This window comes from Xyrauchen texanus, chromosome 17 (genome assembly GCF_025860055.1).
Source record: "Xyrauchen texanus isolate HMW12.3.18 chromosome 17, RBS_HiC_50CHRs, whole genome shotgun sequence".
Classification (NCBI taxonomy): domain Eukaryota; kingdom Metazoa; phylum Chordata; class Actinopteri; order Cypriniformes; family Catostomidae; genus Xyrauchen; species Xyrauchen texanus.
In genome coordinates this window covers 404,531-476,619 of record NC_068292.1, presented here as the reverse complement: position 1 = coordinate 476,619, position 72,089 = coordinate 404,531, and the positions used below count along the sequence as shown (strand labels likewise).

The following is a 72,089-nucleotide window of genomic DNA, read 5'->3' as shown; positions in this document are numbered from 1 at the left end:
GCACCTCCAGGAAGAAAGGAACCGGGGCGAGGCTGTGAGCGCGCCCACGCCCAAGAACCAATCGTCCAGCCGTGATGGCTGTGGGGAGGATGGAGGGTTCCAATCCAGGCCCACGCTGTTGGCTGCCCGGGAAAGCATATCGGACATCTGTGCGTCGGCCTCCTCCTCCAAGCCCGAACGTGGCAGCCCAGAGGAGCCCTCAGCATCAGAGCCCACGCCCTCCGATGTCGCGGCAAACTCATCTGCTTCCATCGCAAGAGGGTAGGCAGACTGGCTGTGAGGCGATTTGCCGCCACCTCGAGCGGGGACGGGAGTCAACGGGCGTGCCGGGGTGCGGGTGGTCCGAGGGGGCATACCCGGCGGAGCTGCACCTGCTGCCATCCCCGAATCGCCTCCATCGCCAGCCGCATCGTCCTCAATCCCGTGGGAAGAAGGAGCGACGGGGCGGCTGGAGTGGCTTGCTTACGGTTGTAAGCAAGCCGCGACCGCAACGTTGTCATGGTCATGTTCTCGCAATGAGAACATGAACCATCCACAAACGCAGCCTCAGTGTAATCACTGCCCAGACACATGAGACAACACCTGTGGCCGTCGGAAGTGGAGAGTACTCTACCGCATCCAGGAACAACACAGGGGCAGAAAGGCATCTTTATAAAGACGCATCCTTAAAAGGACGTTCAACGCCGCTGTGTTTTTTGCTCTTTTAGAGGAAATTACTCTTTTAAATAAAATCACTCTTTTATGAATGAAAGAACTCGTGAGAGATCTTTCTTATCTGCAACTGTCGATGCGCTCAGGGGCAGGAAGTGCACAGCCGTGCAAACAGGAGAAAGCCGATGTTGTGCGCCGTAGAATCCAACAGCATGCAGCAGAGGATAGCAGGAACTCGGTGTGTAAAACGCAGCAGTCTGCAAACACGACCATCGGCTCCGAAGAAATTTTCTGAATGAACTCCCGTATTTGCGCCGCTTAAATACCCATATGTCCGGGGGCGGGACATGCAAATACTGATTGCCAACTCTCATTGGCCTTTTTTCATAGTTCAGAGGTGAATATCGGCGCTCAAGAGAGATCCCTAGTGTCGCTTCTCTGACACAACGTGGAGAGAGCGACAGAAGGGGAACAATAATCCATTAAAAACCAACACCTGGCATTCATGAGTGTTGATATTTATTTGATATTTGAGCAACTTCAGTAACTTATGAGACTAGTTTTGGTTTTTTTTTTAGTGATGCTTACTAAGGCTTGCAACAGTTTTACTATTGTGGATTTGAACAAACCTCTAACTCTAAACTTTACTGCATAATGTAACTCAAGAATGGACATGAAAGCTACCTCAGATCATACAGCTTGTTTAGGAAAGATGTGCTATTCTTGATTGTTCTTTAGATTTTTGTTCAAACTGATTAAAAAAATCACATACTGGAGGAATCCAATCCATTTCTAGTAAACATCAATATCATTAACTTGGGGAGGGCTATTTTTTACCAGTTAGCAACCACCCAGAAGACCCTTGCAGCCCCATAGAAACATTTTAAAACCATAAGACCATAAGAGAGTGTGTTGGCCTGCCTGTTGGACGATCTTTCCAACATGCTAATGATGTTGAATTCTCTGCTTCCAGTTCCCTGGTTTGATTTATTTGCCACATCAAAACTACATCAAAGGAACAATATCAGAGAACAAGGATAGGAGTCTTCTGTGACCGGAGCGAGAGGTCAATTCACAATAGTGTGATCAATAGTGAGTTCTGTGGAATCATTGAATGCATGTTGTTCAAACTTCCCGATGTATAGCCGGTGTCACTTCTCACAGCTACTGAGTGAGCCTGAATTTGATGGAGCCAGTTTAAGGATACGAGGGACCTGAATCAAACACCTCTAGTATTAATGTCTCACAGAGACGGATACAGAGTGTTCAAGATGAAGTGTATATACAGTCATTTTTTGGGCTGTCGATTTTATGTTAATTCAGTGTGATTAATTGAATAAATAAATAATAATAGTAAAAAAAACATCACAATTAATCATACCCGTGGACCGTAATAAGACTAACAACTAAAGTGACAAGCTCCAAATACGTCCATGTGATGGACGTGTACACAGCCATATCCTTAGAAAAGCCCTAATTATGAGTCTGTTTTGTCAGACTGATTGATGAACTTGGATTGAACAAAATGGATTGCTGTGGAGTGTATAGGCCAATGACAGGCTTATGTTTAACGATATGGAAATAAACCATATATTGCCTTCTAAACCATTTTTATATTATTGTCTAATCAATGATGTGTCAAACTTATTGTATACTTATTTTATTTTTTATATTGAAGAATTCTTTGCGGGTCCTTTCTCTGAAAATATTGAAATAAGCTGTTAATTGATATTCATTTGATTTAATAATCGGCATATAATTTAATGTAAAGGTAAATGTTAATTTCACTGCAAAGTATAAACATTGTGGTACTATCAGTACACTCCTTGAGCATCCCAAAATGCCCAAAATGGCAACATTGGCACAACCAGTGTCATGAGTTTGGGGTGGGACTATCTGTCTCTCCAGCCAATATGTGTGCGGGAGTGTTTGGGAAACCAGCAACTGTTTTCCCAATTCTATTTGGTAAGGATTACAAACTTCTTTTATATGTGATTAAAAGTGACTTTTTTAACCAGTGGTTTGGGTTGTGACCCAACAAATGGATCACGTTTTGATAGGGTTGAGGACAGAAGGGAAAAACAATACAAAGCAACTAAATATGATGTATAATCATGTATAGTTAAGATAGCAAAATAAATAGGCTTTTAATAGGGTGGAGAACTCGTTTTCTGCACCCATGTCTGCTGTTGTTGATTTCACAGGCTGTGCTTCCAAACTCTACAGTATTTTGCCACAAATGAATCTGTCACTTGGGATAAGCTTGCAAAATTGGTGGAAGGTGGATGCCAACATGGAAAGGTTGTGTGAAAGTGCCCTCATCTTTTAAAACCATGAACAAAACTACATTAAGAACAATAAAACTAACTTACATACAGGTTCAATTGCATCAAGGGCAAATATGTTTTGCGACAACCATGTGTTCTGTGCCATGAATAATTTTTATTTTATTCGTATTACTTTAGTGCAGTGAACAATTTTAGTATTGTGTTGAGTCACCACTTGATGTCCCATGTCAAATCTGGGTCCTGAAGCAAAACCAGTTGAGAACCAATTTAAATCACCCATTCTGCCCAGGACGACCACTGAGCGAACAAGACTGCCCATGCTGCTCAGGAGTGTCCTCCCATCGCATATTAATTTCCTGTTAAAGTGATGGATTAAATTATCTGTGGCTCAGGTTTTGTAAAACCAGTTCTAATCCCCATGTGGGACTGAAGTATTGGAGGGAAATGCATTCAGACCCTGATAAGGGGATGTGACCATTCAGTGTCATTCCAAACAAAGAGATTGGTCTTTGGAGAGGCCCTATCAGCTTTTAAACAGAGACGTAGTATGCAAGTGAGATTGATGATTAGCATTTGTGGCCTTGGGAAAGCAGGCCGCCTGCACCAGAGATAACCAGGAAAAGAGAGAAGAAGAGAGATAGACTCACTCTTACCAGCATGCAATTATTTTCTCCCTACTTTTTGACAAACAAATACACAGTAGAAGCTTGTATACCATTGCCTTGCAGTCTGTGTAATCTGTAAGAAGTGGACAGCAGCGAATCCCTTGTGTCACAGCCTTAGACTTGTAAGAGCAAACCAGATACAAGCTAGAATGGCACATATCACGGAAATGAAGAGAAAGAGTCAAGTGCGTGTGCTGTTAAGTTCTGCATACACATACATGGATGCAAGCAAACGTGTCTTTTGTTTTATCGGCAGAGCTTTCCATTATTTATTGATAATAATTATAATGATGTACTGAATATAATTTATAATCTAAACAACCAATGAAACACATAAATCTATTCAGTTGCTCATTCCAAAACGTTCTATTAATCAATCAATGACATTACCCTTAATGTTTGTGTCTAGACCTCGTAATATACTTAATAAATAAATCCATAAATAAATCAATACATGCATTTCATGGAATGATTTAAATGGAACATTTCAGTGAAAATATTTATCCTGAGAATCCAGTCAACCCAATAATATTGACTTTGTCCTCAATATAAAATAATTAGGCAAGTTTTAATGACTCAAATGAGTTTCTCATGGTGAATGTTCTCTGATGAATGACAGAAGATGACACACTACTGTTTTGGTAATTAATAGGTTTTGGATTTCCTCAGAAGCCTTAACTGCTGTCTCAGCCATGAGGAGGAAGGATTTGACATGCAATGCTTGAACTATAGCTATGGCTTTCTTTCTCTCTCACCTACATGATAGATAGAAAGAAAAAAAACATCACTAGAGCGCCTCCATCTGGGGTTTACCAGAACTGCAAGCAGAGGTTATCTGGCTACTAAAGCTTCCATCTACTGATATTCGGACATGGCAAAACATGTCATTCATTCATTCCCACCAGGAACATTTTGCTTAAAACTGTGAAAATTGTGTCTTCAAGATAAAGCTGAAATAAGGTTTTGTGAATAAATGTGTTCTTAATGTAACTGTCTTTATAGTGGAATAGCAACAACAATTTCTAATACCTTGCCAAAGACAATCTACATAACTCCTATATCATTGGTTCTTCACTGGTAATAGTGACTTATTATTGGGCTACAGGTCTGTTCTGATAAGGGGAAAAACAATGCTAAATGTTAATAATAAAATATAGCTAAACATTATCATGTATAGTTAGCAAATTATCACTTGCCACTTTTGGAGTTTTTAAATAAAGGGGGGGGGGGGGGGGGTGTAACATCCTCCACAGTTTTAGCAATAAATGTGTTCAGTTAATATGCGTAATTAATAAAAATGGTATATCCTTTCTTATATGCTAAAATGAGAATTCCTGACCCATGACTTATATAAAAAAAAAAAAAAAATCATTTAAATGTAAAGTTTAGATTATTTGTCTTCTTTATCTTATTTATGTATACATTTTGGATGGTTTATACATATTTTTACATTTTTGTATCATTTTTATTTATTTTATTTGTTTATTTTTTCCTTCACCTGTACTTATCTTTATGATTGTATTTATACATTGTTTGATATTACTGAACATTTATATAGAAGTTTTACCACAATTTGTGGACATTTGGGATGGGAAGGATGGCAACCATACTTCAGCAGTTACAAGTTGTAATTTTCATATTTAGCCTATGTTCTGCTTTATATATATATATATATATATATATATATATATATATATATATATATATATATATATTACATATTTAAATTTGCATATTGTTGGGGCTCTGCAGTTCACAGAAATTATGTATTGAAAAAATTAATATGTATTATTTGTTTACTTTTTTGTATGATAAACAAATCTTGTACTGTGTTGCAAAGTAAGTTACAAATTTCTTGTATAGCAAAAAGGCTAATACACATGTCATTTGGTTTATATTAACAAGCACAAAGCAAATTTAACAACTTAAATTTACTTGTTCAAGTATCTCTAAAAACAAATAAGCAGAATTAAAACAATACCTCCTTATATGAATGACCCTTGTGTGTTTGCCTTTCAGGTACCATTGTCCAAATTACAAGAATATTTGGGGTTTGGCCAAAATTTGAAAAGCTTTGTGTGACAGATCTTTTTCTCAAACACACTGGTCTGAGCAGCTGAGAGAAGAAAGTGAGCGACGGCCCTCAAGAGCCAACTAAAAGGTTTTTTTGTTTGAGACACTTGAGCCCGCAGGAGGAAATGCAGTAGGAATTTCATCACTTTGATACGGCACTCATCACCACAGATGCTTTCCGTATTAGACCAAACAGCATCTGCCTCTCGGCAGCATTCTTTGTGTGAGATTGTTTAGCCAGAGTACACTGTTTCTCAGTTCCACCAGGGCACATTTGTTGCCATGTTGACGGACGAAGTGATGGAAAAGGGCACCTTCCCTTGCTTCCTGGAAACACAAGAAGGGACAAATAGGGCAGCCAAGCCCATTCGCCCAATCAAAGGCGTTAGTTTTGTTGTAGCCACTGTCTTTTTGATCTAGCTTGTCGAGCAAGCATTTGTGGTTGTTCCGACATTCTTCTTTGTTTGACATTGGGGTGTCTGCTGACAAATGTGGTCACTAGCCTTTGATGCGGGGGTTTAATTATGGTAAAGCTGGCTGCACTGACTGATTCTGTTACTTGTGGTGTTGTTAATTGTGCATGTAGTTGCAGGGGCTCTGTAGATTTGAGCTGTAGTGAATGTGTAACATTCAGATCAAATCGCCCAGCAGCAAGCAATTGAAACAATTAGCTAAACACCATTTTAAGATGATAACAGCTTCTGCAATAATTGTTTTATTTCAAGAGCTTTGATTCTGAGCTGTTCTTGCCATTTAAACACTTAAGTCACTGAGCTACCATCATCAGATAAGACGCTGTACAACACAACCAAACAAGTGCTGTTTTGACTATTTCAAATGGGTAGATTACTGCAGGATGTAGACAAACTCAAGTCTTGGATGGTGAGAGGAGATGAGAGGACATATTGTAGTACTCCGTCAAGGACTAAATCTTCTGATAACCTTAAAATAACAAATGATGCCCGGGTCAATTGCCTAGACTCTTATCAGGCTTCAGGGAGAGGTGGAGATCTGTGCTTACTGTCAGCTAACACTCGGCCCGTCGATAACTTGCGAGTGTTAACCTTTTGAACTAGGTCATCCATTTGCATTCCATGTCCGTGAGCCAATGCACTCGAATCAGAGCTACTCTGTCTGTCACAAATTTTAGGAGCTGCTTTTTAAAGAATGACCACACCAAAATTCCTGAAATGTGAATCTGGAGATGTAAGAGGAGAAAGTGACAGGTAGGTGTCCTGAGAGCCATTTTATAGTAATTTTAGTGTTTGCAGTAGCACACTTGTCTTTGATTTACAGACTCTTCCCACAATTTCAAACTGATAATCAAATATCCAATGAAATCACTTGACAAACACAACGTACATTCCCCATATGTTGTATTTTCAATTAAAACAGAAAGTTGGGGGTCCCATTAACATTTTTTAAATATCAATACTTTTCAAATGCCTGTTATAGATTTAATTTTTTTATTTCTGTCCCAGAGCCAGACTTTCAATATTAAACTATGAAAACATATATATATATATACACTGGCAGTCAAAATTATTTGGATTAATGTACAGATTTTGCGTTTTCGGAAGGAAATTGCTACTTTAATTCACAAAGTGGCATTCAACTGATCACAAAGTATAGTCAGGACATTACTGATGTAACAAAACAGCACCATCACTATTTGAAAAAATATTTCCTTGAGTAATCATGCTAAATTGCTAAAGGTTGAAAGCAATTTGGTTCGTTACAATAATCTTAACATTGTCTTTGTGTTTGATTTTGAGTTGCCACAGTACAGTATGTAATAGACTGGCATGTCTTAAGATCAATATTAGGTCAAAAATGGCACAAAAAAACAGCTTTCTCTAGAAACTCATCAATCAATCATTGTTTTGAGGAATGAAGGCTATACAATGCTTGAAACTGCCAAAAAACTGAAGATTTCATAGAAAGGTGCACACTACAGTTTTCAAAGACAAAGGACAACTGGCTCTAACAAGGATAGAAAGAGATGTGGAAGGTCAGATGTGCAACTAAACAAGAGGATAAGTACATCAGAGTCTCTAGTTTGAGAAATAGACACCTCACATGTCCTCCGCTGACAGCTTCATTGAATTCTACCCGCTCAACACCAGTTTCATGTTCAACAGTAAAGAGAAGACTCAGGGGTGCAGGCCTTATGGGAAGAATTGCAAAGAAAAAGACACTTTTGAAACAGAAAGACAAAAAGAAAAGGTTCGAGTGGACAAAGAATCACAGACAATTAGAAAAGAGTGTTATGGATCCATCCATATTGAGCTTTTGTGGATTCAGCTAGACTGTAAGGTGTGTGAGAATTGCCCAACAAGACAGCCACATATATGGCAAGAAGCATGTGGTGAAATGTCACCTGAGTATCTGGACAAACTGACAGCTAGAATGCAAAGCTGTCATTGCTGCACATGGAGGATTTTTTGATGATAACACCTTGAAGAAGTTTAAGAAGTTCTGAAAATAAATGTCAAATTGTAATAGTAATTTTTCACGTTATTAATCTCCTGAATATACATTGTAATCAGTTGAATGCCAATTTGGTGAATAAAATGTCTTGGTGTAACCTCTGTTCACTGATGGAGGGAACAAGACGTTGTGTCGATGTTGTGACACCCGGGGTTCAGTCTTGAGAGCCCCAATCACCTTTGCTTTATTTAGAAAAGACCAATGAAAATTGGCGAGTGGAATTTGCATGGTGCTCTCCGCCCCGGACATAGGGGTATAAAAGGAGAAGGCATGCACCATTCATTCAGATTTGTACTGAGGAGCCGAGAGAGAGTCCCGGCCATGCCAGCGATTGGTTCAGCGCCATGGCAGGAGGGACACAACGTCTCATTCCCTCCATCAGGGAACAGAGGTTACATCAGTAACCAAGATGTTACCTGTCTGTCACTCACTTAACGTTGTGTTGATGTAGTGACACTAGCGGTTCCTATACAAAACACTGCAGGCTCTGAGCCGTGTCATGAGATACGGAGAAGCGGACACAAACAAAAAGGAGGACCTTGTACTGGTATGCTCGTCCCTCAAAGGCAAACCGAAGAAAGGGTCTGTGTCAAGGAAGGATCGATACATGAAAGTTTGCGTCCTTCAGGTTGAACCAAACCTGATTTCATACTGATGGCAGGATGTGCTTCTGCATCAACATCTTGAACAGAAGCCTGTGAAAGGCTTTGCCGAGTCACGCTGCAGCAGGATAGCCTCCATCTGCTTCTTCACTGTTGAGAACAAAATCATCAACAGTGTCATCAAAGAGCCCCCTTTGAGAGATGGTTGCATCGAAAAGGCGGACCTTCTCGGTGTCACGCATCTCCACAAGGTTGAGTCACAGGTGTCGCTCTTGGACCACTTTTGTCACCTGTAGAGTGAGTTCGGTCACAGTGCGTAGTTCCTGCATGAGCCCTGGGTCAGTCCTACCCTCATTCAGGCCTTTAAGGACCTTGGCCTGGTGAACCTGCAGGATGGCCATGGCATGCAGGGTGGAGACGGCTTGGCCCATGGCATTGTAAGCCTTCGCCATTAACGACGAAGAAAACGTACATGTCTTGGAAGGGAGCCTTGGTCGGTTCCTCCAGGTGACTGCACCCTGCGGGCACGGGTGCACTACCACAGCGCACTCGACATATCAGCACGACATATCCCTTGGCCACTCCACCGTCAGGGTGGACAAGCTCGCGAAGCATGTACGGGCAGAGAAAGGCACCTTCCACAACTTCCGGGAAGAAAGGCACCGGGGTGGGGCATGGCCGTGAGTCATGCTCCGAGCACAAAAACCCATCATCCAGCCATGAATGCTCAGGGCAGGGCAGAGGCTTCCACTCAATCCCGATGATTGCAGCCGCCCGTGCAAGCACGGCTGCCAACTCAGCATCCGCTTTGTCCTGAGCTCTACTGCCCGAGAGCAGGAGATCAGTAGACTCGTCCACTTCTGAAAGCAGGAGCTCACCCTCTGATGCTGCAACCGACAACTCATCTTCATCACGAGCCCTGAACGAGACGGACCACCTGCCTCGCTCATGAACTCGTGTACCGGGCAGAACGAGCGTGCTGGGGGATGGGAGGTCCACGAGAACTGAGCCTGCGGAGAAACTCCCATATCCACATCCAAATCGCCCACGGTGCTCGCCGACCCAGCAACCTAAATTTCAACACAGGACGGACAGGGTTGGGAAGCAGACATGGTTCGAGACCAGTCAAGCATGCCAGCTGACACCTGACACCATGAGAGTGTCATAGAAGTGAAATGTGCTTTTCATTTCTCATTTTGTTTTTGGATAATATTGGTTAGGTTTTTGCGTTAAGGGTAAGGATGTCTGTTTTGCGACTGCCAATCATTAGATTTATAGATCACTATTTGTTAGGTTTAGGTTTTAGGTTAGGGAGGTGCATTATACACTTAATACCTTCATGTAATATTCACATCAAAAATCCTGCTGATTAAAAAAACATTTTACTCACTTTTGGCACTTCCTCCTGGACATTTCACTGGGAAACTTCAACGAAATGTGTAATAAGGCACGTAATTTAATTTTGCGAAAATGTTGCCACGGACATGTACATGAGACCAGGCTGGCAATCAAGCTGTAATTTTGCCAAATTATACAACATTTTGAAAATAATATTTAATTGTATCTATTTAAAATGTTAGCAATGAAATTAGCCTTAGCAAGACAAAGGTGTTGTCCATTTTTTACTTTAAATGTAATTACCATCCATGTCATTTCCGCCACAGAATTCTATTAAGCACAATGCAGAATATGAGTAAATAAATAAATAAATAAAAAACATGACATGCATCTCCTGTGATGTATGTACGTACACTATAAGGCATTGTTAGTGCTGTAGTCACATTTAAAAAAAATTTGTTTGTGGAAAAATTGCGGAAAATATTTTTTAGCAAGAGTCCACAAGAGTCCACAGTGCTTTAAGTTGAAGAATTTATATGTACAGACTGTATAGTGTATTTTATCAAGTGTCAGAAGCAGTGAAAAAAATAGGATAATATAAAATAAAAAAATGAACCTGAGAGACACACAGGGCCTCAAACCCAACACAGAGCTGACCTCAGATGAGTTTTCTTGCTGAGATGTTTCTCTGTGACACATGTGAGGGCTAACAGAGAGACCTCTTACTCCTTTTATCTGTCAAACTAGTGTTGCCATTTCAAAGCAGTTTAAAATTACACAGTGCAGGTGTTTTTGTGGCAGGATTGGACAGACAGACAAGTATGTCAGAGCACAGCCAACCACTTGTGTTCACCACAAAGATCTCTCTTGTCTAACAACAACCTTGCCACTGTAACATCATGGCTTTGGTTACTGATCGGCCCCTCTATCACACATATCGGAGGTCCGCCGGGTGAATTTCAAAGCGTGCAGCTACTTTTTAGTAGTTTGAAACATAGAGCTCCTGTCACTGACAAGACCCAACTCTTAACTTTCTGGCCAACAGCCTTCAATCTTTAAAGGGGCTATAGATACATTTTTAAACAGTTTCATCCTCTGTAGCATCTTCAGATGTTGATTTTTGATGTCGAGAGGGTGACTGTGGTAAAAAAAATATATATATTGTTTGTCCTATACACAGCATTCATAAATGAGACAATGCATTTCTTTGAACAGAAAAGCTGAAAGTATAGCAAAAAACTCCTAGCTAGAACTAAAAGCTGTTACTTAGAATCTTTGAGAATGTTTTAATTTTATCACATTTTTAGCCCTCATGTTAAACTTGGGGACTGAAAGATATATATTTCTTTTGGATGTGTTTCTTTTATTGCATTTCTAAAAAATTGTTTGCCTATCTTGCTTTAAAACAGAGGGTTTCAACTTCAAAAACATCTGCCAACTGTATTTTGATTATGTCAGAGAAACATACTGTATTTAAAGAATCTACATTTCTAAACTACTTCTATTATTATTATTCTTACACATACATCATTGGGGTCTCTGTTTTCATGTTTTTCCAACATCAACATTTCTGTGTGACAGCATTTTGTTAACGTGTGTTATACACAAAACTATTGCACAAAAGCTGGAAACATATGTAATTCTAGATCGCACCCTTGAGGCTGCATTACCTGCAGCTAATGCATGTTCATATTGGAGTTTGGACTACATTTGATTGATGCCCAGCTGTGGCTGGTAAAACGTCTCGGGTTACATGTGTAACCCTTGTTCCCTGAAAAAGGCGGAACGAGATGTTGCGCTGCTAAGCGCTAGGGGAACAATCTTGCATTGTGAGCAGCTGTGAATTTGTGTGAAACACGTCAATGAACATTGACCTGAATTTATAGCCTCGGCTGGTGAAGATCATTAGACGCACCTGTGGCCAGGCTATAAAATAGAGGCGTCACCAGCGTGTCGACAGATACCTTTCTGAAGAGAAGTCCTGGGACGTCCCAGTGCGGCAAAGCAGCGCAACATCTCGTTCCGCCTTTTTCAGGGAACAAGGGTTACACATGTAACCCGAGACGTTCCCTTTACAAAAGGCTTCACTACAATGTTGCGCTGCTAAGCGCTAGGGGAACGCAATACCCACACCGCCGCACTTGGGGCTGTCCAGACCCCTACGGTTGTGCAGTGTACTCACAAAAACACGAGAGGTCTCAGACATGAGCTTGAGATGTCGGCTCAAGGGCATAGGAGCCCGGAGTAGCATAAACATCCAAGCCATTCATTTTTGATTTATGTGTGCGGAGAGGATCAGCCTGCTGCATCACAAACTTGTTCAGGCATGAGCTGAGATGTCGACTCAAGGACATAAGAGTCCGGAGTAGCAAAGCATCTAACCCATAAAGTTCGATGAATGTGTGCGAAGAGAACCCTATCGCAACACAAACTTGTCATAAAAACTGATGAATGTGAGCGGAGAGGACCAGCCTGCCGCATCATAAACTTGTTCAGTCATGAGCTGAGATGTCGACTCAAGGGCATAGGAGCCCAGAGTAGCATGAACATCCAAACTATAGAATCTGATGAATGTGTGCGGAGAGGACCAGCCTGCCGCATCACAAACTTGTTCAGGCATGAGCCTGTCATAAAAACTGAAGAATGTGCGTGGAGAGGACCAGCCTGCCACGTCACAAACTTGTTCAGGCATGAGTTTGGGATGTCGACTCAAGGATGTAAGAATCCGGAGTAGCAGAAACATCTAACCCATGAAGACTGATGAATGTGTGCGGAAAGGACCAGCCTGCCGCATCATGAATACTGCCATAAAAAATGAAGAATGTGCGCGGAGAGGACCAGCCTGCCGCGTCACAAACCCGTTCAGGCATGAGCTTGGGATGTCGACTCAAGGACGTAAGAGCCCGGAGTAGCATGAACATCCAAACTATAAAATCTGATGAATGTGTGCGGAGAGGACCAGCCTGCCGCATCACAAACCTGCTGCAGAGGGACCCCTCTAGCCAAGGCTTTAGAGGCGGCGACCCCTCTGGTGGAGTGAGCCCTGACACCTACTGGCGAAGCTTGACCGCGCGCCTCATAGGCCAGGGCAATAGCATCCCTCACCCAATGTGACATAGTCTGCTTGGTAGCGGCTGTCCCCCTGTTGCGGCCCCCAAAGCAGACAAACAATTGCCCAGACTTACGCCACTGGCTAGTGCGGTGGACATAAGTTTGAAGGGCACGGACTGGGCAGAGTCCGTGAAGACTTTCCTGCTCCGGCGTTAAAAACGGCGGGGAGCAGAAGGCTTCCAGAGTGACAGGGTGTAGTGTCGAAAAAGGCACCTTAGGAAGGTAGTCAGGATGAGGATGCAGGATAGCTTTGGCCATACCTGGGGCAAACTCTAAACAGGCCGGCAAAACAGACAGAGCCTGTAGATCCCCGATTCTCTTAAGAGAGGTAATCGCCACAAGAAAAACCAGCTTGAGAGTCAGAAGTCTATCAGACGCTGACTCTAGAGGTTCAAAGGGGGTTTCGGCCAGACCCTCCAGGACTATTGCTAAGTCCCATGAGGGAGTTCTGGTCCTAACAGGGGGCCTCAGTCGCCTGGCTCCACGAATGAAGCGAGCGAGAAGAGGGTGCCTCCCCAAAGGCACCCCGTCCATCAAGGCGTGGCAAGCCGAAATGGCGGCCACATAAACCCTGAGAGTAGCGGGGCATATGCCTGCTGACAGTTTTTCCTACAGAAAGTCCAGAACTGAAACAATTTGGCAGTGAACTGGATCTGCACCATGTAAACTGCACCACCTTTCGAAGACACCCCATTTAATGGTGTAGATTCTTCTGGTGGAGGGAGCCCTAGCACTAAGAATGGTCTCGATAACTTCAGGTGACAGCCCTGTGTTCCTCAGTTGGTACCCTTCAGGGGCCAAACATGAAGTTTCCACAATTCGGGCCGTGGATGAAATATCGTCCCCTGTGCCTGAGACAGAAGGTCCCTCCTGTCCGGAATCGCCCAAGGCGAGCCGTCGAGGAGAGATATAATGTCTGAGAACCAAATCCTGTTCGGCCAGTGAGGCGCTATCAGTAAGAGGCAAGACCCTTGCTGGCGAACTCTGGCTAAGACTCCCGGGAGCAGAGAAACCGGGGGAAAAGCATACAGACACATTCTGGGCCATGTATGCGCCATCGCGTCCAGACCCAGGGGGGCTGGGTGACTCAGAGAGAAATAGAGGGACATTGCGCAGTCTCTTGAGAGGCGAAGAGGTCCACTTCTGCTCTGTAAAATCTCTCCCAAATTTGTTGTACTACCTCGGGGTGGAGTTTCCACTCGCCCCTCGGTATGTTTTGTCTGGACAGCAAATCTGCTCCCACATTTAGGCGTCCAGGGATGTAAATTGCCCTGAGTGACAGGAGCTTGCCCTGGGCCCAAAGGAGAATTCGACGTGCCAGAAAATTCAGGTGGCGAGAGCGTAGACCTCCTTGACGGTTTATGTAGGAGACTGCTGCTGTGTTGTCCACCCGCACAAGGACATGGCAGCCTCTGAGATGTTGGAGGAAGTATTTCAGGGCCAGAAATACCGCCATCAGCTCGAGGCAGTTGATGTGTCAATCAAGCTGATGACCCTCCCATTCCCCTTGGGCTGGACGATCACTTAAGATCGCACCCCAACCCGTCAGGAAGGCGTCTGTCGTTAGCATCCTGCGACGACATGACGCACCGAGAGTGGGACCCAAGGTAAGGAACCGGGGTCTGAGCCACATAGAAAGGGAACGAAGCGCTCGGCGCGTAACCCTTATTTGCCTTAGGGGACTGGCCCTTGGATGAAATCCCCTGGCTTTTAGCCACAGCTGAAACGGTCTCATATGGAGAAGGCCCAAATGAATAACCGTGGACGCAGACGCCATGAGACCTAGTATTCGTTGATACTGAAGAACAGTGCAACTTTGACCTAGCCTGAGATTGCTCAGGGAGTTCAGGATGGAGCTGACACGAGCGGGAGACAACCGTGCCCGCATCGTGAACGAGTTCCATATAATCCCTAGATAGGTAATTTCCTGGGTTGGAGCAAGAACGCTCTTCTGGACGTTGAGTCTCAGACCCAGAGAACCTAGATGAGCCAAGACGATATCCCTGTGCTGTACTGCGAGTTCTTGAGATTGTGCTAGTATCAGCCAGTCGTCTAAATAATTCAGAATGCGGATGCCCTGGAGTCGCAAAGGAGCCAGTGCTGCATCCATGCATTTCGTGAATGTGCAGGGTGATAGGGCTAGGCTGAACGGAAGAACCCGATACTGGAAGGCTTCGTCCCCGAAAGCGAACCTCAGGAACTTCCTGTGCTGTGGCAGAATTCCAATATGGAAATATGCGTCCATGAGATCGATCGTGACCAGCCAATCGTGATGTTGGATCTGAGACACGACCGACTTGACAGTTAGCATCTTGAACTTGAACACCCTGACTGAGCGGTTCAAGCCTCGAAGATCTAGAATCGGACGCAACCCCCCACCCTTCTTGGGAACCAGGAATTATCTGCTGTAATAGCCGGACTCTTTCTCTGGAGGGGGAACATGTTCTATGGCCCCTTTGCCAAGAGATTTTGCAGTTCCTTCCACAGTAGACATGCCTGCTCCGGTCTTACGGTAGTGGGAACCACGCCGTTGAAACGCGGAGGGCGGCGAGCGAATTGAATTCTGTAGCCTTTTTCTACTGATTTTAGAACCCACATAGAAATACCTGGCAGACGTTTCCACGCTGCCAGGTTCTCTGAGATGGGTACTAATTTCAACACTTCCTGTTGAGGGGGTGTTGAGTGTTCCGTGTCCTGGACTAAGGCAGGAAGCAACGGTACACCCAACTCTTTGTTGGAAGCCTCTATCACCCGAAACACCAAAGGCGGCGGGAGTGAAGAGGTTTCGTGAGGGTATCGGGAGGGCCGAAGTGGATGATACACGCGCCCCGTCCCGAAGGGAACTACCCTCACAAGGTTGGGTACAAGAACGTCAGGGCTTCTTTCTTTTAGAGATCACAGCCCTGAGGTCCTGCTTGGGCGGCTGCTGAGGGCGACGAGCCTGTCCCCAGTCCCTACGAGGGGGAGCACGACTCGCCACGCTCTGTTTTTGAGCCTCTCTCCTAGCAGAGGCGGGGCGAGACTGGGTGGCCGACGGCCCCGCCCCCCTGAGTGCGGCGAGGAAGAAACTGCCCAAAGGCTTCCTCATGGCTTTTCGCCTCCTGGAATCTGGAGATAACCGTATTCATGGCGTCTCCGAAGAGACCAGAAGGCGAAACCGGGGCATCGATTAGGAAAACTCTGTCCCTATCTCGGATGCCTGACAGGTTAAGCCATAAATGCCTCTCCGTACTGACCAAAGCGGACATAGACCGGCCAATGGCACGGGCTGACTGCTTGGTCGCGCGGAGAGACAAATCCGTAGCTCGACAAAGCTCTAAAAAGGCCTCTTCGTCGAGAGTTTCACCCGCACTCAGATCTTTTAGCAGGTCGGCCTGGTACGCCTGTAACACAGCCATGGTGTGCAGCGCAGCACCAGCCTGACCTGCCGCTTGATAAGCCCTCCCCACTAGCATGGAGGTAGTCCTGCATGGCTTAGAGGGGAGAGCAGGTTTTTTCAAGGACGATGCCGAACCCGGCGAGAGATAACCCGCAAGTGTCTCTTCGACCGGCGGCATCCTCGAATACCCTCGCGCCTCAGCACCCACGATAGTCGAATATAACGACGTCGAGGGCACGTGAACGCGCGAGGTATAAGGGTTCCTCCACGAACGAGCAAGCTCATCGTGGAGGTCATCAAAGAAGGGAAGGGACTGATGAGGTGTTCCCTTCCCTTGGCCATCAGACAGAAATCTATCCTCTAATTTGGAGCGTTTGGGGGTTTCTTGGTCACGTGGCCAGTCTAATTGAAGTCTGGCCACAGCACGAGTCACCACATCGAGTAACTCCTCAGAGGATTTTGTATCCTGTTTTGAGTGCTCTGATGTGGGTGACTCGAACTCTATAGACCCAAGGGAATCGAGGTCCCCCTCCTGAACTGAAGAGGCGCCGAGCGCTTCAAGAACACGAGAAGGACCAGCCGGATCTGGGGAGAGAGCGAGAGAAAGGGACGCACCCATCTCTCGCTCCTCAGCCAGATCCATACGAGAGCCCCACGAATGAAGTGCGGGTGCTGGCTCTCGGAAGTAAGCGAGGCGAGCGCGAAGCATCCCGACCGAAAGAAGGTCACAATGCGCGCACCCGCCCCACCCCAACACGAGAGCCGCGTGCTCTTCCCCCAAACAAACAAAGCAAAACTCATGCGTGTCCTTGTCTGTCATGAGACGTTGACAAGGAAACACGCATCGCTTGCTCTGTTTCTCCGTCATTCTCTCTTTTTTTTCTCTTTTTTTATATATATAAATATATACTCTTTCAGAGCAGAGAGATAAAGAAAGAAAGTTCTGCGCACTGCCTAACAATTTCTAACTCCTAACAAAGAGGGAAGAAAGTTTTGTAGCAGGTTGTGAGACACACAGCATAGTATGCTCTGAATGAAATAAATCTGTCGACACGCTGGTGACGCCTCTATTTTATAGCCTGGCCACAGGTGCGTCTAATGATCTTCACCAGCCGAGGCTATAAATTCAGGTCAATGTTCATTGACGTGTTTCACACAAATTCACAGCTGCTCACAATGCAAGATTGTTCCCCTAGTGCTTAGCAGCGCAACATTGTAGTGAAGCCTTTTGTAAAGGGAACACATTTTACTGTGAAACAACAACATTCAGTCAGTCTGTCACTGGGCCTTCATTGTGGCTTAGGGGTTCAGCATTATGACATTATGACATTATGACATACTACGACACAGAAAAACATTTTGAAAAATAACATTTAGACCATCCAACATGCCAAATTTTATGTTTCTTCTAGGAGTCAATTACGTAAGCCATTTGTATGTTGATTTCCCTGAATAATTAATAACAGTGGCACTGTCCATTGGAAAAAATAACTGCAGTTTTTTAACTGTATAGTACAAGTGTGGTAAATTAGACGCAGTATTACTGCAGTACTGGAAACTGCATTGAAATTGCCACACTTGAACTGCAGTTCTGAAACTGCACTGTGTCCAAATTACAGCCTGGTCTCATGAAATGACATAAAAATGAAATTAAATGAACTTTTTGCAATTCAAAATGTATGTGCTGTATAACATGTTTGGCTGAAGTTTTCTCATGGAAACAAATCCAGCCGGGGTAAAATGGTGTCATATTCAGAGGAGGTTTTAAGGTGAACTTTAGATGGATGTTTTTAAAATATACCTCCTTAACGTCTCAGTTACGTACGTAAACTTGGTTCCCTTTGGGAAATGAGATGCTGCATTTGATCACTGTGAGACTCCTTTTGTATGTCACATGGTCTGAAGCCGAAACAGTGTTAGGGAGACTATTCCATAGTTTTGGAGCCATATAGAAAATTGATCTACCTCCTTTTGTGTATTTTGATATTCTAGGAACTATTAACAGGCCAGAATTTTGCAATCATAATGAACGGGATGGAATATAGCGTGGTATTTGTTTGCTTAAATACTGTGTAGCTACACCATTCAAAGCTTTGAATGTAGCTAAATTTAACAGGTAGCCAATGTAACTATGATACAATGGGGCTAATATGATCATATTTCTTGGTTCTAGTCAGCACTCTGGCTGCTGCATTTTGAAACAATTGAAGTTTAATAATCTAGTCATGAACACATTCATTTGTTTTTGGCATCAGCAACAGAGAGCATGTGTCGTAATTTAGCAATATATCTTAGGTGGAAGAATGCTGTTCTACAAACATTGGTCATTTTATTTTCAAAGGACAGATTGGTATCAAATATAACACCTAATTCTTTGCTGTTGAAGATGATGTAACAGTACATCCATCGAGAATCAAATTATATTTTAGTGGCTTATTTTTAGAGTTTTTTTTTTCCAATAATTAGTACCTCTGATTTGTCGGAATTGAGTAGAATTTCTATCCATCCATTCTTTGATTAAATTGTTACACTCTGCTAATTTGGGGAATTGTGAAATTTTAATTGGGTTTAGAAAAATATAGTTGGGTATTGTGCATTGTGCTTGTTTACACAGACAAAGTGGTAGAGGTCTGCTAATTAGGACCTAAACGATGCTAATGCAACTCCACAAATGCCAACATAATTCTCTAGCCTATTAAAGAGAATGTCGTGATCTATCGTGTCGAATGCAGCACTAAGATCTAAAAGTACTAGATGAGAAATGCAGCTGCGATTACATGATAAGAGCAAGTCATTTGTAACTCTGATAAGTGCAGTCTGTGTACTGTGATGTGCCCTAAATCCTGACTGAAATATATACAATTTCTCTGTAGAAATGAAGATAACTGGGAGGACAAAACATTTTCTAGAATTTTCAACATAAACAGGAGATTTGAAATCAGTCTATAATTAGCCAATTCTCCAGGATGAAGTTGTGGCTTCTTAACCCTCTGGGGTCTGAGGGTGTTTTGGGCCCTGGAGAAGTTTTGACATGCCTTGACATTTGTGCTTTTTTCAGTTGCTTAAAAACATATTAATGGCTAAAGTCTGATAACACTGTATTCAGCACAAACTGGGCTGCAATAATATGTGAGCATCATGTGTGTACAGGTTTGTATTTTTGAGAAAATAACATTTATGCATGGTTTTTGAAAAAAAAAACAAAATTTTTAAGTCATTGAAACAAGGCCATATAACACATACTAAACATTTGTCCAGAAGCCTTTTGAGAACTGGATCTTGTAGCCTAGAGTTTTTGCTACAGAATGATGTGAAAATCATCCTAATCACTCATACAAAACAATATAGTAATTGAACTTTTGTAAGACAAAAGTTTAAAAAGAACTTGAAAAATACCACTCCTCTGAGCCTATCAATGAGGGATAGAGAATGAATGTGAGGAGACTTAATGATCCAAATCAAGTTTTAAGTTAAAAGAAGTAATCTGACTATACATTTTCTTTACATAACGACTTAATTTTAGACCTACACTACCATTAAAAGAAGTCTCTTCTGCTCACCAAGACTGGATTTATTTGATAAAGTAAAAGTAAAACAGTTTTTACAGTAAAAACATTGTGTGAACTCTTTTTACAATTTAAAAGAACAGTTTTCTATTTAAATATATTGTAAAATGCAGTTTGTGATCAAAGCTGAATTTTCAGCATCATTACTGCAGTCTTCATTGTCACATGATCCTTCAGAAATCATTATAATATGCTGATTTTCTAATATGGGCATATTTAAAGTGCATTTTACTCATTTAACCTGAACACATTTGCAAGCACAAGCTTTGTTGATGATAATGAGGCAGAATAGACACATCAAAATATAATCTAGATATTCGTATTATTTTTACATTATATATCATATTTATATCATACAACATTCAATTTAAATGCCTGCTTTAGCCGAAACAGCATTTAAATTTAACTAAAACTTGCTTATTAGGACATATTTCAAATGTCAATACTTTGAATCCTGTCTGGAAACAGGCCCACTAGTAAAATATGTAAGTTTATATAAAATAGCATGTCAGCTAATGAAAACGAAAGGACTTACTCGTCTGAAATTGTATCCTCTGCTGGATCAAGTCTCTCTTCAAAATACAAATGTTCATCGGAGTCCCGCTCTTCTCCTGAGAAAAATGTTAACTCTTTCTTAATATCCAGGAGTTTGAACGCATGTGTATCATTACAAACAAGGAGAAAAGTTGAGTTGTGTTGTGTTTACATTAAACCTCTGAACACCGTCGGGGCGTGCACCATTTGCCTTGATCGTCTCAGCACATTAACGTATGAATAGAGCGCTCTGCTGGTGAGTGTGATCACAATACCTATAATGAAGCTGAGCCAGAAGAAAATGTACATCGCTTTGTTTCATACAGATTACATTGCAGGAGAATATTTGTTTTAAATTTGAACATTTTAAGCTTTCTTTAGACATATGTTTCATGTTTGTGTGATAACTATTCGCAGAGTTTCAGTTCATTTTTGTGACGCGTTTCTGAAATATGCTCGTGAACACAGAGACGTCTGATAGCTCACCCTTTTTATTGTCTTTATTTTACAAAAGCACAAGATTTTGTTGTTATTGTGAGTGTACACAAATAAAAGTAGACCCTTTATAGTCTTTAATGATGTCTTACACTTATCTGTATACCCAAAAATTACAGAGTATTTTAAGTTGTTTCTGCTGTAATTATGAAAATATCCAGCAGGACGCGCCGGCGCGTCCGTCGACCCCAGAGGGTTAATAACTGGTTTGATAGCTGCCATTTTAAAGTTTCTTGGGACATGTCCTAAGGATAGTGAGGAGTTAATAATATTAACAAGAGGTTCTGAGATGACAGGAATACCTCTTTTAAGAGCTTAGTTGGTATTGAATCTAACATTCATGTTGTGGTTTTGATGTTTTGCTAAGTTTTGTTTAGCTCTTCATGGCCTAGCGAAGGATTGAAGTTGCACGTGAGGAAAATTATGAGACACTGTTTTCTGAGGTACTGTGACAGATGATTGCATAATTCCAATTTTATTTCTGATTATTTAAATTTGATCAGTAAAGAAATTCATGAAGTCATTATTATTGTTCTGTGATGTAATATCTGGTTCTGGTGAGGCTTTATACCTAACAAATTCTGCCACAGTACTGAATAAACACCTATGATTGCTGTGGTTATTTTCTATGAGTTTGCAAAATATATGCTGACCTGGCAGCTTTTAGTGCCTGTCTGTAGCTACAGACACTATCCTTCCATGCATCGGAAAATACCTCTAATTTTGTATTATTCCACTTGCGCTCCATTTTCCAAGCTGCTCCCTTGAGAGCATGAGCGTGATCATTGTACCATGGTGCTGGGCTTTTTTCTTTAATTTTCTTTATCGAAGGGGGGCGACAATATCAAGGGTGCTAAAGAAGACTGTATTTATATTTTCTATTATTTCATCAAGTTCTTCTAGGCTTTGGGGCTAACTGAGTATATGAGATAGATCTGGAAGATTATTAGTGAAGCTATCTTTAGTGGTCAAAGGAATCATTCTACCTGAAGGAAAGAGTGGTTTTAGATTGAGTAACATTGGCTGATCGCAGCATACAAAAGATGAGGTAATGATTTTGAGATGTCATCGCTCTGCGGTAGAATTTCTATAGTATCAACATCAACTCAATATGACTGAATTAAAGCTAGCATATGATTATGGTGATGAGTTGGTCCTGTTACATTTTGTCTGACTCCAAGAGAGTTGAGGATATGCTAATCTCAATGTGTAATTTTCATTATCTATGTGAATGTTAAAGTCACCAACAATTAAAGCTCTATCTACTGTAAACAATAGATCTGATTAGAATAGATCTGTGACTGGTTTGAATTGACAAAGTCTACGGTAATCGCTCAGCTAGCAGCTCTTGTACTTGTGGTGAGACAAATAGCATCTCAGAATGCTGTTCTGATATGCGGCTTGGCGCTATTTTGGTGGCACGATTGGGACCTACACAATATTAGGAAAGTGGTTTTAATATTGTGGCTGATCGGTATAAGCACTGTGGTGTGTTCACGTGATAAGTCGGAAGCAAACGTCATGCGAGAGTTAATTAATTGCATCCCATCACTGGACGGAAGCAACGATTTATATATGGTTCTGGAAAACTAGCACTTACATTTTTTGCCCCGGAAGTGGTGAGCATGAGTGACACACGGGATGGCATTAAACTCAAGTAGATCAAATTGTTTATACATTCTTTGATATCAGAACACATTACCACCTCACTGCATCAAAACAGACTGCTCAGATGGTGAAGGCTTTACACATTTTTATTTTGTGATTGTTTGAATGTATATTATATACAAAATAAAGATATTTTGATGTTGAAAAGACACTAAGCCCAGCTTAGTGTAATCACATTGGTTTTATTTTACGTGCAAAGAGGTGAGGAACATACTGTACATCTACTGAATTAGTCTTCTACCAAGAGCGTGGCCTCCTTCTGGGCATGAGCAGAGGGTATGTCCTTAGAGGACATCTGTCTGGCTGCAGGCTGGGCATCCCAAACACCTTTACCAGGTTTAATAACATGGATGTTTCCTACCTTCCTTTCCAAGTTTTGGCTGCAAAGGAGGATTACTATACAGCATATCCATGTTTCACTGTTGTCCACATTCTGTTGGCCAGTGTCATAGCATTACATTGACAGTCTTCAACAGTTTTTATCTCTTTCCTTCCCACTATGTGTAAAGTCAAGTTTCTGCAATTTCTGCAACTGTCTTTGCTTATGACAGACTGGTTTTAACCATGTCATCATCTCTCTTATGCACTATGTTGCGAGGAGTATTTGAATTGGTCCACATCCCTGTCGGTTATTGCCAGTGTATCGCATTCCAGTCTAGGACCATATTTGTCTCTGCTCTTCCCTGTGAAGCAGAGCTATCCATGCAATGTTCCACTACCCAGAAGTAGTGTCATTGTTATCCTTTACCATAAACCTTTCCATTTATTTCTTGAACTCTCTAGGAAAAATAGGAAGGATCCTATTTTACAATATGAATGTAGTGAAGTCGTGTGACGTCAGTACCATTTGGTAGGTGGCCAATGAGCAGTCGCCCATTTGGGGTATATAAACCATTCATTTAGGCCTCCTGGGGTGCATCATGGTTGAAAGCCTGCCCCTTCCGTTGTAACTACAGACTGAGTGTGCCGCTGGGTTGCCGAGGGTTTGTGCGAGTGGGTTGCTGCTTACTGCTTGGTACCATCTTGGGGCGTAGTGGGAAGTTTTCTTTTTTTTCCTGACTTAGGTTGTGGTAATTTGTTTCAGTACGATGCGCCTTCAGGGCTTCCATCGGTGTGGCATCGCAGCTTAACTGATCGGAATACCAGCTGTTGCAGTCAACAAGGCTGTTAAATGATTTTCTGATGGTATATGTTGAAGTGTAACTGGATCGTACTCTCTGGTAGGTAAACTGGGATAGTACTTTATGGCATTATCGGGCGGGTAACTGGTCGATCACTTTGTTAGTCGTAATCTTTCTTGTTTACTGTTCTGAAGGTCTTCGTGGACGCTAAAGCAGGCTAAGTGAGCAGTCGCATTAAACAGCGCGCTCTCCCTCTCCGCCATTCGCTCTTTAAAGCCACGCTGCTGCTTTCTCCACATCGTTACGTTTAAGTCAAGTATGTCTATGCGGGCTTGAAGGATTATTTGGGGTTTTTTGGCAATTCTTTTCTTTTGTTGTTGGTAGATTTGTTTTCTAATTATTAGTTGACTCCGAGGGACTGTGTCTGCCTGGAATCACTTCCAGGCGTAACGTTATTGCAGTTAACTCTGTATTTGGTGTGAGTTTCTGCTACGGTCACTGTGTTTTTGTTCATTGTTTGTTTGGATGTGAATGTGAGTGTTAAGAGTATTTTTTACTTTGGGTTGTTTTGGGTCAAGGTAAATATTGTTGTCTTTTTTGTGTCGGTCACGTTGGACTGTTAAGTCAATAGACCGACCTTGAATGCATTTTGTTTATATATTTTTTTTGTTAAATAAACCTGTCCTGTTTATCGTGCATTTATTATTTGATTCTGATTGGCCGGTCGGCCTGCAATAACCTCTGGGCGTACTGCAGTTCATTCTGTGTGGTGTTCCTGCAGCGGTCATTGTAATTGTTTATTGTCTGTCTTTACTCTGTTAATAGTATTTATATTTTGTTTATTTTGGGGTGCATTGTAAATTGTTTTTTGGTTTTCGTTACGTTAAAGTCAATAAATTGACTGAATATTTTGTTTTGTTTTTTTGTTTACTTAAATTATTTAGTTTATTAATTATCTATATTCTTTTTCTCTCCTTTAGGAGCTGAGGACTTCCTGGAGCGGGCTGGTTGTCTGTCTCACTGCAGGTTTTGTTTCACTAAGAGTGTTAGTGCAGTTTCATTATTGCCGTGTCACTACCTTTGGCTATTTGCAGTGAATTTGGTGGGTGTAAGTTGGGTTGGCGTGCTTCTTATGGTGGACCTGCTGCCGGCACACTAGCCTGCTCCTGTCCGGAAGCCTCAGCCCCTGTGAGGGTGTATTGTGAATCTCGTGAAGGTGTATTATGAATCTTGTGAAGGTTTATTGTGAATCTTGTTTATTTCTTTGTTTATTATTTTCTTGACTTTGTTCAATTCAATCATGACCCATGTGAATTACTGGTTTTAAATCATTGTTGATCAACTTTTAGCGTTAATAAAACCCTTTTTTTGTACGGAAGCCCATGCCTCTTGCCTTTTCTAGGTGGAACGTATTTGTGTGCTTTATTTGGGTTGTTGTCCCTGTTAACCTGGGGTGGCGTAGTTGCTAAAATTGAGCCAATTGCTACATGAAGAAAAGGTAATTTCCATTCTTTTTGCCACCCTATTGGTTAGTAGGCCTTGTCATGTGCATGTGATTCAGAAGGCATTATGGTATACAGCTCCCATAGCAGCAGCTACTGAGGCAGCTTCGAAGTGACCGACTTGAAGAGTAATGTCTTGGTTACTGATATTACATTGGTCCCCTGAAATAAGGGAACAAGACATTGTGTAGCTTTGCCAAACTACAAATTTCACGCTGTTAAGGGACTGAGAGATGCACTTTCCTCCTTTCAGTCGAAAAATTCAGATGATGTGGCAAAGTGCCCTTGCTTATATGCATATGACATCCCAGACAAAGCTGGTGTCACTGTTTCAAGGGACAAGAAGGCAACAAATCCGAAGCCTTTGCCTTCTTCGTCATCACATTGCACTGCAGTGTTCATGCTGTATGGAAAATTGGACACGTCAAGGCTGAAACAAGGATAAAAGCTCTTGTGGTCTTTATTCACAGAATATCTTTCTCCTCGTTGCTCTTGAAATGGCTGATCTACACATGCTAGTCATTCAGCATCATGCCACTCAGTTTCTTGAAGGCCCTCTCAACAGTTCTTAAAGGTGGTGACATAGCCGAATACATAGCCCTTAGATCTGTTCTCATCGCAGAGTACTCTAATAGAGAGGATGTTCCCGAAAATATTGAATATGTTATAAAGGACATCGTCATCTATGTTGTCTGCCAGGCCCCTGATATAGATGTTGCCTATTCCAATTCTATGCAAAGTTGAATCGGGCTGTGCCCACTGCAGCCTCATGAGCTTGCCCAATATAGGAGCTCAAACATCATTGTAGCCAGTGCTTGTTCAGCATCAGCATGGTGTATGAAGTTGGTAATCTTGTATCCCAAAGAGCAGTTGGTCACTCTGTCTTTGCACAGATGCACAAAGCAGACAAGACCAAATGAGATGAAGGTTTACAGAAGCAGATCTTGAGTCACCCTTAATGGGACGAGGTCTCCCATAAACAGAGGTCCTGTCTTGTCAGTTGGTCGACCAGAACTACTTCCAGAATGCTGTTCAAAGGACGAGGCCATTGTTGCTGTCTGTGTACAAAGATGCTAAACTGATGCAGCTGAAATGTCCAGTAAACAGTCACGTCAAACATGACTGAAGGTCTCTGAATGGTTCTACTCCTTTTATAGGCCAGAAACATTCTAAATCAACATTCTAAATTGTGATGCATCATTTGTTCATTAGAACGTTCTATGTTGGAGTTCTAATCTATTGGGTTGTCATAACAGCTAACAAGCTTTAAAAAAATAAAATAAATAAATAAATAAATACGGTCAGATGAATTAGGTGGATATTGTTTTTATTAAAATTTTGACCCCTGACAATATTATGTATGTGTGGCAGCGGGGGCGTGGTCAAGCGCCTGTCCGGGAGAGGAAAGCGGTAAGAGTGTGTGTGTGTTTGTGTTTGTGTGTGTTTGTGTGTGTGTTTGTGTGTGCGTGTGTTTGTGTGTGTGTGTTTGTGTGTGTGTGTTTGTGTGTGTGTGTGTTTATGTTTGTGTGTGTGTTTGTTTGTGTGTGTGTTTGTGTGTGTGTGTTTGTGTGTGTGTTTGTGTGTGTTTGTGTGTGTGTGTTTGTGTGTGTGTTTGTGTGTGTTTGTGTGTGTGTGTTTATGTTTGTGTGTGTGTTTGTGTGTGTGTTTGTGTTTGTTTGTGTGTGTGTGTGTTTGTGTGTTTGTGTTTGTGTGTGTGTTTGTGTTTGTGTGTGTGTTTGTGTTTGTGTGTGTTTGTGTGTGTTTGTGTGGGTGTGTGTGTTTGTGTGTGTGTGTGTGTTGTGTGTGTGTGTTTGTGTGTGTGTGCGTATATAAAACCATATTAATTGGTTTATACACATAAATAAACAACAATGTATATTGTGTATTTTCATAAATTACTCTAAATCATATAAATGTATGTACAATTAATATATATAATGTTAAATTATTGTATTATAATACTGAATTATTACTATAATTTTTGAATATTACATTTTTATTATACAATAGTAATATTTCTGTCACAATTTATTTATTTTCACACAGCATTGGTCATCATATGTAATTAGCAAAAGTGTTTTTAAAATGCTCCTCATTCAAAATATGGTTAAATGCATTATGTTACAGCAATTATGCAATCATGTAAACGCCTTCAACAGTGTTCTTTTATTGGGTAACGGTAATAAACTGTTTATACAAAAAAAAAAAAAAGATTTTGACCTTTAAGAAATTACAAACTGCTCTGAATCAACTGAAAGCTCCCTGTGTGCTCGGAGAACATAATCCTCCCAAAGTTTTGATTAGAACTCCAAATATAGTCTGTCTGTTTGTGATAAGCATCTCAGGATACTGGAAATAAAACAAGGTGTTTTATAACAGATGCTTTGCACTTGAGGCAAAATGGTCCAAGTTATGCTGACATCACAGTATATCACAAATATTGCATCTTCAACATAATACTTACTGTGTTTAATACGTAGTATTTTGATCCACCTCCTTGTATATGATTTTGCAGACAATAAGTTTTACCTGAAAAGAGAGATTTTAAGACTTTCTTTCTTAAAGGGAAACAGAAGTGCTGCAGTATATTAAAACTGTGTTTTATTCTCTGAAATGTCATAGGAATTGATTCTGTTCCTGCTTTACCATTCTAATCAATGGTGTAGAACCATGTGTAAAAGAGAAACATGAGCCCCGGGCTACGATGGAATTGGACAAGGCCAGGGAAATTGTGTCCGTGCTTGAAACAAGTGTTTTGTGATTGTTTACTTCATGTCTTTAAATTGCATTTCTTCCGTTTTAATTCCTACGGTGTTGGGGGGATCCACAGCAGGCCCTCACAATGTTAACGTAGCCTTTCTGAGGGCGGGTTTAACCGCACTGTTTCCATGGAAATTCAAGGCAAAGTTGAGGGACACCGCATGGCAGCTGACTGCTTTTGACACCCATAATTACAAACATGATCCCCAGAACATGAAGGTAGAGCTCTGAGAAAATGAGCTGTATGTGTGCGGGTGAGAACAGTTTGTTGTTTGATATTATAACTCAATATACTGTATCATCGTGTTTTCCAGTTCAGCAACAGAGAACACGGGTTTAGCAAGGCTGTCCGGTCTGCTTCTAATTTACAAGAGTAAAGAAACATGTTTCACACTAATGTTTTCATGGTTCAAAGAATTGCCCATCACCGCAGTCACTGCACCATTCTAATGTCCCTCTGGCATATTCAAACAATGCCCAGCTTCAGGAGTAAATATCTTATTAAGTTGAGATTGCTTACTCTATTTAGTTGTCTGAATAATGTCCTCAAATAGTTATACAGTTGTTTTATTGTTACTCTATAACAGACCAACTTGAAAAAGAAGAACATATAGTTTCTCCAAAGTCGTGGTGTATCAAACAACAAGGCACGGTGAGGCACAACACAGTAATAATGCAAGGTACCAAAGTAAACAACAATGTTATAGAGGAAACTCATTTTAATATATAATAAATCTAAAGTGGAATACATTAGATGGGTAGTTGCTGAGTGTACACTGGTGCAGTAAGAACTGAAATGAAAACATATTATTTTAGCGGCAGAGCGGAGGAACAAAGAACAAGGATATTGTCAACAGGCAAACAAATACTCAAAACCCTTGTTGTGAAATGTCAGAAAAGTGAATCACATATTTAGGGACTTAATACATATCAGTACATCTGAAAGACCTAATATGCAGGGGATTTGGGCAGGGGCATAGCAGCCATTTTAAAAGTGGAGGGACACAGCTGTCATTATGCATGGCTCTTACAGACCCAACACTTACGGTACGTTTTTGGACTTACAGTACAGTTTTAATACATAATGGGCCTTATTTTCAGAGCACTAGTGCAAAGAGCAGTGCTATGTTTCATTGTCTGAACCTTGGACTTAGGATAGACCTCACCGACATTACCATCCAGGTTGAACTGCGATGCACCTCACTGATCTCTGACTGCATCACCTCTGTCTAATGATGGACTACACACTTATAACAGAATACACAGACTATCAATTGCCAACAAAAACCTTCATCAGCCAGTTAACAAGGACAATTGCATCTATGTGAACTTCTGCGGTTAATCCAGGATGAACTTCAAAGACTTTAGTCATTAAACTTACATGAATATATCTTTGTTTAAACACTGACACTTAACACTTAGTTTAATCATTTTAAACCATGATTTTAACTATACATAAGTAATATTGTCATTATATTCATGATGTTAGTTAGAGGGGAACTGGCCCCCACAGTGAGGTTTCTCCCAAGGTTATTTTTCTCCATTAATCAACATCTTCTGGAGTTTTGTGTTCCTTGCCACAGTCACCTTCAGCTTACTCACTGGGGTTATATATATACAATTATTTAATTACTTATTTTAAACACAATTCACAAACGTATTTTATCAAACTACACAATGATGACTCTAAGACATTATAGATATTACGGTTTTATCTTCTGTTAAGCTGCTTTGAAACGATGTGTTTTGTGAAAGCCGATATACAAATACAAATAAAAATGACTTGACTATGTGATAAGTGATACGCGCAAAGTCAGCGTGCATGGCCATAAAGTGTTTTGGTAATTTTGTGCAAGCTTGTGCTAATTCTAGACGCAAGTGGGTTTGGGGAAATTGTACTCACAAATCGCTAATGGGCTGGGTCAAGGGCAATCTAATTCTAAAGGTTCTTCTCCGGTAATTGCACCGTCTGTACCTTGTTAGTCCATTCACTGTCAAGCACCAGCGATATACTGTAAACAAAGACAGCACATTCTTAAGAAGTTGGAAGAGTAAATGGACTGTATGCACTTTAATTAGAAGAATACACATTTTGTACTCATGTTCTTTTGTGCATTGTGTCCTTGTTGAATGTCAGGCACATTTCTATGAGAGTGGACACTCTAATTATATGCATGGAAAATGTGTCTCTTCTACCGGACAATTTCACTTTAAAATGCAAATTCATTTATTGAAACACACGCACAAAATCTCAATTTAAATTTCACTTCAAACTAAACCAAAATATCATTAAAATAACGAAATGGTCAAAAATCCTTTACAACTACCTCTTGAAAAATCTAAACATTTTACGCTCTCCAACTTCTTCCATTGGCTTATTTTGCAGGAACTTAACAATCACTCTTAAACGACAGGTGAAAATTAGATCATAATGCAATTTTAAATATAAACATACTACTACTAATAATAATAATAATACTAATAATAATAATAATAATAATTATTATTATTATTATTATTATTATATGATATTAATTGAAAAATAAATCATGACTTTTAGAAATTTTTACACAAATCTCATTAATTTTGGTTCATAAAATGGCGACTGTCAGGGACATAAACTAATGTTCCACTTTTGTACACACATGAACTTTTATTACCACCTGCTGGTGGAATCTCCAAACTGCAAATGCAACTGATTTTAGACTTTGCTCTGAAAACAGACAAGGTCTTAGCACAATGACTTATTTCTGGATAAGACATTGCGTACAGTGTGGTCGTGAAAATAGAGCCCATTTACAGAGTTTGAAGAATAAAGGAGATATTTATTTGAAAACATCAAAACATAATAACTTTTAAAAATAATTTTACATTTAAACATACTAAACATTTAAATCAAAACACAGGGATGAAAACTTGAGAAGGGCACAAAAAGCTGAGACAATCACAGGAACACGAGCATGTTACTATACGTTTTCAAAAGAATAAGCTAAAAGCCCCCATTTCAAGTGATTTTAATGATTCAAGTTTAGCAAATGAATTGCACAATTTTGCTCAATTAGCTGAAAAAAAATCAAGGGCATCTTGTTGTGGAGCACTTGCTTCTGTTTCACACATGTAAACACAAGACATGTGCATGTGCATAAGCTGGTCTTTGAATAAAGAAACATTTTATTTTGACTATCTGTTTGTGCATGCAGTATCTGTTTAAAGAGGACATATTGATTCGTCCACAAAACACAAAGGTGCAAGACTGTGTACTTACTGTACCTTCATTCATGAGGGCACAAACTATAATTTCATAAAGCATTGCAAATTATGTAATTGAATGAAAACGATAGGAATATATAAAACTATTGATTTTAGGTTGTTGATTATAAGTATATGTTGATTGCATAATATTTTTATATGTACAAATATATAAGTAGTTTGTGTGATTTAAGGGAGAATGACTCAATAACGTCATTCAGAGTGTGTCACTGGAGTGGCATCACCCCTGGGCATGTTTCGCGGGCTTTGTTGTCCGCGGTTCTCTGATTGGTGGACCTTTTACTGCTGTACATGGTTAATGTAGTTGTTTTCAAGGTTTATAAGTTATCACTGAAAATCAATTCATCTATGGAAAAAAAATGAACGAGATTTTTTCTTCCAGAACCTGACTGTTGCTCACTACTGACTTCAGAAGAGTGTTTAAATATAATAAGAACAAAGCAGCATAGGCAGATCTCTGCACCCTTAGTGGGAAAATGTTAAAAGGACTGTATGATTCAGATGCAGTTCTGGGCACATCCTTGGACCAATGATCTCTGGCCACCATATTCCCTAAATATATTGTAAAAGAAAATTCGTTTGCAAATCACGTCAATTTAGTGTCAACTAACTTTTACAATTTTCCCCAATTGTTGCAGCATCGCACCAGGTTTGACGTCATGCGTATATTGTAACTGAATGCGGTGCACCCCTTCAAGTATATGGAATGGAGATTGAGATTTGAGAGCTGCAACTGATGTGAAGATTTTCAGTGAATAATGTCTTAAAATGTTGTCTGTTCCTCACAAAAACTATTATATAGTTTTAGAAGACCTGAAATACAGTGCACAAGTCATATGGACTAACTTTAAAGTATTCTAGAGTATTTACAGGGAAGCTACTTCACTGCAAAAAGAGATGTGTTCAAAATGACACATCATGTGTAGAATTTTAACACATGTGGTGAGTGTGTTCAGGGACTACACATGTTGTGTGAAATTTTACACAATAGATGTGTGAGCTATTTTAACACAGAAATTGTGTAGATAACTTTACACACAAATGTGTGATATCAATACTTTTCACACATAAAGCGTGTGAGACAATTTTACACTTAAATATGTCATTTCAAAACATTACGTGCTGATTGTAGCTGAAAATGACCAGAAACGACTAATAATGTGTTAACATTACCAAGCATATGTACGGTAATCATAAAAAAATAAAGTCAAATGTCAAAATATATTTGCAATTTAATGAGTGCAAAGTACAACAAAAGCTACTGCACTAACTGTAGCAGGATATACAGTGATAAGAGTAATATCAGAAGCATGAACATATTAAAAGATAAAATCACAGTTATGACAAATGGATGACATCATAAGATATTGCCTAACAGTCATATCATAAAACACAGATAAATGAATTCATTTTATAAGAAACATTTGTTTAAAAGTATAGTTAATCTGTATGAAAACCATACTTGCATATAACAATCAATCACAGTTATGAATAATGGATGACATGTAACAACATAAGTCATATCATAAAACACAGATGCATGAATTCATTTAGTAAGAAACATGTTTAGATCACTGAGATAATAATAATAATAGAACTTTTGTCAATGATAATTAGTCTTGAAATTGACTTGAAATCATTTAGAGTAAAACTCTAACAGTAGGCTATGAGATTACATCAACCAGTTTGAATATAGTAGCTGATTGTTATTAATCAAAACTTCAAAGATGACAATGACAGTCTGCAGTCTGACAATTTACATTCTTGAGAAGGATTAGCTAAACAATCTTGTATCTTGGGTTTAAGTATAGCTCATCTGTATCAAAACCCTGCATTATGTCCAAAGGCCTGAAATCTGCAGTATCGGCCAGACTGATCATTTCATACTCTTTAGTTTGATGTACAACATAGGCATAGAAATGATCATCAAAGTACTTCACTGTTAGAATTCTTACAAACATCAGGATAGACATGTCATCAGTCTGAGGTATGATGTGAATAATTTCTCCAAATAAAGGCTCTCCTTTGTCATCTGCTTTAAGAGGCATTACAGAGCCAGTTCTGTAAGTTTGGCCGAACACACTAACAGCATGGGTGACATAGACAGCGCAGTTCAAAGTATATTCAAAGTCTTTGGCTGATTTCAGATTTTCGAGCACAACATCTGCTTTCTTCAAAGAGCCAATAGTAACAGGATATGAGTTTGTAACAATCATTTTCTCAGAAAAAGGGTCACCTAACTTGAAGCTATACATTTGCTGAACCTGATGTTTATAACTCAGTGTTTTAGAAACATTTTTAAAGTTTCCAACTATATTAGTATGTCTTTTTAATGGTTTATGCTTAGCTTCGAATCTCATACACCACAATTGAGATATAGGTCCGAACATAACCATCATTCGCGGATAGTGTGTCATAAAATGATGTTTGGGTATCAAGTTTCGGTCATAGAGCTTCTTGAATTGTGTGTGATGCTCAATAATGAGCTGTTTAAGAAAAACAGCAAGTCCATATGTAACAACAGGTGCAAATACAATGCTACATATTTGTCTTAACAAAATGAATAAGTGCCAATGTTCACTTCCTACACTAACAAGATCACCAACCAAAAAGGTTAATACCTGTAAAAGGCACCACATTTGCGATGCTGTCTGTTTTATTGCATTGTCAGAGGTTCTTAGATTGAGTATAACACTGGGCTTATTTTTTTCATTCCCATACCCATAGTCAAAACTGGAAATTCTATGATTCAACAGTTCTAAAGAAAATAGCCTTTCTTCATAAATGAAGTGGCGTAACATTAGTCTGATTTCCAAAGGGCTACACCCTCAAGGATATCATGCATAATGTCAACGCATGTGTTCTTAGTGACATGGAAATAGTGCAGCTTGTTTAAACATGAGTCCTCTTTAACTCCAGTTGCAGATGGATCATTACGTACCACATGCTGCTCATAGTTTTCTCTGGTGCGCTTTTCTACTTTATCTTCGTCGAAAACAGTCTGCGCAGTCGTTTTGTCAATCAAGCAGAAGTGACAAAACTTGTTGGCTGAAAAGATTTCCAAATAACCACAGAGGGAATGGATAGCTAAACTGTCAGCAGTCAAAACACAGATTGTTCCATAAAGTTGATGTCTTTGTCCTTGCATGTCTACTTCTACACCCGACCTTTCAAGTAGTCTAACTTCCTCTAGCAGTGGTTCCAAAATTTTACCAAATCCATATACCTCTCTGTCCATAGAATTAAACAAAAGACATAAGTGAATATTTGAAAGTGAAGAACTATATTGCGGTGGCAGATTTTTTAAACTAAAATAAACAGCACCCATTTTATGGATTTTAGTTTTGGAGCATAAAGGGTTAGTTGTTTCCAGGTCATCAAAATACAACTGTATTTGGAGTGCTTGAGGACATGTTCCAAACAATGGGTGAGATGTAAAATGAGTCCCATCACAATAATTGTGCATTTTCCCTTCGGTTTGCTTCTTACCCTGAAGGTAAACTTTTTGCATCTGGTCATTACTGAACAGAAATTTAATAGTCTCAATTACTGACACATATTGACACGTGTCTGCTGCCAAAACTTGTTTTAATTGTCCCTGTTTTCTTGCTGTGTCCTATGGCCAATAAAGATTTCCTTCGGCTTCACAAGATCAAATTTCTCTTCAAAGTATTTGTTCATTTTGTAAGGTGTGTCTACATCTTTAAACATTAGTTTAGCAGCTTCAAACTCGCCCATTAAAGACTGGACAGACTCACTGCCAAGTGGTACCTGCAGATTATTCAACAATGTAGTTGTTGACTGTTTAAGATTATCAACAGTCCTCTCTAATACCTCTTGCGTACAAGAGATAGTTTTTGCTACATCCATTAAAGTTTTATTTGATGAACGGTATATCTTTGCCACAAAAGAAGCAACAGTTTCACTAGGAATGGCAGTTTGAACTGGAACATAGTCTGATGTTTCCACAGTACTAGATGTCCCAGTCTCATATGCATCTGATAAACTGTGGTCATTAGGTTGAAATGTCACATTGTCCATGAATGTTGTTGTGGACTGGTGGTCTCTATGAAGATGTTTGGCGAATGAATTGAAGTTATGATAAGTTCTTGGGCAACCATCTTGGCTGCAGATAATGGTAATGTCTTGTCCATCTGATAAGGCATGAATTTCACGGAGATGCCAAATGACTCTCCTTACTTCTGTAGATATAAATTGTCTGCACTTTGGACACGTATACATTGTGTTGTTATTTAATGCGCAGCCTGAAGCTTTGAAAGGACTTCAAGTACCTTGGGTCTCTTGGTTGAGATGGTCACATCATAGATGTATTCAAAAAAGGTGAAGACAGAGCTCAGCTGTGGTGGATATGTCAAGTTGCACACCCAGTAAAGCTTGAATAGCTTGTCAACTGCACATGTCAGGCCATCATTTACAGGAATGGTCACCTGGTCGTTCCTTGCAGTGATGATATATTGTGGTGTTGGGCTTTTCAGACTGCCGATGCAGATCAGCTGTGGCTGGGTCCTTGGTGCCATCTCGGAGTTGTCGCAGAGGGATGCAATACTGGTTCCAGACTTAGAGAAGATGAAAAATATGCAATTTAAGAGTTGAAAAAGCAGCATAAAGAAGTCTAAATGTGCATGCTATACTGTATTAGGTAACATTTTGGAGTAATTATTCTTCTGTAAGTTACCACTTGTAAGACAAGATAACTCTTTAAATGTGTACGTAGAAAATATCAAATTTAATAGTCATAAAAACAGTGTTATACATTTTAGACTATTTACACAGTTTATGAATTGTAATAAAATCATAAAAAATATTACTTTTTTTTTTTTACTAAATTATTTAATAATTACCTAGTTACAGTGGCCGTCGGATGCAAACGACCTGCAATTTATGACAACGCATGAATTTGCAGTGCAATTTCTAAATGCTGTGCATATGTTGTCAAATTGATGAAGATGTTTTCTTAAGTTGCATGTGTTTAGTCTATCTGGATGTGTTGTCATAAATTGCAGGTCCACCATACCTAGTCCTTCGTAGGCTCTTACAGACATCATTACGAAACATACCGGTACAAAATCAATCAGGAATGTTATTGCTGACTTCACACTGCAGCGACTCCCGGGCATTGGTGGCAGAAGATGTGTCAGAAGAACCAGCATAGTATAGCACTTTTCATCTGAAAATTAAATGAAAACAGATTAAAGCTACAACAAATATTTACTAGTAGGATTAAAAGGATTAGTTCATGTTTTTTTTTTAAACTGGGGTTCAAAAACTGAGTTGAACCGGGTAGAACTGGGGCTGTATGAGGTAGCCTGGCCACACCCACCTAGATCTCCTTTCAGGGAGAAACTATTCTGGAACACCATTATTCACTAAGTTTCCATCAGACCCCAGACAGGCTCTGGTAGTACAGTTGTAGCAATGCATCAGAAAACGCAGTCGGAAGAATGTGTACATTTATGTACAGCAAAGGTAGGTCTACATACTGACCATCGATGCTGTATATTGTCAGTTTGTAAAATGTAGGTAAAGTAGGAAGTAACGTTCGGAATCCCTGAGCAATGTGATTGGTTAGGCTGAACCAATAATTTCAAAGTTAACCTTAAGTATACCCCCATCATGATGTTACCGTTGGAAATGTTTCCCCAATCATGAGTCCCCAGACTATATTTACAAAGTAAATGAGTCTGGTTTTAACCAGGCTATGTATGATGGGCTTATCCATAATCAGTGTATTACCAACATGGATTACACTGAGAAAGGACTAATTAATATTATTGGTAAGTAGGAAATAAAGCAAGGGTTCCTACATTCTGAATTTAACCTTTGAGACATTGCATGCCATATCATTACACACATACCATCTGTCTGGTCTTCCATCCCTCCGTAAGTGAAGCAACACCACCTTTTTCCAAGGCAGCCAATGCTCTCAGCTTTGGAATGATGGTCGCTTCCCATTTTCTGATGAACTGGTCTGACTTTCCATCTGTTATTTTGCCAAACTCGATATCCATCTTACATAAAAAGACTTCTTCAGAATATATTCTAAGTCAACAGTGTTACTAAGAGTATCAGATCTTTTACAATGAGAAACCTACCAAACTTGGCATATCCAAGAAGCGTGGGTATTCGTTGAAGATTTCAGTCAATGTAGGAGTTGCCTTTGATATCCATGATCTGCGCCTGGTGTATGTATTCTCCATTGCTGATTTGATTGAAGGAATGTTCTCTGCAGAGGGCCTGAGTCGTTTCATCAGGGTGATCCACTCACTGGTCTCACTGGTCCCACTGCTCTCCCCCTGGTCCTGCTCCGATCTTGCTCCTGTGTCTAGGGCTGCAACGATTAATCGATTGTTGTTGACCATAATAGTAAATTAATTGCCAACTTTGTTGATAATCGATTAACTGGTTTGTGTATTTTTTTTAAGGAAAATACATAAAACTTCTGATTGTAGCTTCTAAACATGAATATTTTCAGATTTACTTACTCCTCTATGACAATTAACTAAATATTTGGTGTGTGGACTGTGGACAAAACAAGGCATTTGAGGACATAATCTTGGGCTTTGGCAAACAATGATATACATTTTTTCACCATTTTATTGATCAAACTAGTTACCGTATTTTCCGCACTATAAGGCGCACCGGATTATAAGGCGCACCTTCAATGAATGACCTATTTTAGAACATTTTTCATATGGCGCACCGGATTATAAGGCGCATAAAATACTGCAGTCAAACGTTTGACTGGGTTTGCGTTATGCATCCACTAGATGTGCTAAAGGGAATGTCAACAAAACAGTCAGATAAAGTCAAACTTTATTAAGCGTTCTGACAACTCCGTTCACTCCCATGGTAACGTTGTTCAAACGTTAAAGGAAAACTCCGGTCAATTTTAACATTGAGCTCATTTTTTTTGTAAATTTGGAGTGCTGTCAGTACAGATAACAACGACAAAAAACGGTGTTGCCTACACCGTGTTATCCTCTTTTTAAAATTTGCACCCTGTTGACTTAAACGGGACAAGTTTTAAACCTGCTTTTAGCCTCTTAACAACCTTAATGTGTCATTACAAGTGCACAGCCATGTGAGTGAACACGGTGAATCTGACTGCAGTAAATGTGAAAGATATATAAAAATGATGTGCATTCAGCCAGCTCACATACCCGTATTTTCTTCCTGTTTTCGGTCGAAGTCCACAGTAGTAGTGATGTGTCGTTCATGAACGATTCGTTCATTTTGAACGAATCTTTAATATGACTCGGGACTACCGAGTTGTCTCAGAGAGTGATTCGTTCATTTTGTGTTGACCGCGCATGCGCGCAACATCGCATAAGGTACATGAAGTCATAAATGATTAGTTCATCTTTCGCGAGTCTTCGGGTTCGGCCGGGTCCGAGTCTTTCGTTCTTCCTGTCAGTCCCATAGAGACTATGCTGCTGTCAGTACCGGAAAGAGAAATGATTAGTTCGTCTGGTTCGGTTTCGGCCGGGTCCGAGACTTTCGTTCTTCCTGTCAGTCCCATAGAGACTATGCTGTCAGTACCGGAAAGAGAAATGATTAGTTCGTCTCTTCGGTTTCGAGTCGTTCGTTCTTCAAGTCAGACTCACAAACCCATAGCACTATGCAGAGACAGAAATGATTAGTTCATCTTTCGAGTCTGAGTCCTTCGTTCTTTTGTCACGTGACAGCTGGTATCTCGCATCAAATAAAACATTAGATTCGTATTATTGACTGCGTCTGAATGTACATTGTTTTATATGTTGGGAATTAACATACAATTATCAAAATATATGTACAATAAACATCATCTGAAAAATAAAAAAGGTCCATCTTATTATTGTCCCTGTCCATCTCTTTTTTTATTGTTAATATGTTTTTAGTTTTTATTATTATTATTGTTATTAGGATATATATATATATATACATACACACACGTTTATATATATATATATATATATATATATAAAACGTGTGTGTATATATATATATATATACACACACACACACACACACACACATACACAATGTGTGTTTGGTTCAAACAAGAGTTTAGCCAATGGTTGAGATGAATTGCAACTGTCACTCAAGGCTGTCACCAAGGGGATAGTGACCCTTTCACACCCATCCCCCATTGTTTTGCGCAAGGTGAGGAGCAGAGAAGAGACAGATCAGGACAATGTTGAGCTCTAGAAAAAGGAGTGATGTTTGGACTCATTTTGTTGCAACTTCGGCCACTGAGGCAAAATGTAACATCTGCAAGAAAAAATTTTCTACTAAAGGAGGAAGCACTTCAAATTTGAGAAGACACTTGAAAAGCTCACATCCAACTGTGCTGTTAGCACAAGTTAGAACAGAGATTGAAGATGGTGGCCCTGCAGCAGCTGGAGCTGTGTCCACCACCAGCACCTCTTCTGCTGGATATTCAACTTCTTTGGCTGGCACCTCATCTGCAGAATCCAGTATACCAGCAGCACCTACCACCATCCAAGGAGCAGTTAGGTCAAGGAGGCCACAGCAGCAAACATCTATGAGTAGTTTCATAATGCGTCCAATGGAGGATCCGTTAAAACAGAGCAAACTAGATGAGGCTCTGGTCAAAATGATTGCTTGTGACTTTCAGCCCTTTTCTATAGTGGAGGATAAGGGCTTTAAGGAATACTCACATCTTCTGGACCCATCATACAGCCTACCTAGCAGAAAAACTCTAACAAAAACTGTAATGCCTAGGCTGTTTGAGAAGTTAAGAGCTGACATCATGGACACAATCAAGAGAGCATCTGCTGTATGTCTTACAACAGACTGCTGGACCTCTGTGACCACCACAAGTTACATGGCTGTGACTTGCCATTTCACAGAGGACTTTCAGATGACCTCTTTTCTCCTGGACTGCTTTGTCTTGACAGACAGACACACTGCTGCTCACCTGGCAAGTGAGTTGACCAGGGTTACAAATGAATGGGGTGTGGTTGACAAAATTGTAGCCTGTGTCACAGACAATGCCAGCAACATTGTTTCAGCCCTGAAAGACCACCTCCACTGGGATCACGTACCTTGTTTTGCACATTTATTGAACCTCATTGTGAGAGCTGCACTGAAAGAGGTCCAAGCAATATTGCAAAAGGTCAAGACAACTGTTGAGTTCTTCCATAGAAGCACAGTTGCTTCAGATAAGCTGAAGGCCACGCAAAAACAGATGGGTCAAGAGCAGCTGCGCTTAAAACAGGATGTGGCCACAAGGTGGAATTCAACATTTTATATGTTAAAAAGATTTATTGAAATCAAAGAGCCAATCATCTCCACCCTGGCTCTCACTAATGCATCTCTGCCAACCTTGTCGCCTGATGAATGGGAAATCTGCAGAGAAATCGTGGATATTATTCATCCATTTGAGGAGGTCACTACAGAAGTGATTGCAGAAAAGTAAGTATTTTTTAAATTTAAATTTTTTGATTATCATTCATATAAAAAAAACACATTTTAAACTCTATATTTCTTAATCATGCATGTATTTCTATGTGTAATATTGATTTTGGCTTTGTTATATGTACAGTATGTAAACAATTGTACATTTTTTTGTAGGTTTGTGACTGCCTCCAAAAGAATTTTGATGACCAGAGGTCTTCGGAGGATTGTTGCCCGGAATCAAAGGAATCCATCCAGATTTGAAGCTGTTAAAAAACTAGTGGACACCCTAATGTCAGAAATGACTAAAAGGTTTGGCAGAGTGGAGCTCATTGAGAAGCTTGCTGATGCAACTTGCTTGGATCCAAGGTTCAAAAAGCAAGCCTTTGTCAACCACCAGGCAGCAGAAGAGACTGTGAAGAGGGTTACAACAGCTGCAGCAGCTATTAACCCAACTCAGAGTGAAGAGGAGAATCCTCCAGATTCTGGTGTGACTTCCAGTGCAGGGGCCATGTTTTGGGAAGACTTTGATGAGAGGGTAGCAAGCTTGAGGCCTTCTGCTACCTCTTCAACTACATCAGATGCTATGGTTGAGATGCGGGCCTACCTTGCGGAACCACTCTTACCCCGTACATCAGACCCTCTGGCATGGTGGATGAGATGTTCACCTGTTTATAAAAGCCTTTCTGAGGTCATGAAGGCTAGACTTTGCATTGTGGCCACATCTGTACCATCTGAAAGAGTATTTTCTAAGACTGGGCAGATTATCTCAGACAGAAGAAACAGGCTCAGCCCAGCCAAGGTCCGGGAGCTTGTTTTTTTGAATGCAAACATGTCTTAAAGCAGGCCCTAAATATATAGCCACAGTGTGTTTTAAAATTATTTCTTTTTTATTTATTTGAAAAGCCTGGCTTGTTGTGCAATATTGTGTTAGGCTTTATATTGTGATTTAAGTTATATGGTTATGCTCTGTGGCTTTATAGTGTCCTTTTCATTCTTATTTATTTTTTATTTATTTTTATTTAATTCCTTTTTGGATAGTTATCCAATTTTTTTAAAGCATTGTTGGCAAAAAATAAACAAACAATAAACATCCAGTCAATATAGTGTGTACAGTGTTGTAATAAGCTATGTTACAAAGGTGTAGGTTTCATAGGTTTATTAAATAACTGCATATTTAAGTTATATACTGTGACTTTTCACAAAACAACTCGTAGACTTTTTAGGTGATTTTTATGGACTAAAAAATATAGTGAATGGAAAAATGCATGAATACTACATTCTACATTACTACATTCAATGTTATAGAAAAGAATCTTCATGACAGAAATTCACAAATACATATGAAAAAAGATACAATTTGAGACCAGAAACGTAACATGTAACTGTAAAAGTAAAAATCAAATAAAAAAACTAACTACAACATGTTTGTAAGAATGATGTGAATTATGAACTAGGTTAAGTATTTAATAGGGCTGTCACGTGACAAAAGAACGAAGGACTCAGACTCGAAAGATGAACTAATCATTTCTGTCTCTGCATAGTGCTGTGCTATGGGTTTGTGAGTCTGACTTGAAGAACGAACGACTCGAACCGAAGAGACGAACTAATCATTTCTCTTTCCGGTACTGACAGCATAGTCTCTATGGGACTGACAGGAAGAACGAAAGACTCGGACCCGGCCGAACCCAAACCCGAAGACTCGAGAGTCGAGACTTGAACTAATCATTTATCTTTCCGGATCCGGACCGGTATGCTGCATGTGCATGCAGTCAGTGAGTGCATTGGCTGCTGTGTCACACCACACGGCCCACACACAGACACTGACGAGTCGACATCGACAACTAAGTATTTTTAACGTTTTGAAGTTCGAACCCGATGACACAAGAGGCGGAGAAAAAGGAGGTGAGGTGAACTAACTGCAATAGCTTAAACTTAAGACCCAATTAATAAATTAACATTTCGGTTTCTTATAAATTGGCTTTGGCTGCATTACCCTATAGTTTATTTTTATTTATTTATTTCAAATTGAATCAACATTTTCGTAAGTAGACTACTTGATGTTTTGGGCTATTTAACATGACATTTAATTATATTCTGCTGAAATGAACGAAATGAACGAAATGACTCGAAAAAAGATTCGTTCATTTTGCTGAACGAGACTCAAAGATCCGAGTCAGTAAAATGATCCGAACTTCCCACTACTACACAGTAGGCGATTCTCGAGTGCGCGCGCGCGATCATTGGTAACTAAGCAACAGTGGAGACTCAGACTGTCAGCTGATGACGGTGCTGTGTGGTGTTCTGAGAATATCAGCTCAAATGGATAGTTCATCCGAATCAGATGTTGAACACACGGAGGAGGTTTGATCGCGCGCGCGCAAACTCGACAATCGACTACTGTGGACTTCGGCCGAAAACAAGAAGTAAATACGGGTATGTGAGCTGGCTGAATAAAGAGATTATTCCTGCCTTTGTGAAAGCTCGGATCACAGTTGAGACTGATATATCAGCCCAGGCATCCACGATCCATTGGCAGATAGTGGCGTAAGTCGCCCGGCGCTGTCTCCCCATCTTGGTGAACGTGTGTTCACCATCCATATATAAGACTTAGGTAAAGTTGGTTTTATATTGCACATTCGCGGACTTCCGCGTTCAGTAACTCGTGAACTAAACGTTGTTGCTACACACAACACCTATCACATATAACTACAGATAAAACACCAGAAGCTACAACATAAATTTCCTCAAAACGATCTTTCCTTCGCACTGTACAAAATACATTGATCTCTATGCGCAGGCTGCTAAGAAGGGACCATCTGCAAAGTGCAAATCCGAAGGAAAGCTCGTTTTGAGGCGATTAAAATATTAAAACAATGTTATTTGTGTAGTAACAATATTCAGCTCACGAGATATTGAACGCGGAACTCCGCAAATATGCTGGCGTAATATAAAAGCAACTTTACCCAAGTTGCAGACTTGATCATGTAGGACCTTCAGGACCACATAGCCTACGTGGACAGCACCATGAACATAGTCAAGTTTTAAAAAAAAACCCAACCAGGGTAAAAATAGTTCTCTTACGAGAGGTTCTCTCGTATTGCGTAAGCTAGCTTACGCTACGATATTGAAGCCAAAAAATTATCCTTAATTTTGTATCCATTGTCAACGCAGTGCGGCAGCTGCAGACCTTGAGCGGGCTAGCTAGCGAGCTCATAGGTTGCTCTGCGGCAACTGCTGCAGCCTATAGACGAGCTTGGGCGAACTCGCATCCAATGAGAGGCGTCCGCGCGCTCACTGCATCAAAGCCCGCCAAAATGGGCGTGACTAGAGTGCATATAAGCGTAGTTCGTAGGCTGGAACCCTGATTTTCATCTCTTCAGCGAAGCTCTTCGCATCGCTGACCTGGAAGCCGCGTCGCCGTCCGAGGGGCATCAAGCAAGCGTGGACAGCGCTAGAAGAAGCCGGCCGTCTCAGCCACCTTCAGCCATCCTGCGAGCTTCGCCATCCGACGACGTATCCTTTTTATTCAGCAAGCTAGTTCTTACGAACTATTCACAAAAGAGTACGAGCGTCTTTTTCAAGATGCCTCGTTCCACTTGCGCCTCATGTCGCGCCCTTCTCAGCACCGGAGACCGCCACATCATCTGCGCTCTCTGCCTGGGACTGGGACACGCAGAGCTCGCCCTCATTGAGGGCGGATGCGATTTCTGCGAGGAGCTACCGATGTCGACCCTGCGGACTCGACTCGAAGCACTCAAAGCAGAAGCCGCCGCGCCGCCTTACATTCCGCCGCGCAGAAAGAAGCGCCGCTCCCAAAGGCTGCCGGAAACTGTGGTTGAAGCGACTGCCTTGCCGGAGCCTCTCCCTCGAGCATCGTTTTCACCCTCCCCGCCCCCCCGGGATGCGCAGTTGCCACCGAGCGGCCGCACTGCTGCCATCTCGGATGACTAGGCGGAGGATAAGGGCTGCTGTTCCATCATGGCTTCGGACAGCGAGGAGTGGTCAGGCTCCCAAGCCTCCTCCTCGGCCCAGGAATCCAGCAGGACCCGCGCCGGAGTCGAAGGAGAGTTAACACGCCTCCTCACACAGGCCGTCGACCGCCTCGGGCTCGAGTGGTCACCGCCCCCTGAGCAGGGACCCAACAGACTCGACGGCTGCTTTCTTCAAAGCCATCGCCGCTCTACACCACCTTTGCCCGCCCTCCGCGAGATGGCGGTCTAAGCCTGTGCTCCCGTCCAAGGCCTGCAGAGCGACTTCCGCCTATGTTGGCTGCGCCTATTCCGCCGCCGGCCAAGCCGCATCTGCTCTGCACTCCATGGCCGTTTTACAGATCCTACAAGCAGACCTTCTTCGGGAGTGGGATGAGAAAGGCAGGCACCCAGAGGCTGTTACTGATCTACAAAGCGTGACAGATCAACAAACTCAGACTTCTCAGCGTCGACAGGGCGGCCGCCCTCGATCGCGCTCAGACAGCCGCCGCAGACCGCCGCCCCCGCGCGGGCCTCGATTTAAGGTAACGCTGAAACCAGAGCAACCGAAGTCTTCCTAACTTTGTTGAACAAATGACGGCTCAGTCCCGCCGCGGCCGGACCACCGTCAAAGCTTTGCCCCCTGTCAGTCCCCTTCTCTCAGGCCACTACAATGGTGAATTTAGCAGCCAACAAGCCGGTGACACTGCCCGCTTGCCTGCACTCAAACGCCATTTTTACGGCGACCCAAATAAATCTTGTAAAGAGCAAACATGTCTTATGTGTAGAAAATGTGCCCACAATCCAGTGTTCACTTCTACACACAAGCACTACATGTCTCGTGTCCCCACCAGAGCACGCTCACATAAAGCGGTTACGAACCGCTCAAGGGTTAGAGTCAATAAATGCGCCCACGAATACGTACGCGCACCCATTCTCTGCCCGCTCTGTTACACGGCCAGCAAACATTCCTCTGTGTGTAACTCCCGTGTCCATGACTATGCTTGCGCATCAAGTAACAGATGTGACTCTTTCCCCATTCATTCCAATAGGGAAGTCACTCACAAAACAGCCTGTTCATGCTGTCTGCGAGCAATCATGCATAAACACACTAAACGCGCTCACACATTTTGTTCAGCGCTCTGTGTGCGGCAATCAGAGCGAATTGGCCATTCACCCTCTAGCGTTACGCTTCAAAGCGTGGGAAGCTATTCCAGGGATATCCAAGTGGGTGTTAAGCACAATACAACAGGGCTATTTGCTACAGTTCGATCGCCGCCCTCCTCGCTTCAGAGCTGGCTCGAAACCACTGTGAACACGGAAGCAGCGTGCATGCTTCGTTCAGAAATAGCAAGCCTTCTGTGCAAAAGGGCCATAGAGAAAGTGCCACCCTCTCTGAGCGAGTCGGGGCTTTACAGCCGTTATTTTCTTGTTCACAAGAAAGACGGCGGCCTCAGACCCATATTAGATCTCAGGGTTTTGAACAAGGTGCTTGCAAAAAGACCATTCAAAATGCTTACAATCAGGAAACTCCTCGCGCATGTGCGCCAGGGGGACTGGTTTATTTCTCTCGATCTGAAAGATGCATACTTTCAGATTCAGGTAAATCCCCGTCACAGGCCATTCTTGAGATTCGCCTTCGATGGCCAGGTTTATCAATACACCGTCCTCCCGTTCGGCCTGTCCTTAGCACCCCGTGTTTTCACGAAGTGCATGGATGCGGCGCTCGCACCCCTGCGGAGTCAAGGTTTGCGAATTTTGAACTATTTGGACGACTGGCTGATTATGGCACAGTCACATATGGAGCTTCTGTCTCACAGAGCAGTTCTCCTCAGCCATCTGAACAGTTTGGGTCTTGCAGTCAATTGGACCAAGAGCTCACTACAGCCCAGTCAGACAGTTTCCTTCCTTGGAATAGAACTAGACTCCGTGGCAATGACGGCTCGCTTATCTACACAGCGTGCGCGCCGTGTTCAGCGACTAGCCGCATCTTTTCAGATGAACAGCCTCACGCCTCTGAAGAAATTCCAGAGAGTGCTAGGTTACATGGCCTCAGCTGCAGCAGTACTTCAGCTGGGTTTACTGCACAATCGCCCGCTTCAGCATTGGCTAAACACCCGCGCGTCTCGCCGGGCTTGGGCCACAGGCCGCCAGCCCATCAAGGTGACTTAGACCTGTATATCAGCTCTGCAGCCCTGGACAGTGGCCGAATGGTATCAGCGGGGAGTGACAATGGGAGCTGTATCTCGCCGAAAAGTCATCTCGACAGACGCGTCCAAAACGGGTTGGGGCGCGGTCTGCGAGGGCTCTCCGGTTTTCGGCCTATGGTCATTTCAGGAAAAGCTCCTTCACATAAATTGTCTGGAAATGATAGCGGTCGAGTACGCGCTCGTGCGCTTTCTCCTGGTCATTTAGGGTCACCACGTCCTGGTCCGTTCGGACAACAGATCTGTGGTATCCTACCTAAACCGTCAGGGCGGTGTCAGATCCAGGAACCTCTTCCATCTGACGAAACGCATACTGAGTTGGTCCCAGTGCCACCTGCGCTCGCTGAGGGCAACGCACGTACCAGGCCACCTGAACGACGTCCCGGACAGACTGTCCAGAGACAATATTCCCCCAGGGGAATGGTCCCTGCACGCTCAAACAGTCCAGACATTATGGCACCTATTCGGCAGAGCAGAGATAGACCTCTTTGCGTCCAAAGAGAACTCTCACTGCCCAATATTTTTCTCGAAAAGCGAGGACGCGCTGGCCCAGGACTGGCCCAGATGCCCGCTTTACGCCTTCCCTCCCGTCTCGCTATTGCCACAGGTAATGCAGAGGATCAGGGAAACGCATCACTCGGTGCTCCTCATAGCCCCGCGTTGGGAGAATCAGACATGGTTCCCGGAGCTTACGCAGCTGTCACTGACAGTGCCGTGGCCCATCCCAGTGAGAGCAGACCTCCTCTCTCAAGCTCGCGGCACAATCTGGCATCCCCACCCAGAGCGCTGGGCGCTGCATGCGTGGGTGATCAACGACTACCCGTCGCTCTGCCAGGAGTAATAAACACCATCATACACTTTCAGATGCTCTGAGCAGCTTTTCGTTTCGTTCGGAGGGCACACCAAATGTCTCGCCGCCTCGAAACAGACACTATCTAGATGGATAGTGGACACTATTGCTGCTGCATACGCGTCAAAAGACCTGCCATGCCCGTTGGGCATTAGGGCTCACTCCACTAGAGGCATGGCATCCTCGTGGGCATGGTCCAGCGGGATTTCCATTCACGACATATGTGTGGCAGCGGGATGGACTTCCCCCTCCACCTTTGTCAGATTTTACAATATGGAAGTGCCCGCTCTGCAGGCAAAACTACTAGCGGTTTAATACGCTACAGCTCCCCTGGTGAGCTGCACTGATGGGACACATTCCACACACGTCGTTCCCTTCCCAATATGTGCTTATGTATTACACAATCAATTACCCGCATTCTTGCTGGCCAAATATTATTTCCCCACTCATAAGGGCTCCCCCGGGTCCCCCCTTAATTCCCTGGGGCTCATACAGTGGATGCTTGGCGCGCACGGCGTTGACAATGGGTTCCCGTAGCGTAAGCTAGCTTACGCAATACGAGAGAACCTCTCGTAAGAGAACGTATCGGTTACCTAATGTAACCTCGGTTCTCTCTAGATGAGGGAACGAGTATTGCGTAGCCGGCCGTGCTCCGCGCCACGGCGACTTTTCGCTTCAGTCAATGAAAACCAGGGTTCCAGCCTACGAACTACGCTTATATGCACTCTAGTCACGCCCATTTTGGCAGGCTTTGATGCAGTGAGCGCGCGGACGCCTCTCATTGGATGCGAGTTCGCCCAAGCTCGTCTATAGGCTGCAGCAGTTGCCGCAGAGCAACCTATGAGCTCGCTAGCTAGCCCGCTCATGGTCTGCAGCTGCCACACTGCGTTGACAAGGGATACAAAATTAAGGATAATTTTTTGGCTTCAATATCTCAGAAAAGATGAATCTTTCCCATAGCGTAAGCTAGCTTACGCAATACTCGTTCCCTCATCTAGAGAGAACCGAGGTTACGTTAGGTAACCGATACGTTTCAGGTTTGATATTTGCTGCGTATTCACCTAGACTGCTTTAGTGTACTTTTGTGTAGGCTATTGTACATACAGTACGCAAAAATGTTATATGTAAAAGTTACAGTAATTCACCAAAGGGATTTTTTCATGTTCCAAAGGTTGTAGTATGTTCCTACTGACCAGACTGACTTACTACAGGTGGAATTTTGACAGTACCTCCCTTACTGTACGTTCAGTATACAAATATTAATTAAAAAAAATTACAGTAATTCCCCTAAAGTATTTTTTCCTGTTCCAAAGGCTGTAGTGCTTTCCTATTGGCCATACTGACTTACTACAGGTGAAATTTTCACAATAACTCCCTTACTGTACGTACTGAAGGGTTGGGGTCAGAATCCCCTGTCTCTTCAATTTAATTATATATATATCCTTTTTATATATATCCTTTTGAATGATTACTTTATTCTTATTAAAAATTCAACAATCAATATCCTAATCATTTCTGTATTCATTTTCTTTTCGGTGCATTCCAGTGTGTGCCCTTGGGTTGTGTTCACATGCAAGGGGCCTTTTGATGATAATTGTCTTGGGATTCAGAGAGCGCGAGAGAGACTCTGTACTCATGTATTGCATATATATTATATATATATTGTAAGTAAATCAAAACCAAATAATTTACAAGCTTTTAACTTCATGAGGTGCAATGGCAAGGTATCATAACACCGGAGACGTCCTTGGTGAATCTGCCTCTGGCTGGACATTCCTTTACAGTCCTTTTTAAAGTCCATCAACTTTTTGACATGTTCAGAAATCCCCTCCTGGAAACTCCCTCTGCATACATTCAGTCTTTTGCAGCCAATAGGCCTTTTTCACGGAAGTTAGAGCGCACATCCGGTTCAGCGTTTGTTGTGTAAAGCGACTTCCGGTCGAAACAACAATGGCTGAAGCAACATCGAGGTGTCACTGTAGCATCCCTCATTGCACAAATAATAAGCAGCGACAACCATATTTGAGTTTTCATGCTTTTCCAAGCGACGACTGTCAGACAAAGAAGTGGATGCATGCTATTCGACGCGTAGAAGGCCCAATGTTTAAGATCCTTAGAGGCAGCACATTTGTTTGTAGCCGGCACTTTACCGACGCTAATTACACTGCCGCTACTGGTCGTAAGCACCTCAGAAAAGGGGCTGTCCCGTCCCGATTTAAGTGGAACAACTGGGGAGAAACCTCACGAGAGTCGGTTTACAAAAGAATTCGAGTTCAAACCATAGAAACCTTTCCTATCCCTTCCTCTGACGACACCCAAGACGACGAAATCGATAGTGAGGTAACAGCTGGAGCAGACCATGACTATGCAGTCATTCCTCTTCCAGGTATGTTTAAGTTATGCATTTCTGAAAACAAATTATGAAGCAACTTTCCCGTTCTTTTTTTATTAAATCTGTTATTGAAGCCTTTAGTACATTTATGTTCCTTCACTTTCAAGTCATAATATCATTTTAGTTCATTTTGACACAAATTACTGTTTCAGGAAAATATCACCATACTTTATTTCTCCACATAATGCTGCCACAACTGAGCAGTAATAAAATTAAGATAAACAAAGTCTTAAAATGATCTAAAATGACTATTACAATAAACATTTGTTTTGAATCATAGTAAATGCCAGATAATTATACATATTTTTTGTATGAATCTAGGTGCACAGGATGCAGCAGCTGCACTGAATACAGGATTTGGAAGCTGAAGTCAGAAAACTGGAAAGTGAGGTCATGCAGCTGAGAATGGGCCACTCTCTGTCCCAGTTTCAGAGATTCTGTGCTTCAGATGAAGACATACGTTTTTACACCAGGTTTCCATCTGAAGAGGTCTTCCAAGCATTCTGGAAGGCTATTGAGCCCTCAGCATCCTTGCTAGTCTACTGGTCTAAGGCCCAGAAGAAAGGACAGGCAACTGCTGCGGAAGCTTCTCACAGTCATCACCGCAGCTTGCCACTGATTGATGAGTTTTTTTTGTACTGCTGTCGTGTTGCTGCAGGATTGAAGGAGAAAGTGTTGGCTGACATTTTCAAAGTAAGTGTCTCCACTGTTAGCCGCATCATCATAACTTGGGCTAGCTATCTTTACCTTGTCCTTGGATCATTGCCCATATGGATGAGCAGAGAGCAAGTGATTTCCACCATGCCAGACAAATTTAGGCAGTTTTGTCCAGCGGTGAGGGTCATAATTGACTGCACAGAGATAAGATGCCAGAATCCATCTTCACTCACGCTCCAGTCTGAGGTGTTCTCTTCATATAAAAACACCACTACCTTCAAGGGGTTGATCGGTATTGCTCCTTGCGGAGCAGTTACTTTTGTATCCAGCCTGTACACAGGTTCCATCTCCGATCAAGAGTTGACGAAACAGTCAGGGATTCTTGACTTGCTGGAGCCAGGTGATGCTTGTATGGCTGACAAAGGATTCACCATTGAGAAGATGCTGGCAGAACGGGGGGCCAAACTCATCATACCACCTTTTAAAACAGCAGTTCAGTTCAGCAAAGAAAATGCAGAGAGAACACAAGCCATAGCTCGTCTTCGAATTCTTGTTGAGAGAGCCATCAGAAGAGTGAAGGAGTTTCACATCTGGGACACCACTGTACCTTTAACCTTGTCTGGAACAGTTAACCAGCTGTGCACTAACTGCTGCTTGATGAGCAATTTTCAGTGGCCGCTTGATGTTAAAGGTCACAAAGGGGTATGTCCATCATAGCCTTTTAATTTTAAAGGGATAGTTCACCCAAAAATGAAAATACTTTTATGAATATACGAGAATACTTTTTGTGTGCAAAAACAAACAAAAATAACGACTTCAGTTCACTAGTGTAATTTTTGTTTGTTTTTGCACACAAAAAGTATTCTCGTCGCTTGATAAACTTAAGATTAAGCCACTGTAGTCACTTGGACTATTTTAACGATGTCTTTAATAACTTTTCGGGGAACAAGTATCAATCCCTTAGAAGCCTATGGAGGAGTGATCCAGCTCTCAGATTTAATCAAACATATCTTAATTGGTGTTCGCAAGATGAACGAAGGTCTTACGGGGTTGGAACAACATGAGGGCGAGTAAATACTGACAGAATTTTCATTTTTGGGTGAACTAACCCTTTAAAGAGTGACTTATGTAATTAAATGTATGTACACCTCTTGTATTATATTTTTTCACATTGTAATAGGCAATTATCATCAGCTATGCATTGTTGAACAATTAAAGTAACAATTGTAATTGTAGTTTCATAAAACATTTATTGAAAATCATATCTCCATGTTAAAATATACATCTTGTACAAATACAAAATCTTGAAATCGTTAGAATTACACTATAAATAAAAATTATATACACAATTATATACACCAGACTATCTTTTTTTTTTACAGTATTAACAATTTATACAGTGCAATTAGGCCTATTAGATACCACCCTTAAGATATTCATTTATATACCATAAATAAAAATTATATACACCGTTCCAGACTACCTTATTATCTTTTACAGTATTAACAATTTATACAGTGCAATTAGGCCTATTGGATACCACCCTTAAGATATTCATTTATGTAAGTATAAAAGTAGTAAATATCCAGATTTTCTCTCATCTGAGCTATCATGACACTGTCTCTCCACACTCTTTCAACTGTCATGTCCTCTTCAGTGTCAGTGATGAAGTCACACCAACTGAGTCCAGTTACATCCAGCTGACCTTGAACCTGCCAGTAATATTTATGCGATTTTTTCAGGGTTGCCTGTCCATTCACAATTTTAATATGCCCAGCCTCAGAAACTGTAGGAATATCTGGGCATTTCACCTCAGCAAGCCCAAAACAGGGATCTGCATTAGGGTCATAAACTTTGGCATCAGGACTGGCACCAAGGTAGGACGCACTGTGTCAGCATTCAAAGTGATCTAAAGTAAAAGACAAAAGCCAATATCAGTGTATTTTAATATAGTTTTATACTAGACTATAGAACATTCATGAGAACATCATGAAAAAAGAACAGATTTTAAGGGATAAATTCCCTCAAAATAGAAAATTGCAAACGCAGTAAGAAAATAAACGATTAAAAACTTCCCCTTACACTGCAAGCCTAATAGTTTCAATACGGTACTGCATCACTTTTGATAAGTGCAAGTAGGGGTCATGTTAGGTGTAGAAATTCTGAACTTCTAGTGTAAGGGGTTAGTTTTATCATAACAGATCCCCCCGGTTTCACAGACAAGACAGAATAAATTTCACAGTCTCAGACTAAAATGCATGTATAAATGCATATATATATATATATATATATATATATATATATATATATATATATAAACTACTTAAATGTTCTAATTGAACTAAAGCCTAATCCTGGCTAAACCCTGTCTGTGAAACCAAGCCTTCATTTCTTATCAAACCTGCAGAGAATGTGGCTCCTCACGCTTCCTCATCGACCTATAACACCTACACCTCACGATAACCTCCCTGTTTCTCACACTCGACACTGAATATTGCATGAAAAAATGAACCATCACATTAATATTATTTTAATGACACATTTTCTTACTATTTAACTAAGTTACTCCTCAGTCTACAATGTAAATAAAGGTAAGTATAGAAATACCACGTTAGCAAAAGCATGCTAATGTGTTCGTTACTTACCTTCGTAATTAAAGATGTAATTTTCGTGGAAGAACTTGTACCCTTTGTTGAGTTTTGAGTGCGGAACGATTGAATGAAGCTCCACAAGTCGAAAAACATCCGCTGATGTAATTGCCGGTAGATTCTTCAGGGAAGTTGTGAAGAGTAACGTTAGCGCTCCTGACTCCATTTCACCGGAAGTCGCTTTACACAACAAATGCTGAACCGGATGTGCGTTCTAACTTCCGTGAAAAAGGCCTATTGGTCAAACATAAAATCTTGAACTGTCATTATTTCTGGAAGACCCCTTAGGACTTTTGCATATAAAACTCTTTGTCTCTTTGTCCTCTTTTTCTGGACCTTTCCATCATCGCTGTATCTTCTGTATCTCGTCCGCAACACATAGACGGTAATGATGGCATTTTTCTCCTTTCTTTTGCAGAGCTCTTTCTAATACATTTTCAACTCCTCTCTACTCTGCCACCATCATCTGCTTTACATCATCTGTTTTAGAGTAAACACATTCTTAATAAATTGTTTAACAACTACTTATGGTACCTTTCATTATAAAACCACTTTTTAAGTTGGCTTGTGAGAGCCAACTTACTGATATTGTACTTAAACTTATTATTAGTGGTGCTTGCAAAGCATCACTATTGTAATCTCACATACTTATTATTCTTCTTTTTATTAGTGGTGCTTGCAAAGCATCACTATTGTAATCTCACATACTTATTAGTGGTGCTTGCCAAAGGCAAGGCATCACTATTGTTATTCGCCATACTTATTATTAGTGGTACCTAACTCGTCCCGCACCGTTTGCCGTAGACCCACGAATGAGGTGTCAAATCGAACGGCCTATTGAGGACACGTGTGCTATGACTTTTATAAGCGATCAGGGGTACGGTATTTGCCCCAGGGGCAAAAAAGCGGCCGAAAAATCCCATAGACTTAACATTGCGTCAAACTTTGACGCGTCACAGCTCGAGCGAGGATTTCGCAGAAACGTGTGATTTGCCACATTTGAAGAGTCTGGCAGGCTCTGTAAGAGCATACCTCAATATGGGGTAAATGTTGCACCCCTGGGGGGCAGGAGCTGCCCAAAATTGCCCCCATTGACTTACAATGGTGTAGGACGGCCCATGAAATTAAATTTCATAGGGATTTTATATTGAACATAGCTCTGGATCACAGTGTCATAGAGACAAGGGGGCAGGCTCATTTCACTCAGACGACCAATCAGTCTCTCAGGATCATTGTGAAGCTATCAAGCCACGCCCTAGCAACAATTTAAAGCACCTTAGCAACAAGTCCCATAGACTTCTAATGAAAGACATCAAAGGGATATCTCCGGATAGAAGTGTCATAGAAACACCAGGTGGTCTCGTTTGACTCGGGGAAGCAAACAGCCAATCATGAATCACCTGAACACTTCCTAGCCCCTCCCTAGCAACCATTGTCGAGCACCTTAGCAACCAAAATCCATAGAGGGATATCTTCCATTCTGAATGTCACAGAGGCATGGGAGTTGGTTTATATCATTCATACTGACAAGCAGCCTTTGGAGATTCATGATTGGCAGCTGCCAAGCCACTCCCTAGCAACTTAACAGAGTACCCTAGCAACCGAGTAACAAATCACATATTTCTGCACCAGAAAATCTTACAGACTTCTGGGTTGATTTATTTCAACCAGGATGGCAAGGACACTTCATTAGTATCACTATGGTAACTGCCTAGCAACCAGATGGGGTTACCCTAGCAACCGAGCAACAAATCACATATCTCTGCACCACAAAACAGTACAGACTTCCGGGTTGACTTATTTCACTCAGGATGGAAAGGAGCCATGTATTGTATTACCTTGGTAACTGCATAGCAACCACATGGGCTTACCCTAGCAACCGAGTAACAAATCTCATATTTCTGCACCAGAAAATCGTACAGACTTCTGGGTTGATTTATTTACGACCATAATTTTTGTTCTTTTCAAGTTACAACATGCTGTTTGACGAGTTTTGCCACGGCAAGCACCACTCACATTTTCTTCAGGAAATGTACCTATCTAGTTATTATTAGTGGTGCTTGCAAAGCATCACTATTGTAATCTCACATACTTATTATTTTTATTTTTATTTGTATTTTTATATCTCCGTACAAAACTTCGGCACCTAACTCGTCCCGCACCGTTTGGCGTAGACCCACGAATGAGGTGTCAAATCGAACGTGTCTGCATCAGAAAAACGTAGAGACTTCTGGGTTGGTTTATTTCAATCAGGATGGCAAGGAGACTTGATTAGTATCACTATGGTAACTGCCTAGCAACCACATGGGGTTACCCTAGCAACAGAGTAACAAATCACATATCTCTGCATCAGAAAAACGTAGAGACTTCTGGCTTGGTTTATTTCAATCAGGATGGCAAGGACACTTCATAAGTATCACTATGGTAACTGCCTAGCAACCACATGGGGTTACCTTAGCAACCGAGTAACAAATCACATAACTCTGCACCAGAAAATAGTACAGACTTCCGGGTTGACTTATTTCACTCAGGATGGAATGCAGCCATGTATTGTATTACCTTGGTAACTTCATAGCAACCAGATGGGGTTACCCTAGCAACCAAATAACAAATCACATATCTCTGGATCAGAACATCGTAGAGACTTCCTGGTTGACTGATTTTACTCAGGATAGCAAGGAGACTTGATAAGTATCACTATGGTAACTGCCTAGCAACCACATGGGGTTACCCTAGCAACCAAGTAACAAATCACATATCTCTGCACCAGAAAATCAGAGAGACTTCTGGGTTGATTTATTTCAATCAGGATGGCAAGGACACTTGATAAGTATCACTATGGTAACTGCCTAGCAACCACATGGGGTTACCCTAGCAACCGAGTAACAAATCACATATCTCTGCATCAGAAAAACGTAGAGACTTCTGGGTTGGTTTATTTCAATCAGGATGGCAAGGAGACTTGATTAGTATCACTATGGTAACTGCCTAGCAACCACATGGGGTTACCCTAGCAACAGAGTAACAAATCACATATTTCTGCACCAGAAAATCGTACAGACTTCTGGGTTGGTTTATTTCAATCAGGATGGCAAACACACTTGATTAGAATCACTATGGTAACTGCCTAAAAACAAGGAGGGGTTACCCTAGCAACCAAATAACAAATCACATATCTCTGGATCAGAACATCGTAGAGACTTCCTGGTTGACTGATTTTACTCAGGATAGCAAGGAGACTTGATAAATATCACTATGGTAACTGCCTAGCAACCAGATGGGGGTACCCTAGCAACCGAGTAAAAAAAAACATATCTCAGCAGTTATAAAATGCTATTTGACGAGTTTTGCCACGGCAAGCACCACTCACATTTTCTTCAGGAAATGTACATTCTAGTTAGTGGTGCTTGCAAAGCATCACTATTGTAATCTCACATACTTATTAGTGGTGCTTGCAAAGCATCACTATTGTAATCTCACATACTTATTATTTTTATTAGTGGTGCTTGCAAAGCATCACTATTGTAATCTCACATACTTATTAGTGGTGCTTGCAAAGCATCACTATTGTAATCTCACATACTTATTAGTGGTGCTTGCAAAGCATCACTATTGTAATCTCACATACTTATTAGTGGTGCTTGCAAAGCATCACTATTGTAATCTCACATACTTATTAGTGGTGCTTGCAAAGCATCACTATTGTAATCTCACATACTTATTAGTGGTGCTTGCAAAGCATCACTATTGTAATCTCACATACTTATTAGTGGTGCTTGCAAAGCATCACTATTGTAATCTCACATACTTATTAGTGGTGCTTGCAAAGCATCACTATTGTAATCTCACATACTTATTAGTGGTGCTTGCAAAGCATCACTATTGTAATCTCACATACTTATTATTTTTATTTTTATTAGTGGTGCTTGCAAAGCATCACTATTGTAATCTCACATACTTATTATTAGTGGTGCTTGCAAAGCATCACTATTGTAATCTCACATACTTATTATACTTTTTATTAGTGGTGCTTGCAAAGCATCACTATTGTAATCTCACATACTTATTATTTTTATTTTTATTTTTATTTTTATATCTCTTAACAAAACTTGGCACCTAACTCGTCCCGCACCGTTTGGCGTAGACCCACGAATGAGGTGTCAAATCGAGCGACCTATTGAGGACACGTGTGCTATGACTTTTATAAGCGATCGAGGTACAGTATTTGCCCCAGGGGCAAAAAAGCGGCCGAAAAATCCCATAGACTTAACATTGAGACAAACTTTGACGCGTCACAGCTCCAAGCGAGGATTTAGTAGAAGCGTGTGATTTGCCACATTTGAAGAGGCTGGCAGGCTCTGTAAGAGCATACCTCAATATGGGGTAAAAGTTGCACCCCTGGGGGCAGGAGCTGCCCAAAAATGCCCCAATTGACTTATAATGGTGTAGGGCGGCCCATGAAATGAAAAGGCATAGGGATTTGTATTGAACATAGCTCTGGATCACAGTGTCATAGAGACGAGGGGTGGGCTCATTTTACTCAGACGACCAATCAGTCTCTCAGGATCATTGTGAAGCTATCAAGCCACGCCCTAGCAACCATTAAGAGCACCTTAGCAACAAGTCCCATAGACTTCTATTGAAACAGATCAAAGGGATATCTCCGGATAGAAGTGTCATAGAAACACAAGGGTTGTCTCGTTTGACTCGGGACAGCAAACAGCCAATCATGCATCAAATCAACACTTCCTAGCCCCTCCTAGCAACCATTGTCGAGCACCTTAACAACCAAAATCCATAGAGGGATATCTTCCATTCTGAATGTCACAGAGGCATGGGAGTTGGTTTATATCATTCATACTGACAAGCAGCCTTTGGAGATTCATGATTGGCAGCTGCCAAGCCACTCCTAGCAACTAAACAGAGTACCCTAGCAACCGTTTAGCAGTAACTATATCTCTGCACCAGAAAATCAGAGAGACTTCTGGGTTGATTTATTTCAATCAGGATGGCAAGGAGACTTGATTAGTATCACTATGGTAACTGCCTAGCAACCAGATGGGGTTACCCTAGCAACCGAGAAACAAATCACATATCTCGGCACCAGAAAAGAGTACACACTTCGGGTTGATTTATTTCAATCAGGATGGCAAGGAGACTTGATTAGTATCACTATGGTAACTGCCTAGCAACCAGATGGGGTTACCCTAGCAACCGAGTAACAAATCACATATCTCTGCATCAGAAAAACGTAGAGACTTCGGGTTGACTTATTTCAATCAGGATGGCAAGGAGACTTGATTAGTATCACTATGGTAACTGCCTAGCAACCAGATGGGGTTACCCTAGCAACCGAGTAACAAATCACATATCTCTGCATCAGAAAAACGTAGAGACTTCGGGTTGACTTATTCCAATCAGGATGGCAAGGAGACTTGATTAGTATCACTATGGTAACTGCCTAGCAACCAGATGGGGTTACCCTAGCAACCGAGTAACAAATCACATATCTCTGCATCACAAAAACGTAGAGACTTCCGGGTTGACTTATTTCAATCACGATGGCAAGGAGACTTGAATAGTATCACTATGATAACTGCCTAGAAACCAGATGGGGTTACCCTAGCAACCGAGTAACAAATCACATATCTCTGCATCAGAAAAACATAGAGACTTCTGGGTTGACTTATTTCAATCAGGATGGCAAGGAGACTTGATTAGTATCACTATGGTAACTGCCTAGCAACCAGATGGGGTTACCCTAGCAACCGAGTAACAAATCACATATCTCTGCATCAGAAAAACATAGAGACTTCGGGTTGACTTATTTCAATCAGGATGGCAAGGACACTTGATTAGTATCACTATGCTAACTGCCTAGCAACCAGATGGGGTTACCCTAGCAACCGAGTAACAAATCACATATCTCTGCACCAGAAAACACTACAGACTTCGGGTTGACTTATTTCACTCAGGATGGAAAGGAGCCATGTATTGTATTACCTTGGTAACTGCATAGCAACCACATGGGCTTTCCCTAGCAACCGAGTAACAAATCACATATTTCTGCACCAGAAAATCGTACAGACTTCTGGGTTGGTTTATTTATGACCATAATTTTTGTTCTTTTCCAGTTACAACATGCTGTTTGGCGAGTTTTGCCACGGCAAGCACCACTCACATTTTCTTCAGGAAATGTACCCATCTAGTTAGTGGTGCTTGCAAAGCATCACTATTGTAATCTCACATACTTATTATACTTTTTATTTTTATTTTTTATTATATCTCTTAACAAAACTTGGCACCTAACTCGTCCGCACCGTTTGGCGTAGACCCACGAATGAGGTATCAAATCGAGCGACCTATTGAGGACACGTGTGCTATGACTTTTATAAGCGATCGAGTGCGGTATTTGCCCCAGGGGCAAAAAGCGGCGAAAAATCCCATAGACTTAACATTGAGACAAACTTTGGCGTCACAGCTCCAAGCGAGGATTTAGTAGAAGCGTGTGATTTGCCACATTTGAAGAGGCTGGCAGGCTCTGTAAGAGCATACCTCAATATGGGGTAAAAGTTGCACCCCTGGGGGCAGGAGCTGCCTAAAAATGCCCCAATTGACTTATAATGGTGTAGGGCGGCCCATGAAATGAAAAGGCATAGGGATTTGTATTGAACATAGCTCTGGATCACAGTGTCATAGAGGCGAGGGGTGGGCTCATTTTACTCAGACAACCAATCAGTCTCTCAGGATCATTGTGAAGCTATCAAGCCACGCCCTAGCAACCATTAAGAGCACCTTAGCAACAAGTCCCATAGACTTCTATTGAAAAAGATCAAAGGGATATCTCCGGATAGAAGTGTCATAGAAACACAAGGGTGGTCTCGTTTGACTCGGGACAGCAAACAGCCAATCATGCATCACTTCAACACTTCCTAGCCCCTCCTAGCAACCATTGTCGAGCACCTTAACAACCAAAATCCATAGAGGATATCTTCCATTCTGAATGTCACAGAGGCATGGGAGTTGGTTTATATCATTCATACTGACAAGCAGCCTTTGGAGATTCATGATTGGCAGCTGCCAAGCCACTCCTAGCAACTAAACAGAGTACCCTAGCAACCGTTTAGCAGTAACTATATCTCTGCACCAGAAAATCAGAGAGACTTCTGGGTTGATTTATTTCAATCAGGATGGCAAGGAGACTTGATTAGTATCACTATGGTAACTGCCTAGCAACCAGATGGGGTTACCCTAGCAACCGAGTAACAAATCACATATCTCTGCATCAGAAAAGCGTAGAGACTTCGGGTTGACTTATTTCAATCAGGATGGCAAGGACACTTCATTAGTATCACTATGGTAACTGCCTAGCAACCAGATGGGCTTACCCTAGCAACCGAGTAACAAATCACATATCTCTGCATCACAAAAACATAGAGACTTCGGGTTGACTTATTTCAATCAGGATGGCAAGGACACTTCATTAGTATCACTATGGTAACTGCCTAGCAACCAGATGGGCTTACCCTAGCAACCGAGTAACAAATCACATATCTCTGCATCAGAAAAGCGTAGAGACTTCGGGTTGACTTATTTCAATCAGGATGGCAAGGACACTTGATTAGTATCACTATGGTATCTGCCTAGCAACCAGATGGGGTTACCCTAGCAACCGAGTAACAAATCACATATCTCTGCATCACGAAAACATAGAGACTTCGGGTTGACTTATTTCAATCAGGATGGCAAGGAGACTTCATTAGTATCACTATGGTAACTGCCTAGCAACCAGATGGGCTTACCCTAGCAACCGAGTAACAAATCACATATCTCTGCATCAGAAAAGCGTAGAGACTTCGGGTTGACTTATTTCAATCAGGATGGCAAGGACACTTGATTAGTATCACTATGGTAACTGCCTAGCAACCAGATGGGGTTACCCTAGCAACCGAGTAACAAATCACATATCTCTGCATCACAAAAACATAGAGACTTCTGGGTTGATTTATTTTCAATCAGGATGGCAAGGACACTTGATTAGTATCACTATGGTAACTGCCTAGCAACCAGATGGGGTTACCCTAGCAACCGAGTAACAAATCACATATCTCTGCACCAGAACACACTACAGACTTCGGGTTGACTTATTTCACTCAGGATGGAAAGGAGCCATGTATTGTATTACCTTGGTAACTGCATAGCAACCACATGGGCTTACCCTAGCAACCGAGTAACAAATCACATATTTCTGCACCAGAAAATCGTACAGACTTCTGGGTTGATTTATTTATGACCATAATTTTTGTTCTTTTCAAGTTACAACATGCTGTTTGGCGAGTTTTGCCACGGCAAGCACCACTCACATTTTCTTCAGGAAATGTACCTATCTAGTTTTTATTTTTATTTTTATTTTTATATCTCTTAACAAAACTTGACACCTAACTTCGTCCCGCTACCGTTTGGCGTAGACCCACGAATGAGGTGTCAAATCGAGCGACCTATTGAGGACACGTGTGCTATGACTTTTATAAGCGTCGAGTGCGGTATTTGCCCCAGGGGCAAAAAGCGGCGAAAAATCCCATAGACTTAACATTGAGACAAACTTTGGGCGTCACAGCTCCAAGCGAGGATTTAGTAGAAGCGTGTGATTTGCCACATTTGAAGAGGCTGGCAGGCTCTGTAGAGCATACCTCAATATGGGGTAAAAGTTGCACCCCTGGGGGCAGGAGCTGCCCAAAAATGCCCCAATTGACTTATAATGGTGTAGGGCGGCCCATGAAATGAAAAGGCATAGGGATTTGTATTGAACATAGCTCTGGATCACAGTGTCATAGAGGCGAGGGGTGGGCTCATTTTACTCAGACGACCAATCAGTCTCTCAGGATCATTGTGAAGCTATCAAGCCACGCCCTAGCAACCATTAAGAGCACCTTAGCAACAAGTCCCATAGACTTCTATTGAAACAGATCAAAGGGATATCTCGGATAGAAGTGTCATAGAAACACAAGGGTGGTCTCGTTTGACTCGGGACAGCAAACAGCCAATCATGCATCAAATCAACACTTCCTAGCCCCTCCTAGCAACCATTGTCGAGCACCTTAACAACCAAAATCCATAGAGGATATCTTCCATTCTGAATGTCACAGAGGCATGGGAGTTGGTTTATATCATTCATACTGACAAGCAGCCTTTGGAGATTCATGATTGGCAGCTGCCAAGTCACTCCTAGCAACTAAACAGAGTACCCTAGCAACCGTTTAGCAGTAACTATATCTCTGCACCAGAAAATCAGAGAGACTTCTGGGTTGATTTATTTCAATCAGGATGGCAAGGAGACTTGATTAGTATCACTATGGTAACTGCCTAGCAACCAGATGGGGTTACCCTAGCAACCGAGTAACAAATCACATATCTCTGCATCAGAAAAGCAGTAGAGACTTCGGGTTGACTTATTTCAATCAGGATGGCAAGGAGACTTCATTAGTATCACTATGGTAACTGCCTAGCAACCAGATGGGGTTACCCTAGCAACCGAGTAACAAATCACATATCTCTGCATCAGAAAAGCGTAGAGACTTCGGGTTGACTTATTTCAATCAGGATGGCAAGGACACTTGATTAGTATCACTATGGTAACTGCCTAGCAACCAGATGGGGTTACCCTAGCAACCGAGTAACAAATCACATATCTCTGCATCAGAAAACAGTAGAGACTTCGGGTTGACTTATTTCAATCAGGATGGCAAGGACACTTGATTAGTATCACTATGGTAACTGCCTAGCAACCAGATGGGGTTACCCTAGCAACCGAGTAACAAATCACATATCTCTGCACCAGAAAACACTACAGACTTCGGGTTGACTTATTTCACTCAGGATGGCAAGGAGCCATGTATTGTATTACCTTGGTAACTGCATAGCAACCACATGGGCTTACCCTAGCAACCGAGTAACAAATCACATATTTCTGCACCAGAAAATCGTACAGACTTCTGGGTTGATTTATTTATGACCATAATTTTGTTCTTTTCAAGTTACATGCTGTTTGCGAGTTTTGCCACGGCAAGCACCACTCACATTTTCTTCAGGAAATGTACCTATCTAGTTATACTTTTATTTTATCTTACTTATTTATTATATCTCTTAACAAAACTTGACACCTAACTTCGTCCGCACCGTTTGGCGTAGACCCACGAATGAGGTGTCAAATCGAGCGACCTATTGAGGACCGTGTGCTATGACTTTTATAAGCGATCGAGTGCGGTATTTGCCCCAGGGGCAAAAAAGCGGCCGAAAAATCCCATAGACTTAACATTGAGACAAACTTTGGCCGTCACAGCTCCAAGCGAGGATTTAGTAGAAGCGTGTGATTTGCCACATTTGAAGAGGCTGGCAGGCTCTGTAAGAGCATACCTCAATATGGGGTAAAAGTTGCACCCTGGGGGCAGGAGCTGCCCAAAAATGCCCCAATTGACTTATAATGGTGTAGGGCGGCCCATGAAATGAAAAGGCATAGGGATTTGTATTGAACATAGCTCTGGATCACAGTGTCATAGAGACGAGGGGTGGGCTCATTTTACTCAGACGACCAATCAGTCTCTCAGGATCATTGTGAAGCTATCAAGCCACGCCCTAGCAACCATTAAGAGCACCTTAGCAACAAGTCCCATAGACTTCTATTGAAACAGATCAAAGGGATATCTCCGGATAGAAGTGTCATAGAAACACAAGGGTGGTCTCGTTTGACTCGGGACAGCAAACAGCCAATCATGCATCACATCAACACTTCCTAGCCCCTCCCTAGCAACCATTGTCGAGCACCTTAGCAACCAAAATCCATAGAGGGATATCTTCCATTCTGAATGTCACAGAGGCATGGGAGTTGGTTTATATCATTCATACTGACAAGCAGCCTTTGGAGATTCATGATTGGCAGCTGCCAAGTCACTCCTAGCAACTAAACAGAGTACCCTAGCAACCGTGTAACAAATCACTATATCTCTGCACCAGAAAATCAGTACAGACTTCTGGGTTGATTTATTTCAATCAGGATGGCAAGGACACTTGATTAGTATCACTATGGTAACTGCCTAGCAACCAGATGGGGTTACCCTAGCAACCGAGTAACAAATCACATATCTCTGCACCAGAAAACACTACAGACTTCGGGTTGACTTATTTCACTCAGGATGGAAAGGAGCCATGTATTAGTATTACCTATGGTAACTGCATAGCAACCACATGGGCTTACCCTAGCAACCGAGTAACAAATCACATATTTCTGCACCAGAAAATCGTACAGACTTCTGGGTTGATTTATTTATGACCATAATTTTTGTTCTTTTCAAGTTACAACATGCTGTTTGGTCGAGTTTTGCCACGGCAAGCACCACTCACATTTTCTTCAGGAAATGTACCTATCTAGTTAGTGGTGCTTGCAAAGCATCACTATTGTATCTCATACTTATTATTATACTTTTATTTTTATTTTATTTTATTTTTATATCTCTTAACAAAACTTGACACCTAACTCGTCCGCACCGTTTGGCGTAGACCCACGAATGAGGTGTCAAATCGAGCGACCTATTGAGGACACATGTGCTATGACTTTTATAAGCGTCGAGTGCGGTATTTGCCCCAGGGGCAAAAAGCGGCGAAAAATCCCATAGACTTAACATTGAGACAAACTTTGTGGCGTCACAGCTCCAAGCGAGGATTTCAGTAGAAGCGTGTGATTTGCCACATTTGAAGAGGCTGGCAGGCTCTGTAGAGCATACCTCAATATGGGGTAAAAGTTGCACCCCTGGGGGCAGGAGCTGCCCAAAAATGCCCCAATTGACTTATAATGGTGTAGGGCGGCCCATGAAATGAAAAGGCATAGGGATTTGTATTGAACATAGCTCTGGATCACAGTGTCATAGAGGCGAGGGGGTGGGCTCATTTTACTCAGACAACCAATCAGTCTCTCTGGATCATTGTGAAGCTATCAAGCCACGCCCTAGCAACCATTAAGAGCACCTTAGCAACAAGTCCCATAGACTTCTATTGAAAAAGATCAAAGGGATATCTCCGGATAGAAGTGTCATAGAAACACAAAGGGTGGTCTCGTTTGACTCGGGACAGCAAACAGCCAATCATGCATCACTTCAACACTTCCTAGCCCCTCCCTAGCAACCATTGTCGAGCACCTTAACAACCAAAATCCATAGAGGGATATCTTCCATTCTGAATGTCACAGAGGCATGGGAGTTGGTTTATATCATTCATACTGACAAGCAGCCTTTGGAGATTCATGATTGGCAGCTGCCAAGCCACTCCTAGCAACTACACAGAGTACCCTAGCAACCGTTTAGCAGTAACTATATCTCTGCACCAGAAAATCAGAGAGACTTCTGGGTTGATTTATTTCAATCAGGATGGCAAGGAGACTTGATAAGTATCACTATGTTAACTGCCTAGCAACCAGATGGGGTTACCCTAGCAGCCAGTAACAAATCACATATCTCTGCATCAGAAAAGCGTAGAGACTTCGGGTTGACTTATTTCAATCAGGATGGCAAGGACACTTCATTAGTATCACTATGGTAACTGCCTAGCAACCAGATGGGCTTACCCTAGCAACCGAGTAACAAATCACATATCTCTGCATCACAAAAACATAGAGACTTCGGGTTGACTTATTTCAATCAGGATGGCAAGGACACTTGATAAGTATCACTATGTTAACTGCCTAGCAACCAGATGGGGTTACCCTAGCAACCGAGTAACAAATCACATATCTCTGCATCAGAAAAGCGTAGAGACTTCGGGTTGACTTATTTCAATCAGGATGGCAAGGACACTTCATTAGTATCACTATGGTAACTGCCTAGCAACCACATGAGCTTACCCTAGCAACCGAGTAACAAATCACATATCTCTGCATCAGAAAAGCGTACAGACTTCGGGTTGACTTATTTCAATCAGGATGGCAAGGACACTTGATTAGTATCACTATGATTACTGCCTAGCAACCAGATGGGGTTACCCTAGCAACCGAGTAACAAATCACATATCTCTGCACCAGAACATAGTACTGACTTCGGGTTGATTTATTTCACTCAGGATGGCAAGGACACTTCATTACTATCACTATGGTAACTGCCTAGCAACCAGATGGGGTTACCCTAGCAACGAGAAACAAATCACATATCTCGGCACCAGAAAGAGTACAGACTTCCAGGTTGATTTATTTCAACCAGGATGGCAAGGACACTTCATTAGTATCAATATGGTAACTGCCTAGCAACCACATGGGGTTACCCTAGCAACCGAGTAACAAATCACATATCTCTGCATCAGAAAGCGTAGATACTTCTGGGTTGACTTATTTCAATCAGGATGGCAAGGACACTTGATTACTATCACTATGGTAACTGCCTAGCAACCAGATGGGGTTACCCTAGCAACCAGTAACAAATCACATATCTCTGCACCACAAAATAGTACTGACTTCGGGTTGATTTATTTCACTCAGGATCGCAAGGACACTTGATTACTATCACTATGGTAACTGCCTAGCAACCAGATGGGGTTACCCTAGCAACCGAGAAACAAATCACATATCTCGGCACCAGAAAAGAGTACAGACTTCGGGTTGATTTATTTCACTCAGGATCGCAAGGACACTTGATTACTATCACTATGGTAACTGCCTAGCAACCAGATGGGGTTACCCTAGCAACCGAGAAACAAATCACATATCTCGGCACCAGAAAAGAGTACAGACTTCGGGTTGATTTATTTCAACCAGGATGGCAAGGACACTTCATTAGTATCAATATGGTAACTGCCTAGCAACCAGATGGGGTTACCCTAGCAACCGAGTAACAAATCACATATCTCTGCACCAGAAAACACTACAGACTTCGGGTTGACTTATTTCACTCAGGATGGAAAGGAGCCATGTATTGTATTACCTTGGTAACTGCATAGCAACCACATGGGCTTACCCTAGCAACCGAGTAACAAATCACATATTTCTGCACCAGAAAATCGTACAGACTTCTGGGTTGATTTATTTATGACCATAATTTTTGTTCTTTTCAAGTTACAACATGCTGTTTGGCGAGTTTTGCCACGGCAAGCACCACTCACATTTTCTTCAGGAAATGTACCTATCTAGTTATTTTATTATTTTATTTTCTTATTTTTTATATCTCTTAACAAAACTTGACACCTAACTTCGTCCGCTACCGTTTGGCGTAGACCCACGAATGAGGTGTCAAATCGAGCGACCTATTGAGGACACGTGTGCTATGACTTTTATAAGCGATCGAGTGCGGTACTTGCCCCAGGGGCAAAAAAGCAGCGAAAAATCCCATAGACTTAACATTGAGACAAACTTTGGGCGTCACAGCTCCAAGCGAGGATTTAGTAAAGCGTGTGATTTGCCACATTTGAAGAGGCTGGCAGGCTCTGTAGAGCATACCTCAATATGGGGTAAAAGCTGCACCCCTGGGGGCAGGAGCTGCCCAAAAATGCCCCAATTGACTTATAATGGTGTAGGGCGGCCCCTGAAATGAAAAGGCATAGGGATTTGTATTGAACATAGCTCTGGATCACAGTGTCATAGAGGCGAGGGGTGGGCTCATTTTACTCAGGCGACCAATCAGTCTCTCAGGATCATTGTGAAGCTATCAAGCCACGCCCTAGCAACCATTAAGAGCACCTTAGCAACAAGTCCCATAGACTTCTATTGAAACAGATCAAAGGGATATCTCCGGATAGAAGTGTCATAGAAACACAAGGGTGGTCTCGTTTTACTCGGGACAGCAAACAGCCAATCATGCATCAAATCAACACTTCCTAGCCCCTCCTAGCAACCATTGTCGAGCACCTTAACAACCAAAATCCATAGAGGGATATCTTCCATTCTGAATGTCACAGAGGCATGGGAGTTGGTTTATATCATTCATACTGACAAGCAGCCTTTGGAGATTCATGATTGGCAGCTGCCAAGCCACTCCTAGCAACTAAACAGAGTACCCTAGCAACCGTTTAGCAGTAACTATATCTCTGCACCAGAAAATCAGAGAGACTTCTGGGTTGATTTATTTCAATCAGGATGGCAAGGACACTTGATTAGTATCACTATGGTAACTGCCTAGCAACCAGATGGGGTTACCCTAGCAGCCAGTAACAAATCACATATCTCTGCATCAGAAAAGCGTAGAGACTTCGGGTTGACTTATTTCAATCAGGATGGAAAGGAGACTTCATTAGTATCACTATGGTAACTGCCTAGCAACCAGATGGGCTTACCCTAGCAACCGAGTAACAAATCACATATCTCTGCATCACAAAAACATACAGACTTCGGTTTGACTTATTTCAATCAGGATGGCAAGGACACTTGATTAGTATCACTATGGTAACTGCCTAGCAACCACATGGGGTTACCCTAGCAACCTACTAACAAATCACATATTTCTGCACCAGAACATTATACAGACTTCTGGGTTGATTTATTTATGACCACAATTTCTGTTCTTTTCAAGCAGGCTATTTGGCGAGTTTTGCCACGGCAAGCACCACTCACATTTTCTTCAGGAAATGTACCTATCTAGTTAGTGGTGCTTGCAAAGCATCATATTGTAATCTCACATACTTATTATTTTTATTTTTATTTTATTTTATATCTCTTAACAAAACTTGACACCTAACTTCGTCCGCTACCGTTTGGCGTAGACCCACGAATGAGGTGTCAAATCGAGCGACCTATTGAGGACACGTGTGCTATGACTTTTATAAGCGTCGAGTGCGGTATTTGCCCCAGGGGCAAAAAAGCGGCGAAAAATCCCATAGACTTAACATTGAGACAAACTTTGGCGTCACAGCTCCAAGCGAGGATTTAGTGAAGCGTGTGATTTGCCACATTTGAAGAGGCTGGCAGGCTCTGTAGAGCATACCTCAATATGGGGTAAAAGTTGCACCCCTGGGGGCAGGAGCTGCCTAAAAATGCCCCAATTGACTTATAATGGTGTAGGGCGGCCCATGAAATGAAAAGGCATAGGGATTTGTATTGAACATAGCTCTGGATCACAGTGTCATAGAGGCGAGGGGTGGGCTCATTTTACTCAGACGACCAATCAGTCTCTCAGGATCATTGTGAAGCTATCAAGCCACGCCCTAGCAACCATTAAGAGCACCTTAGCAACAAGTCCCATAGACTTCTATTGAAACAGATCAAAGGGATATCTCGGATAGAAGTGTCATAGAAACACAAGGGTGGTCTCGTTTGACTCGGGACAGCAAACAGCCAATCATGCATCAAATCAACACTTCCTAGCCCCTCCCTAGCAACCATTGTCGAGCACCTTAACAACCAAAATCCATAGAGGGATATCTTCCATTCTGAATGTCACAGAGGCATGGGAGTTGGTTTATATCATTCATACTGACAAGCAGCCTTTGGAGATTCATGATTGGCAGCTGCCAAGCCACTCCTAGCAACTAAACAGAGTACCCTAGCAACCGTTTAGCAGTAACTATATCTCTGCACCAGAAAATCAGAGAGACTTCTGGGTTGATTTATTTCAATCAGGATGGCAAGGAGACTTGATTAGTATCACTATGGTAACTGCCTAGCAACCAGATGGGGTTACCCTAGCAACGAGTAACAAATCACATATCTCTGCATCAGAAAAGCAGTAGAGACTTCGGGTTGACTTATTTCAATCAGGATGGCAAGGACACTTGATTAGTATCACTATGGTAACTGCCTAGCAACCAGATGGGGTTACCCTAGCAACCGAGTAACAAATCACATATCTCTGCATCAGAAAAGCGTAGAGACTTCGGGTTGACTTATTTCAATCAGGATGGCAAGGACACTTGATTAGTATCACTATGGTAACTGCCTAGCAACCAGATGGGGTTACCCTAGCAACCGAGTAACAAATCACATATCTCTGCATCAGAAAAACATACAGACTTCGGGTTGACTTATTTCAATCAGGATGGCAAGGACACTTGATTAGTATCACTATGGTAACTGCCTAGCAACCAGATGGGGTTACCCTAGCAACGAGTAACAAATCACATATCTCTGCACCAGAAAACATACAGACTTCGGGTTGACTTATTTCACTCAGGATGGAAAGGACCATGTATTGTATTACTTGGTAACTGCATAGCAACCACATGGGCTTACCCTAGCAACCAGTAACAAATCACATATTTCTGCACCAGAAAATCGTACAGACTTCTGGGTTGATTTATTTATGACCACAATTTCTGTTCTTTTCAAGTTCAGCATGCTATTTGGCGAGTTTTGCCCACGGCAAGCACCACTCACATTTTCTTCAGGAAATGTACCTATCTAGTTATTTATTAGTGGTGCTTGCAAAGCATCACTATTGTAATCTCACATACTTATTATACTTTTTATTTTTATTTTTATTTTTATATCTCTTAACAAAACTTGACACCTAACTTCGTCCGCACCGTTTGGCGTAGACCCACGAATGAGGTGTCAAATCGAGCGACCTATTGAGGACACGTGTGCTATGACTTTTATAAGCGATCGAGTGCGGTATTTGCCCCAGGGGCAAAAAAGCGGCCGAAAAATCCCATAGACTTAACATTGAGACAAACTTTGGCGCGTCACAGCTCCAAGCGAGGATTTCAGTAGAAGCGTGTGATTTGCCACATTTGAAGAGGCTGGCAGGCTCTGTAGAGCATACCTCAATATGGGGTAAAAGTTGCACCCCTGGGGGCAGGAGCTGCCTAAAAATGCCCCAATTGACTTATAATGGTGTAGGGCGGCCCATGAAATGAAAAGGCATAGGGATTTGTATTGAACATAGCTCTGGATCACAGTGTCATAGAGACGAGGGGTGGGCTCATTTTACTCAGACGACCAATCAGTCTCTCAGGATCATTGTGAAGCTATCAAGCCACGCCCTAGCAACCATTAAGAGCACCTTAGCAACAAGTCCCATAGACTTCTATTGAAACAGATCAAAGGGATATCTCCGGATAGAAGTGTCATAGAAACACAAGGGTGGTCTCGTTTGACTCGGGACAGCAAACAGCCAATCATGCATCACTTCAACACTTCCTAGCCCCTCCTAGCAACCATTGTCGAGCACCTTAACAACCAAAATCCATAGAGGATATCTTCCATTCTGAATGTCACAGAGGCATGGGAGTTGGTTTATATCATTCATACTGACAAGCAGCCTTTGGAGATTCATGATTGGCAGCTGCCAAGCCACTCCTAGCAACTAAACAGAGTACCCTAGCAACCGTTTAGCAGTAACTATATCTCTGCACCAGAAAATCAGAGAGACTTCTGGGTTGATTTATTTCAATCAGGATGGCAAGGACACTTGATTAGTATCACTATGGTAACTGCCTAGCAACCAGATGGGGTTACCCTAGCAACG

At 41.8% G+C, this 72,089-nt stretch overlaps 1 protein-coding gene and 1 long non-coding RNA gene across 2 annotated transcripts; both read right to left on the bottom strand.

Moving 5' to 3' along the window:
* Positions 1-33,060: 33,060 nt before the first annotated feature.
* Positions 33,061-37,401, bottom strand: LOC127658461 (uncharacterized). Its single transcript, XM_052147784.1, has 3 exons — positions 37,390-37,401; positions 36,592-36,701; positions 33,061-36,090 (listed from the first exon to the last, which is right to left on the bottom strand). Exon 3 carries the CDS (start codon positions 34,312-34,314, stop codon positions 33,292-33,294), a length of 1,023 nt encoding a protein of 340 aa, XP_052003744.1. The 5' UTR covers positions 34,315-36,090; positions 36,592-36,701; positions 37,390-37,401; the 3' UTR covers positions 33,061-33,291.
* Positions 37,402-37,408: 7 nt separating this feature from the next.
* LOC127658462 (uncharacterized) lies at positions 37,409-39,011 on the bottom strand. The gene is made up of 3 exons (XR_007972384.1): positions 38,695-39,011; positions 37,627-37,862; positions 37,409-37,542 (listed from the first exon to the last, which is right to left on the bottom strand). It is a non-coding gene; the product is annotated as an uncharacterized LOC127658462 (long non-coding RNA).
* Positions 39,012-72,089: the final 33,078 nt, after the last annotated feature.

Excerpts from the sequence above, each read along its gene's own strand:
- LOC127658461 (XM_052147784.1), bottom strand. The coding sequence starts at position 34,314 with ATGTTACGCCACTTCATTTATGAAGAAAGGCTATTTTCTTTAGAACTG.